At 39.9% G+C, this 60,948-nt stretch overlaps 2 protein-coding genes and 1 long non-coding RNA gene across 8 annotated transcripts in view; 2 read left to right on the top strand and 1 right to left on the bottom strand.

Moving 5' to 3' along the window:
• Positions 1-2,340: 2,340 nt before the first annotated feature.
• Positions 2,341-54,071, bottom strand: mllt10 (MLLT10 histone lysine methyltransferase DOT1L cofactor). Of its 5 annotated transcripts, XM_086066204.1 has the most exons (21): positions 53,662-53,771; positions 52,965-53,025; positions 48,371-48,450; positions 43,977-44,031; positions 41,651-41,760; positions 39,500-39,603; positions 39,241-39,334; positions 28,557-28,646; positions 23,272-23,370; positions 22,641-22,974; positions 21,243-21,452; positions 19,885-20,340; positions 14,932-15,086; positions 11,247-11,364; positions 8,141-8,213; positions 7,078-7,271; positions 6,582-6,731; positions 6,424-6,470; positions 4,424-4,710; positions 4,077-4,161; positions 2,341-3,974 (listed from the first exon to the last, which is right to left on the bottom strand). In XM_086066204.1, the coding sequence occupies exons 2-21, from the start codon at positions 52,972-52,974 to the stop codon at positions 3,960-3,962; spliced, it is 2,766 nt and encodes a 921-aa protein (XP_085922330.1). In that variant the 5' UTR covers positions 52,975-53,025; positions 53,662-53,771; the 3' UTR covers positions 2,341-3,959. The 5 variants fall into 5 exon arrangements, with proteins under 5 accessions (XP_085922330.1, XP_085922327.1, XP_085922329.1 ...); XM_086066201.1 differs by lacking the exon at positions 52,965-53,025 and having other exon boundaries at positions 53,662-54,071; XM_086066203.1 differs by lacking the exons at positions 23,272-23,370; positions 52,965-53,025 and having other exon boundaries at positions 53,662-54,070.
• LOC147155567 (uncharacterized) lies at positions 14,991-23,949 on the top strand. Of its 2 annotated transcripts, none has more exons than XR_015092111.1 (5): positions 14,991-15,095; positions 19,907-20,093; positions 21,297-21,456; positions 22,416-22,538; positions 22,629-23,949. It is a non-coding gene; the product is annotated as an uncharacterized LOC147155567 (long non-coding RNA). The 2 variants fall into 2 exon arrangements; XR_015092110.1 differs by lacking the exon at positions 14,991-15,095 and adding an exon at positions 18,591-18,697.
• Positions 54,072-60,123: 6,052 nt separating the features above from the next.
• The window catches only part of skida1 (SKI/DACH domain containing 1), a 4,345-nt gene continuing 3,520 nt past the window's right edge, over positions 60,124-60,948 (top strand). The window contains exon 1 of the mRNA XM_086065429.1: positions 60,124-60,948. This exon is cut by the window's right edge and continues 3,520 nt beyond it. Coding sequence (XP_085921555.1) covers positions 60,379-60,948 — 570 coding nt within the window. The 5' untranslated portion in view covers positions 60,124-60,378.

Raw genomic sequence — 60,948 nt, 5'->3', positions numbered from 1 at the left:
CTACAACATTAAAGAAAACGTGTGAGTTAAAAACTAACAAAAAAACTCGTATACGATAACAATTAATTACGTTTCTGCTTGTTTTACGTTATCTTCAGCTCTATCTCCCAACAGTAATCTATCTGCTTTTGTGTTTATATTTCTTGCATCAATTTGTTTTAGCATTTTCCATTTCAAATTTTAAAACAAATATTCCACATACATACATATATACATACACACATACATATATATATACACATACACATATACATATATACACATACACATATACACACATACACATATATATATATACATATATATATATACGTATATGTACACGTATATATATATGTGTGTGTATATATATATATACACACACACATATATACACACACATATATATATATATACAATTGATAAAACAAAGTTTTTGCCACATCAAAAAAATTGCTAGGTGTGTGTGTCACTTTGCAGAAGAATACAAGCTGTCCGAGATTGAAGAGGGATGAAGCAGGATCCTGCTGCTTCTTTTCGCCACCATTATCCTACAGGAGAGGGACCTGTGTGGGGCATGCACACACACACTGGTCCCTGGGAATTGCCTCAGCTGTTGCCCCCCAACGCTGAGCTTGTCCTCGTCCTCTTGCTTCAGCCCTAAAGCTTTATCTGGCAGCCCTGGATCCTCAGGGCGCTGTACTGGGGCCCCTGGCAGCTGACTGCAGGTTCCCAGCCAGGATTAAGCCTCTTAATGACAGCCACTCTGTGATGATTTACACTGCATTACTGTACACACCAACGACCACCCCGTCTTGCTAATGGTTTCTTTACTCTTGAGCCTATTTTTCTTCCTGTGTTTATTGTTCTTTGCTTCCTGCCTTTGAAGAGATGATATAATTAAATTATTTAGCTGACCAAAAATATATCTCCAAATGTATAGAAATTACTCATGGGACGGCAGTACAATTATTTTTACAAATAGGATTTATTTATTTAATTGGAGGCTGGTGATTTTTGTGTATTGGAAATGGTAGGCTACTCTGTATATGCAGTGCCGATCTGTTTCAGCTGAGCTATATGGCCTACATCAGTCTAATCATTCAAGGCTTAACCCTTCTGCTGAGTGAGCTCTCAGGCAGACATCTCCTGTTTTCTTACACCGGGGCTTAGCCATGTTTTGACTTCGCCATCAGGCACCTGGATAGGTGGCACACAGAGGTCCTCCATCAGCTGGTACGAGAGCCCCCCCAGCCTGACTCCCCACCAACCTAACCCTGTGAATGAGGGGGTAGGGAGGGCTGATGATGGACACAGTGGCTCTGCTGTGTTGGGAAGCAGCTTATAAAAGAGAAGGTCCAACGTGGTGGTGGTGGTGTGTGTTATTTAAACAGGCTCCGTTTGACTGACAGGTCTGATACTGTGTAAAGGCGGGGGGAGAAGGGGTGGCATTTTGGGGTGAGTGAGCAAGTGCTCGGTAAAGAGAGGAGAAAAGGGGGTTGGGGGGTTGTTGTTGAATTCAGGTTACTTTGTGTGTGTCGTGAATGCAGGGGAGGTGTATGTGTGTGTGTTGGGGGGAGGGAGGGGGGCAGTGAGCTTTTAATTACCAGGGCAGAAGCAGATGTAGCAGAGTGGTACCCCCACCACACACACATGCTCCTTAGCAGCTGGAAGTCATCAAATGTGTGCATTTTTTAAGGACAGCAGCCTTAAAGCATTGTTTAAATGTTCACAGTCACACTAGTGGCACTCCTTAGCTGTGTGTGTGTGTTTTAAATACAAACCAATTTCCTCATCCGTTTTGTTACTACTGCTACATTTTCATTCCCTGTGCAGTTAATAGCAACCAACATAAAGGCGGTCAAGTCATTTTGTATCGTCTGCGCTGGTGTCAACTGCCTTTAAATCAAATAGTGTTACGTGCCCTCTAGAGACTGGGAACTGTTAAATATTTTCACAGGTTTTAATGTTCTTCCTCCCAAAGAGCCACATATATGGTTACTAGTCTCCTACTGCTAACTTAGTTAGCATTATCACAAAAACAAACGTGTCTACTCTCCATGTTTCTTGCCTGTGGGATTTGATAGTGTTTCACATAAACAAATTGCAATTATTTACACAGAAGAGAACATTATTCACAAATAATAAATGTATAAAAAACAAACTCCTGCATTGCTGTTTCGAAAGAAGCAGCGTTATTTATTTTTTAATGCTTTGGTACAGGTTTCGTAGTGGCAGGTTTGTGGAAAGTCATTCAGAAGTAAGATAGCACTTACATTTTTGTACAGTTTACTGAAAAGTAGCTGTGAACGTGTTACACGTGTCTTGTCAACTATTTCCTTAAAAAGACAGGCACGCCTGTTACTTAATCCAGAGTTTTTCTTTAATTTGTGATCTGAAATACAATGTCAGTTCCCCCGCCCACCATTATTTTGTTACTTGTACAAACGGATACAAACATTTTGTGCACGGCTGAAAACCCTTGGAGTAGAAAACATCAAGAAAAACAGTGTGAAACCTTTAAAAAAGAAACAAAAGAATAGAACACAATATCCCTGCATATATAAAAATAAATTAATACTTTGTGTGTCCAGTAAACCTCCAACCTTGTCTGCCACCCCCCCCCCCCAAAAAAAAATCGCATACCAAACTGAGGCTTCATTGGTTTTCCTTCACACAAACCCTTATGTACACCATCAGCCAATGAGGAAAAAGATATATTTACATTTAACGAGGTAAAAACGGATCCCACCCCCACCCTTTAAACAGCTGTAGTCAAACACTCCCATCATCAACTATCAACTTGAAAACACGTGAACCAGAATAGAAATCAATCAAAGGGCTTACATGAAACCAAAAGAAGGAAACCAAACTTTACACAATTGGACAAAGTGATGTTAAATAGCAACATCTGTGGGCTTGGAGGATATAATCATCTCACACCCGTTACATAAACAAATAAATTAAAAAAACACAATACAAAAGGTAGCTTTAATATTGGAGACTATAGCACAATAACATTTCCTGGTTTTAAGTGACAAGACATCAGAGTGTTTCATAATCTGTTACCTTGGCAACAAATCTTAATTGCCAGCAGCTTAAAGAGAGAGCAGAGTGAGAGAAATACAAGAAAAATAAATCACTTGGCCTCAGGCACTTTGGGCGTGGACGCTGATTGGCCAATCCTGACTCTTGTGGATTTTTATTGGCCGCTGCTGTCGGCCATTTAGGTCCTGCGTGCTGGAGAGGTAGATGCAGCTCGGGGGCTCATTCGAGAAGGATGACCACTTCCACATGTTGACTCACAACAGTATGTGGATCCACGCGTCCGTCTGAACGATCCGATTTTGTTGTAGTTCTTCCTGTGAACATTTGTGTCCTCTCATGTGTGGCCCAGAGAGGAAGGAAAGAATCATAAGCAGGCTTCAGCGGTGACTGAGCCAGACTTTCCTCTGTGACACAAAGGAAGGCAGAGCGGCATAGTGGGAATGTGTGGAATATCTTCGTCCTTTTAGGACCACTGCCAGACAGATGCCAAACATGCATCTGCTACTTTAGAAGGGATTCGGTCTTCTTTTCTTCTTACAAAACATACTGTGTGCTTTTTGTTTTTTGTGTTTGCAGCGTTGCTAGCATGTGTGCAGAGAGGCCCCTGAGAGAGTGACACAGCAGAAAGACCAAAACATCTTTGACGAAACAGGTGCAACGATTATGACACAAAAAGAGTTTGTAATGTAGTATTTGTCCCATCAAGAGTACTGGAGCACCAGTACGGGCTTGGTGGCTGTTGATGGAAAAAATGCGGCCAGTGTGTAGGACTGAAGCGCGTCTTGATGATGCTGCATTAGCTGCTGCGCAAAAAAAAAACATTAGGGGGCGGAGTAGGGAATGAAGAGGGGGAATAATGGTGTGAAAATTGTCGAGAGCAGACTATTATTTCTATTCTAGACAAGAGACGAGGAAGGTACAGACGAGGGAAGTCAATGCAAGTGCTCCTAGAAAGACGACAAATACAGGGAAGAGAGAATGATTAAATAATTAATTGTATTGAAGGATAAAGTAGCGGAACCGTGTGTGTGTGTGTGTGTGTGTCATACCGCTGAGGGTTGGGATGCCAGCAGCTGCTGAAACTGCTGCTGCTGGAGGAGCCTCTGCTGGTCCGCTAAGCTGAGCCGCGCAGAACTAACACAGGACACAGGAGCAAGTTGGATATTTGTTTCCCAACAAAGTACATTGAAGTTTAAACTTTCTATCGGTTGGAGTATATAAAAGGTAAAAATAATCAGCAAACAATTTTGATTGATGATTTTGACTGATGTTGCCCTGATAATCATAAGGCCTGTGATTAGCAATTGGAGAGTGGGCAGTTCTGATAGCAATTTAAAAAAGATACTTCAAAGCTTGAAAACAATACTGCACACACAAAAGATAATGCCGACACTACCTGCTATTGACAGGTAAGGTTGCAGCTCCCGTTGCGTGCGGACTTCCGGTCCCCGCCGGGGTCTGGATCACTCCGTTCAGAGCGCCAGCCATGCCCCCCATGCCAAGTGTGTTTCCGGTACCAAAGGTGCCCATCAGTCCGGACATGCCTCCCAGCCCGGCCGGGCTGGTCCCTGCGGCGATGACGCCGTTCAGTTGTGGCTGAGGTGGGCTTTGGGAAAGCGAGGGGGGGGTTGAGAGGGAAGAGGTAGAGCCGCTACTGCTGTGGCCGCCGCATGATGCATTGTCCTAGAAGGAATACAAATATTGAATGAATGATACACGATGACATCTTACTATGCCTTCCTAATAAAACTGAGGTCATGAAAAAAAAACATGCTACGGGAACTTGAATGGTCTTTTAAAAATTGGTGATTTGAAAATGCATTTGTGGCCTGTCAAGCACATGTGCCAAATGTTCATATGGTAATAACACGTAACCATTAAGACATTCCAGGAAAATGTTCAGAAAAATTTGAATGACAATCTAGACAACCAAAAAATATCAGACAAAGCAAGCTCCAATTGTTTCTACCAAGCGATATTCAACAGCCAGCTTTCAATAATGGATTTGAATGACACTCAATCTATGAAAATAACAAATATCCATTAAATTGGCTCATGTTGAGATCTAAAACAATTTAATTTGAAAGTCTGAACCAGTAACTGAGTAACTGACTCTTGTTCTGCATGACATATTGTTACGCCACTGTGTAAACCCAAACATTTTCTTTACAATAAATAATATACAATATGTGCCCTTCAAAAGTTTAAAAACAGCTTTCTGATTTATGTTGCGTTTGTAGAATTTGAGTTAAGCAGCAAAATCCACCCGTTTTAATCTATCTCAGGGGTCGGCCATTTTGTCACTTGCTGTCGACTTAAAATGACATAAAAAAATGCTTAGGGCTCAGGTACCGACCAATCATGGCTCACCTGTTTTCTAAAGCTGAGCTGCAATTGGTTATTATTGTTTGTTTATTGAACATATAAACTAGTAACATAAATAATATGATTCAAAGTAAAAGCTATTAAAAAGAAGAGGAACGTTCTACATACATAGTCACCTGAACCATGAGCATCTATGATGTAATTTTCAGTCGACAGCAAGTGACAAAATGGCCGCCCCCTCATATGGCTAAAAAAAAGTATTTCACAAACAAAGTATTCATCAGAATACCGTGTTTAGACTAGTGAGGTTGCATAGAATATATTTTTGTTAAGAAAATTAGAGCTGTGTATAAATTTAATTTCCTCAATCAATTTGATTTCGTTTCACAAGAGTTCAGTTTGATTTAGATGTTTTTTCTGATTTAATTCACTTCAGTTCAATGGAACATCAAACCTTCTTAAATATCAAGGACATGATAAAAAAAAAACCTCCACAAACATTCAATTCCAAATAAAATTTTGCAGAGACAGTAGGCTAACTGGTTAAAGGATGTATTTATTAATGAAAGTAACACGTATTATAATCACTTAAGTGTTACACAAACATTGACATCAGCATGGATGAGATGAAATTGTTTTCATGATTCTAAATTAATAATTGTTACTTTAAATTAAAAATAATTTGAATTGTTCTAAAGTGCACTAATTCAGGTCTTTAATAAATGTAAGAATTTTTTTTTTAATTAATGTAAACAGTAAGATACAAAAAAATCTGCCTTTAAAATATATTTTCTTGTTAATTTAGGGAAGAAAGATATATTAAAATAATCTATTCATGGTTTTATGAATCGATATCATGCTCGAAAAGGAAAATCGATTCAATATAGACTATTCCATTTTTTAAACCTAGCCCTAAAGCATTTTTGGGTTGATTTAAATGTGTGCCCTTTGTAACCTCGAAACTTTTTATTTTGTGATCACAAAATTTCATACAAGTAAACCCCTTTAGCGTGTGTTTTTTAACGTAGTAAACAGGAAGCTGATGACATCATGATTTAAAATATGATTTACCTGAGCTGCCACAGGTAAAGATGAGTCAGAGGCTCCTCCCTTTACATCTACAACACAATGTTATCAGAGTAAATTAATTAAACCAGAGAACCAGTGTTCAATCATTTAGAATAACATTTTTTTTATCTTGAGTTATCAATAGGGAATAGTGTGTATACCAGAGGATGCTGAGGTGGGTGTGAAAGGCACTGATAGCTGAGCACTGAGAAGTTGCAGTCGCTCTTTCTTCATAGTGAGCGTTTTAATCTGCTCCTCCAGCCTCCTGTTCTCCTCCTGCAGCTGATGGAGAGACTTGAGCATGCCCACCACTGAAAGCGGTAAAACAGACAGCATTTGACAGTCAGCAGCTGGACTGTCTATGAGTTTGCATTTGTGAGCTCCTTCAAACTGGCACCGCTGACAATAAAATAATACGACACTGCACAGACTTCATATGGCATGTTTTCACTAGCCACTGACTGATTTGACATATAGATTCCAGAGGGAGGTCAGAGGCCAAGATCAGCCACAGCATAGCGACCCAGCGCTGCCTGACTAGAGGGCGGGTCTTGCCAAACAAGAACTTAAACCTGAGTAGGCCAGACCAAGGTCGACCTTCCTCTTTCCGCAAAACGAATCCCTGTAAAGGATGTTGATGGGTGTGTTGCCTCTCACCATCTCCCTGCGCGCCCTGCTGCAGGAGGAAGCTGTGCCCCTCATTCCACTGCCTCTCCAGGAGCTGCTCAATGGTGGTGGCCACCGGGGGCAGCGTCTCGCTGCCGCTCCCCCCAGCCCCTAGCAACCCGAGCCCCGGTCCTGGCAACGATCCTGACGTGTCATAGCGGATCTGCAGGCCGCCAATTGGCGAGCTGAATCAAAGGGAGAGCCAGAGAATGCGAGCGCAGATAGAAAAGGAGCGATAGAGAGGTCAATGGGGAGATTAACGACCAAACATAAATGTCAGACAAACATAGAAACTGCTGGCTATAAAACTACATCAATTTGTTGTTACAGTGGCCTCTAATGAACAGGGGCCAAGCTGTGTGTGTGTGTGCTCGTGTGTGTGTGTGAGAGAAAGATAGAGACGGTAGGAGACGAGGACATGCAAAATTAGATAGATGATGGAAGCAGACTTTGTTGACAACTTGAATATTGGCATGCACACACAAGTTCCATGAAAAAGCTAATATTACGTTCACGTACAAAAACTCAACATAAAAATTTGCTGGCTTTATTTGAAATAGCTAAATATGTACAATAATTACATTACAATATACAGAAAAATAAAAAGTTTTTGTAAATAAATACCAAAATGACATCACCAACCTTCAAGTGAAATTATTCATCACAGAAAAATACAAAACAAAATAAAGGATTTCTGTTTATAATATTCCCATCTTGACCGAAGCTTCCGAACATTTCCCGAAAGAAAAAAGAAAAAAAATATTTGCTTGTGTGAGTAAAACAAGAAAAATTCAATTGCAGTAGAAGGATGGTTACCACCTTCAAAAACACAGGTTATCGTTGGCTGACAGAGCGAGAACTGCCTGTAGGCGTGTAGGAGCTAAATGGGAGTGTGTGTGTGCGGCATGAGAGGAAGAAAGAGGAGATGGGGGGCCAGCAGGGGGAAAAGCAGAGAGGGGGGATGGGTGAAGGGGGGGTCAGTTTGGAATGTAAATGGAGATGGAAGGAGAGAGAGCATCTGTGTACGTGTGTGTGTGTGTGTGTGTGTACTCACCGTGGTGTGGTCTTGGGAGAAGCCCTTATGGAGAAGCCCTGCACACCGACACTGCTGTCTCCAGCCTCCTGATCTACAGACACAACATATTTACCATATATTTACCATTAAAATCCAGATACACTTGGGAGAAAAAGTAAAATAAAGTAAAAAATAATATATATATATATATATATATATATATATATATATATTTAAAACTGTTAACTCCAGGGAACTATTTATTTCCATTTTTTTGTAAACATAACTTCATAAGAGATTCTGCAGACCCTGGGAACTCTCTGCACCTTTTGTTTTTGTTTGAAATTTAAACAAAGACACAGAAAGTGAAAGTTTTAACATTATTTTTTTAAATTTTGGGAAACTTTACTTGCTGTAGAAAACGATAGGAAACGATTTACTTGTTTAAGTGTTCTTTTGAATTTTTAAGACACGCTGATTATCCTGGGAGCTCCTTGAACTTTGTTAGAATGTTTTAAGATTATAAAAATAAAACAAAGTCAACATTTTGCAAACTTGAAAAATTGTTCAATTAAAATATGCTGAAAGGAGAAGTCAACCAAGATTTTTTTTCTTGACAATAATACATTCTATCCAGCCCCACTAGTGTAAACACAGCATTATGATTAATATTGAGTTTGTGGAATACAAATAAAGCAGCAAAATCCACCCGTTTTTATCCATCTCAGGGGGCAGACACTTTGCCACATGAAGCTCAGCCATGATTGGTTGTTACCTGAGCCCTCAGCAACTGTGATGTTATTTTCAGGTCCTCTGAGATGGACAAAAACAGCTCGATTTTGCTGCTTAACTCATATTCTACAAAGGCAATATTGAATCTGAATGCTGTGTTGAGACTAGTGGGAGCACATACAAAATATTTCTGTAAAGTACATTTTTGGGTGGAATTTTTATCGTAATGTTTTCCTTTTTCCAGTCAAGATGAATATTGGCTCCAAATATCAGTTATTAACCCCCTCCTTAATAATAATAATAATACTACTACTACTACTAATAATAATAGGTATCAGACCTGATAAAAAACATATTGGTCTACCACTAACTCTCCCCTAATTGTGATCAAATAAAGCAGGCTTGCCTCTCTCTCCTTTGATAAAAATAATATTTTTGTTGTATACACATTACAGCAGACAAAAATTGTGGATTTACTTTCAATAATCTTTCTATCGATGTACCTATCAATCAAAATCAGGTGAGAATTTGCTTTGGCCTTTTGTGCAAATAAATGTCAGCAGACAGAACACATTGGGACAATATCATCATCATCAAACTGCACAGAGCAAAACTTGGATTCTCTTTGTACCAATCACACGACAAGCGCTCTCGTTCTCTTTCTGTCCAGTGGGCCTTGCCCACTCGCTCTCTTATGTATCCGCCTTCCTCTGGGCCGCTGGCCAGATGCTTCTTTTCATTTCCCTCAGAGAGAGTAATGAATCACACATGCACACACTCACGCACACTTTTGCATTTACATGCTAGCACTAAACACCCCTCTACTTAAGACAGTCAATCTAAGCATTTACCCTACTGGGTCAGTGCCATAGTCCTTCGTTCAACTTGTTTTTTTCCTAATGTGTGTTTCCTTCGTAACCCTTTGCATCCTGGCGCCTCCCACCACACACACAAAAAGCAACGAGAGACGGCTGCCAAAGTAAATGTGCGCACTTCCATACAAATGCGACGCACACGCCTGTTTGCACACACACGACGGGATGATAAACCTGTACCATACAGGAACACACACAAATTCATAATGTCTAAATGTGCAATTTGATTAACTGAATTCATTTAAATTTTCACTAATAATATTTAAATAATTAATAATACTTTGCATAAATAGTTTTATTATGAATTAATTGTAATGCTTTTTTAAAAATGTATATGTACCACTCCTATAATTCCAATGCATTTGGTTGTCTATCAAATATTGTTAATTATCTTGACATATTTTTTTAATATTTAGTTTTTCATATTGTGTGTGCATTTGTACTGAGAAATACAGCATAGGGAGAACAACACATACAAATAAATAATACAAAGTGTATTTTGTCATTTGGGGGCGAATCCATTGATAATATTCATAATTAATCACGCACTGAAAATATTTTTTATATTAATGTTAATCAACTAAAAAGTGTGAACTTGTGGCATTTTTTGGCAATTAAGACATTTTCTTGAATAAAGTCTACACATATGAAGTGATAAGATGGAATAGTCCATTGTATGAGAAAGGACTGTGAACACTTGAAACGATCATGATAGATTAAGCATTTTTTATGCTTTAAGAGCGTGAATTAAAACAAAAAACAATAACAATGACTTTGAATTTTTAAAAGAAATTAGTAGAAAGTATTTGAGACGCTTGAGGGTCCCCTTGAAATCTTGGGGTGTCGAGGCAATTGCAAAAACATGCATTAAACGTTTTCAAAATTCCAAACAGTGTATGTATTTTGCAAGCAATTAAGAGAAATGTCTTTGAATATATGTTTTAAACAGTTGTAAACATTGCGTTGGTATGAAGGTGGAAGAGCTGTGTATCATATCTAACAATTACATAAGACTTGCATTGCTCCCTCGCACACATAAGCACACACACACACATACATACACACACACACGCGCGCACGCACGCACGCACACTGTGGCCCTGTCATCCAGCCTGATTAGTGAGTTAACCTGCGGGTCAGAGAGGATCTGACTGATGATGGCGGCATCAGACATCCTAAGTTTTCTCTGATTCATTCTCAAGCAAATGTCTTGTTTCACAAACAAATTACTCTCATTTTGAAAGGCCTCTAATCATCACCGGAAGACAAGAAAACAATCTGAACTCCCTTCGGGAGAAACAAAAAGTGTGTAAAACTTACTTCATTACAAAAATGACTCAAGGAAGAAAGGGGTGGGGGGTAGGGGATTGGGTCACTCGAGCTAGCGGGGAGGAGCTTGAGAATTTCACCAGCGTTGACCCCATGACCTTTCTGCGGGGCCACGAGGAGGGGGTGGTGACAATACATTTACCCCCACCCCCCACCCCTACGATCTCTCTCACACACACATGATTGTGTCACATGGGTAAGCTCCATACCTGCGGGTGAGGCCTCCGACTGAGCAATGAGCGCTGCCATGGCAGAGTTTGGATTCAGACGGTTACCAAACATATGTGTGGGCGCCAAATTGAATACTGAACCTGGAAGAACGCTCACCTGAAGACAAAAAGGCACACAAACAAGAAAAAGTTACAAAAAGCCTCATTGTGCAGTTTGGCATGATTTTTTATGCATTGTGAACAGTACAATTCCAATTTTTCAAATCTGACACAGGCCTCTTTCATATGTGGATATAAATCGGATGTGTATGCAATATGTCTATAGTATGAACGCTTAGTACACATCCAACCTTTTTGTCATAAAAAGACGAAAATGTGCTCCGCGCGGGAGAAGCTTGGTAGGGAGTAAGGCTGTCGCATACAAATCTTTGTAGAATTGATTATCCAGTCGATTACTCAAGCTGATTAATTGTCCTGATGATAACATATCAAAATCAACATTGCTCAATATGTAATCGACGTATTAACTTTTTGCTGTGGAAATTCTGTTGCGCTCATCCAGTGGTGATTCTGACTCCCACCACATATAGACACACAGACTTTACTCACAATTCAGAAACATCAATATAAGACAACAGAACATGAAACCTAGAAGAAGAAAAAAACAAGTACATGTGGGTTGTCTACAAACAAATAGTAATCAATTATAACTCATTTTATAAACAGTATATGACCATCTTTCCTGAACAGTAATGTCTCTCACATACTGTAACTCTGCTCACCATGAATACAAGCCTACTTAACTATAGCATCTCACTGAACTTCATACTAACCTAAAGAATTTACCGAGGATCATAAAGTCACTCATCAAAATAATTTGGACAATATTCCAACAATGTAAAAAAGAATCCCCAAAAATGTATTTAATTGGAAACACTCAGTAAAATTAATCATATATTTATCATACCACATTTTGGTATTCTTTTTTTATTTTTTTATAAAATCAATATTTTCTGAAATTATTTAAGAGGCTGTTAAAATAAATTTGATATATTGAAAACTAAACAATTTGAAAGGGATATAATTACTGAATGTGAGAACACTTTTAATTAATTAGCAATTTGTATGAATACAATTAGCTGTTAGTCTCAATAACCTTTTAATTACAGCAATAATAGTGCTTATATGGTTGGGGTAAGATAATACAGTGTATGGTGGATGGAAAAAGTCCAAACGACAAATGCCAGATATAAAAGAAAAAAGAAAAAAAAGATACCAAGATATATCAATGAAAAACGTTTTCCACAACCTGTGTTCATAGCACAAGCGACCTGGCCTCCGAGATTCTGCTTGATTATAAAAAATAAAATAAAATACTGCCGTATAGATAAACAGGCCGTGAATTTCATCCAACTTTCATGTGGGGGAGAAATAAAACACAAATATTGCGACACCGCATCTTTCTGTTCTGCTTCACACGTGAGGCCCAAAGCCCCTGACACAACGCTGACATGCTGACAAAGTGTTTCTGATGCATAGAGTTTAATCCAATTAAGGTATTTCCCAAATAAGGGCTGTGGAGCAAAGGGGTGGGGTTTGAGTGAGAGGGCGGGAATAATAGGATGGGAGGGAACAAAATGCCTGACTGTTTTGGTCCTATCGGACAGAAGAGCATGAAGGGTAGCGCACAATTTTTGGTTGAGGTGGTAGTTTGATTACCGTAACACTAATTATTTTTAATGCTACCAAACAAAGGCAACAAAACACTTTCTGAATAGTTTACTCATGTAAACAATCTGATTTTCTACTACGAGGCAAGGATGAGCATAGGGTCAGACAGCTGTGATACGGAGCAGTCGTTCCTACACTTCTGCTCACATTTAGAATATCATCGGGGAGGAGAAGGCCATTATTTTCTATTACTAATTCAACATAAAATATGGGAAAACAACCGGGAAAAATCCTATTCCTCTTAAACGAAGAAGCCGTCCACTGTCCATTTCCCCTTCACTGAAATTAGTAGATTTTTCCTCACGACCCCACTTCCTTTTCCCAGTACCATATTCCTGCCTGCTTCCCATCGACATTCATTTTTCATTTACATTCATTTTTCATTCAAAGACGCTGTCCTTTTTTTTCTGTCCTAGACTGATAGCCAATAACAGCCAGCCAGGAGCGAGCTAGTGGACTGAAAATAAAAAATGGCCTGGGTCTGTCTTCACACACAAGACTGCAGTTGGAATTCTTTAGTTGGGTTAACTGTGTGTGTGTGCTGCAGATGCACAGGAGTGCATTGTCTCCCCTATCCCTTGCTTATTCACATACACACACACTATACAGGCCAAACTTCTCCACCATATGCATACAGCAAATAGTCTAGGTCTCTTGTGCTTCCCGTGGCATATTCGGTAGGAACAGAGAGAGGTACTGACTAAGATAAATGCCAGGCCTGAAAAATCAAGACAACCGCACGCACGCACGCACTTTATAGCGCCCCTTCTATCCCTACCGTGGTGCTTGTCAGATGTCATTACATCACAGGACAACAGAGGGAGAGTTAGAGAGAGAAGGATGCATTGGGAGGGGGTAAAAGGGAAAGTGGAAGGGGAGAGAAAGGATGGATGTGTGAACGAGCGACAGAGAGCAAAAGAGAGGTGGTAAGGGGACACGGGAGAAAAATTGAGTTGGGTGGACACTGACAGAAAATTCTCTCTGGGGATGTTTTGAAAAGAAGAACCCTGAGGTCAGTGACTACAGATTAGCCTGCCCGCCCGACCCCTGGCACTCCCTTTCCCTCCTTATAGGACAGTTAAAAAAGCTACCAAAATATTATCACTTGAATTTATTAGGATTAGGATGAAATTTAAGTAGCTGGAAAACATTTATAATATACAGTATATAATGTTAAAAACTAATATATATTTCAATATAAATATATTGTTGCTGACTACAAAAAAATCACCAAATATGGAGTCAATATTCAATTCAATACTTAATTTTTTTTAAACTAAAATAATAGATTGTTATTAGTTTTCTTTTCCCCAGCTAAACATTTTTAGAGAGAAAAGAGTTTTGGAATATATGTAATCTTAAAAACTTTATAAAAATGCATTCAAAATGAGTTTTTTTTTCTTTTCTACCCTCACTGTACTTACTATCACAATAACAAATTTGCCAATCATAAATGTGTCATTCAGTAATGCAGAATGTAACCTAGTTAGCCTCATTAGGATGTCTGCTCTGAAAATGTGTTTCATTTATTTCTTAAACTTAATAAGGATTATAAAAAAAACACATCACTTGACTTTACAAAATCAGGACTTTTTCTATGAAGGCCACTACTTAATTGAAATTGGCAGGCAAACACCATAAGTGCCAAAGGAATTTTCTGAAATGTGAATAAACCTGAAGACTCCAGCGTGTGCACAGTACAGCTGTCTAATAACTCACTGAGAATAGATAATTCACACAAGGTCAGGACGCATGTGCCTCACACATAATTAACGTGCCATGCAGAGAGATTTGCCTCCAAAGATATTTTAATTAGTGAGCGGTGGTTTATTTGCGCTTCTGCGGTTACTCTACACTTCATCGTAAAGATGTTGTTGCATTGACAGCGGGTGCTGAATAAACTGTGCGTGAGGAATTTTTTGGTGTGAAAGAGCCAAACAGAAGGATAAGTGTGCTTGTCTGTCATCAGCAAGGCTCTTGTGTTCGGACTCACGTGTGTGGCGGCCGTGCTGGTTAGGGGTGCTGTGGCGGTGAAGGGAGAGGGAGGGGCCAGTGACGATGTGGGTTGCAGTTGGTCTGATGCAACTCCGCCCATTGCGACAGCGCCAGGGCCCGACGACGACAACCCATCGCCGCTGGAGAAAACACCTGTGAACAGTCAGTTCAAAACCCTTAATTGATTTTGGATACACAAAAGTTAACATTTGGACATATCCTTTTGATATTTTTTTTAATTAAAATGTGTCAGTGCTCTTCTAGGATGTTCTGTGCCATTTTTTTTTTTAAGATTTATTTTTGGGGAATGAATAAAAATAATTTTAATTATTTAAATACAAAACACAGATCGACAAATTTTTGGTTCTTACATTTGTTGAAAATGTTCCCAACTGGTCAAATTAAAAATAACACATTTAAGGTAATGTCAACAGTCTGTGCTGAGCTATCCCCCCAAAAAAACACACAAAATAAAACAACAATGCACATTTCCTGTATAAATTGTCACACAATTTTAAAGCCTTTCTATTACATTTGACGCATGTTTGTCCTGAAAGGAGTTCAAATCAACAACCAAAACATGAAACACAAAAAAAATCTATATTTAAGGTGGAGGAAAGCATAAAAAAGATCACAAAATATATATATATTTTTTTATATTGCACATAAATTGAGCAAGCCTGTTTCCGCACATTCATGTGTGCATGCCTCATCCCCTTATCTCAGCCTGCCTCACATACACACGCACACACACGCCTGTGCTCAGCCGCTAACCGGGGATAAGCCCTGCCCCGGCCCCCTTTGACCTCAGCAGAGGTGGTGGTAGGGGGGAAAGAGAGGGCCCCTCAGTTCCACAAAAGCCTGAATGGCTCAGGGCAGCATACATTCACTGGGGGAACAAGAGATCTTTGTGCCAGGAGGGGAGAAGGGAGATGATGGGGGGAATGGGAGCTATCTATACACTACATGGGTCTACATACTATTTATAACACTTTGTAATATGCACCAGAAAAATGGATAAGCAAAAGCTGGTCTGCAGTCACACTGAGGGCATGTGCTCCTGTGAGATGTTCAGCAGCTGTATGAGAGGCCAAACCGACAATTTATTAGTTTTGTTCACATCAAATATGAATAGCTTCTTACACTCATTGAAGCACAAGAAAGGGGACATTGTATGAATATATGAGCAGCTCAAGGTTCAATTAAACATTATGATTGTTTATTAGATATGATGACAATATTTTAACTTCTAGCAACCATTACATTATGAAAAAATAATTATATTATCAAGTTAAATTAGCTTATGGTAGAGTTAAATTAGCTACACTCCTTTGCTTAATTGTAAAGTTTTGGGAATACACTTTAAATAAATAAAAGTAATCACAGTGGGAAAAACACTGTTCTAATAATTAGCTTCTATTCCTTCTAATTATAAAAAAAAAAACTATAGCCCCGAGGAGCCAGAGAAAAACGTGATAAATATCACCGTAGCACAACACTCAAATAAGACAAATATTTTTAAACTACAACATTTGATGGGCTTTCTACATGCCTAAAATGTGTTTGTATAACTTATCCATATGCTCAGTAAGTAAGAGAACTGCATCAGCCACCGTTCAAGCTCTTTACTTTTTCCTGCTCAGATCATCTGTAACGTTCTAAAATATGTACAAATATTAGGTCAAATTGATTTTCTGCTTTTATGAGAAAATATCGTTCTTTTATGGATTGTTAATTTAAGCTGCAAAGGAAATGTTCTGGTTTTAAAATGCAGAAAAAGCATGCTGAAGCTCACATTAAATTGCCATTGATTAATTCTGTGCAACTAAAAAGTGTGTGTGTGTGTGTGTGTGTGTGTGTGTGTGTGTGTGTGTGTGTGTGTGTGTGTGTGTGTGTGTGTGTGTTACGATTCAAATAAAAATGTTGGATGCCTAAATAGTTATTGTACTATTTTAAGCACAATCAGTTACAATGTTCTATCATGCTAAATTTAATTTGAGATTGCTCAATCAAACCATTCAGAATGAGTAAAAACACAGCAACATTTTTTATTAAACCTTAATAAAAAAAATATGTCAAAAGAATATTTTTCTGATTTGTAACCCTTTGAAAACACACACACACACGCACACAAAAAGTTATGATGTGCATAAAAATAATCTAAACTAACACAAATATATTACAAATACAAATAAATAAATAAATGGGGGGGGGAGGGTCTCATGCTCCTTCTTTTGTCTTATACTCCATCAAACACAGACATTGGCCAGAATAAATTCATGCCCACCCCACAGCTACCATGCACAAACAAACACACGGGTACAGACCACCTCACCACCACCCGCCGTCAAACATTAACCTAACCAAAAACGAACCCCTGCCTCTCACCACCCACCAGCGCATATCTATCAAGCTAACTATCTGTCCATCAGCATGGTAGAGTAAGCAGGATGATGGGGGAGGGATGGCAGCCAAGGATTCTCCCCATTACTGCCCTACATTAACCCTCAGCTAAATATTTACAGTGTGAAGACGAACACATGATTAACACACACACACACACACACACACACACACACACACACACACACACACACACACACACACACACACACACCCCCCCCCCCACACACACACACACACACACACACACACACACACACACACACGCACACACACACACGCACACACACACAGGCACACACACACAGGCACACACAGAAAATGCAAGGCCATATCAGCACCCTTTCCCTCTACCTTTCTCACACCAGTGGTGGTTACAAATACTATACTATAGGGAAAAGCAGCATACACGCCACACACATGGAACTGCAAACTACTTTTTCCTTGACCACTAGAGCACATACAAATAAGGTAGTCCTATGTATCTTTATGAAAGTCTAACTAAAACAGAAATCCAAAAATACGGCAACCAAATATTGCTAAGGCAAAAACGGACTTCACAATAAAAATTATAGCCTCACAAGAAATTTTTTTTAACTAGCACAAACAGCATATTTGCTGTATTATTATTATTTTTTATATTATGTAAACAGCCACAAAATAAAACAGTAAAGTGATACGTATGCAATTATAAATTGCTTTGAAGTAGCTACCCCCATACAACAAATATTTGTGGTAAAAGGTAGAGTTCACAAATTTACTGTGACACAAAATTATTAAAATATCCACACCATACAACCACTGCAAAAAAGTGACACAATTTAAAGTTTACAGTTAAGTAAGCAAATCGACCACTAAGCTTAATTTTATTTTCAGTTCTGAAAGAGTTAAAAACCAAATCAAACCAAAATTAAAAGAAAAAAAAAGAAAAACCTTGCACATTAATTAAAAATTAGAGACATGCCAAGAAAAAAACCCAATCAAATTTAACATTAGTACTGGTGTTAAAGCTATTAAATATATTTTCTCACCACTCAGACACCAACACAACATATTTTGTTCGATTCAGTAGATTATTAGCATTTTGGAAAACAAGCCAGCGTCATCATTAGATGAGGAAGGATGTCAGAAGCAGAGAAAAAAGGTAAGAGCAGGGGGCTGGGAGACAGCGTGGATAAACAAAAAGGTGCTAATCTTGGAAAAAAGTGCAAATGCGGGATGTGAGAGCTGTACTGAACCATTTCCTCCAGCAGAGGGGAACTCCAAAGTAGTTGCCAAGCAACTGAACACAAAGAAGAAGAAAAAAAAGCTGGGTAGCTCCACACACACCAAAATTTCATTGCAAGAAGCCAATTACAAAGGTTTGTATAACCGTTTTAATGGGCTAATGTTTATAGTTACAGGTAATTGTTAATATCTTTTCTGTCCAATAGAAATAGGTTGTCATTTCCTTTTAATGTTATCATTTGGATGAAAACTGGATTACAAGACATAATGGTCTAAAGAAGAGAAAGATGTAACAATGTAGCAACGGCTTAATACAATCACGGTACTATGGCTAACATGCTGAAAAGCAGCTTTTGTATTTTAAATGGGGTATAAATGTATAAATTACTTGATTCACCACTAGCAACAAGTAATATAAACTGCGTTCCAAATTATTAGATGTTTTTGTTAATTTTCCTAAATTAGGCAATGCAATTGAATTACAAATAATCTTTTTTTGTTTTAATTACCAATATTGTACAAACCCACCAGAATAAACAAAAGGTTCAGTTAGTATAACTATTTGAAGAAAACTGTTTGGTTGGTGAATCCCACACTATTACCGTTGACAGTATGACAATCTCGTTTAAATATTCTTAAAATGTCCAGTGTTATCATTATTTTTCACTGTTCATGAATAGACAGAACTCTTACCAGAATCCTCACATGTTTGTACATCACTTTACAAGAAAACAAAACAATGTAATGTTTGTTGAGCCATTAACATTGCATCGTTAAAGACAAGTCATTTTCAACACTTTAGGTTGTCAAAAATTTGTGAATGTAACTGACCCACATGGGCACTGATCGATAGTATTGATGTGTGAAAAAGTATTAAATTGACCAAATGTGGTCAGGGGAGGTTGACATTCTACAGTGACGATATGCAAAAATGTCTCTATGAAATCAAAAACTATAATGTTTACTTAATTTAAATCCTATATGCACATAATAATAATTTGAGTCAAAGTGTGTCAATCCTCAATGCCTTTCATTTTATATCTTTTATACCAAAATACAGTAAGAGAAAATGGATGAAAGACATGATAGGCCGCTACATTATGTACTCAAGGATGGAATTATTTTCTGGTATCAATAAAAACAAACAAAAAAACATTCATTGCAATTACGCTTGCTTGGTCACCTTGAAAAGACCACAAATGAACACTTTTACTTCACAGTTTTGTGGTTTGGCCTTCAATGCCTTTTTGGCAAATGGCTGTGTCAAAATCAAAAAGTGTGCGCACACGGAAGCGGGAATGTTATGTTTCTGTGCTCTCACCTGGCCCGCTGCTGCTTTGCAGACAGCCATTCCTGAGGAGTGAGGGGGACTTCTGAATCCCACTGCCAACACCTATGACCCCAAGACCCCTCTCTCCTCCTCCCATTCCTAAACCACCGCTGGAAGCTAAGCCAGGCCGGCCAGAGAGCGTTGAGGAGGAAGAAGGAGGGGCTGCGGAAGAAGAGGAGGAGGTGTTGGCCGTGGAAATGGTGGGCAAAGCAAGGGAGGGTGATGACTCTGGTGGCTTGACGTCTGTTGTGAAGCACGGTCCAAATCTGTTGCGCCAGTTGCCTTTCTTTTTCCTTTTTATTCCATCCTCCACTCCTGTTGTAGTTGCTCCAGCAATCCCCGGTCCGGTGCTGGAGGGTTGCGCCCGTTTGTAGGAAGCTGGGCCACTGAGGCTTGTCGTCTCACTGGCTGATAGACTGTGGGAATTCTCATACAGCTTCCCGCCCACTGCAATAATTAGAAAGTAGCACTGAATATTCAGCTTCTTTGTACATTCATCAGAATATTACATTTATCAAAATAAATGACTTTGGTTTTAAGTGGGATATTGCTAAACAGGGTGTGTGGGGGGTGGGGTGGAGGGATGGGTGGTCATGGGTAGAAGTTTCATTTTTAAGCCAAAAAAAACGCATGTACACCTCCTTTGCCACACAGGACATAAACACTTCAACAAGACAATTATAAAACATTAGACAGACTCGCACAACTGGCATTTGGTAACTTCTCAAAATTAACAAGGACGACGAGACTGTCCTTCCAATGTTTGACATAATGAATCCAAGCTAAGTACAAAAGAGTCTGGATATGCTTACGGTCCTGTGAGATGGGAATTAAACTGTATTACTATTATTTATTTATTTTTTAACAATAAACTGTGAATTTTCAGATGGTTAGTATTTCCATTATTAATATTAAGTCTCATTATTACGGTAAGTAACATCTCTGAGAATACTGTTTTTTTTTTTATTGGCTTCCCCCATTAGGTGCATGACACATTGCAACACTTTCATACATGTATCTGTGACATGATTACTTTGTTTTTCTTTTTAATAGTGGGCACCCACATACTAGCGGTTGGACACCAGTGGATTCACCTAATTGTGGATTTTATTTCAATTTTCATTTGTATATTTTGTTTTTGTACATATACAGTATATACACCGGTAGGGTGTGTCCCCCCCCGCCCCCTCTTCATTTCAGCATATTGTCATTATACTGACATTGACCACATAATTTTTAGTCACTGTCAACCGTAATGTAAAACTTCCACACAGTCTTGCCTCTAAGCCTCTTGCTCAAATTAAGCTGCCATTTAGTGCAACATAAAATAAATTTTAGTTGACTATCACCTGCAGGAGCGCTAGTTGCAAGAGAGCCAAAAAGATTTGTTGTTCCCTCCGAAGCACCACTCTCTGAACTCGGCTTCACAAGGCAGCTGAACGATGGTGGCGACGAGAAGGAAGTCACGCCTCCCGGACGCAAGGAGGCGTCAACGAAGCTTAAGAAATCAGAGGATGCGGGGGCAGCGGGTGTCTTGCTGGCACTCGTCAACAGCAGACCTTGGTAAGACAGGTGTACAAAGGAGAAAGCAGAGGAAATGGGATAAGCCAAGTGAATATGGAACTGTTTGAGCTGTGAAAATCCAATAGAGGAGGAGGGGCAGAGAAAGCGGACATTAAAGGGGAAATCAACCCCAAAAAATGTCTTGACAATAATATGTTCTATGCAGCCCCACTAGTCTAAATACGGTATTATGGTCAATACTGCATTAGAGGAATATGAGTTAAACAGCAAAATCCAGCAGTTTTTATCAATATCAGAAGGCGGTCATTTTGCCACTTGCTGTTGAGAAAATGATATCACAGTTGCTCAGGTAACAACCAAACACAGCTCAGCTTCGGAAAACAGGTGAACTGTCTCAGGTAACAACCAATCACAGCTCAGCTTCAGAAAACAGGTGAGCTGGGATTGGTCGTTGCCTGAGCACTGAGTAACTGCGATGTCATCTTCAGTCGACAGCAAGTGGCAAAATGGCCGCCCACTGAGATGGATAAAAACGTCTGGATTTTGCTGCATAACTCATATTCCACAAATGTAATATTAATCAGAATGCCATGTTTAGACTAGTGAGTTCACATATAACATATTATCGTCAACAAAATGTTTAACGTTGACTTCCTCTTTAAGGGTGTAACATCTCCCTACTAATGTTTTTTTTCCATTCCCGTCAACGTGGGAACAGGAGAAACAATATAACCAAAATAATAATTAATTAATACAAATAATAATTTTGTTTTATTAATCTCCATCCGCTCTAAAGTAAACCCCCGCTCTTCATGTAGTCCTCCAACAAAGGAAGTACGCAGGGGGATGAATACACTTTGCTACTCCTAAGATAGACAAAGCACACACCTGATGAGAGCTCAAGGTTCTGATTATAGAAAACACAAAAGCTTAGTGTAAGCACTGAATCTTTCAGGCTCTGACCTCCCCCACATGTCTGTGTGTGTGTTTTTTTTCAGACTGGTACCGAGATTACAGGAGCCAGGGGCCAGAGACAAAACATTGCTATCAAGGCCACACACAAAAAAAAAAAGTCTGGTGTCTGGTCAGAATCCAGTCACACAGCATAAACACATTCGCAGGTTAGACCACAAGATGATCTGTAACTATGTTACCAATTTGCAACTGCAGGCTCTTTGTGTAAAAAAATTAACATTCAGAAACATTTGCAGCTATCAATTTACCTTGGTGGAAAGGCCCGGTGGAGGCAGAGACAGATGTGGAGGTTGCCATGGTGACCACAGCAGAAGGGAGTGCTTTCCCTGAGGAGGCAAGAGACTTCCGGCCACCCCTCTGTCCCACTGCATGGCTTCCACCGGCAGTCTTCTTGTTTTTCATGTCAGACACCGCCTTCCCAACATCAGCAGCAAGAAGGTCCTTGGAGCTTCCCATAGAGTGAGTGGACGACACTTCCTGAAAGTTGGCGTTGGTGAAACGGGCGCTACCGTCATCCAGTCGCTTCTGTAAGGATGCGGAGAGAACTGGGCCCCCTCCCACTGAACTGCTGTTGTTGTAGGTCTGGAGGTAGAAGGTAGAAAGGGAACGTGAATACAGAATAATGATTGTTACAGAAAAGAGAGCAAAGAAAGCATGATTAAATGAATTAAATGAAAACATTTAATATCGATAAACAACAAAATGGAAATTGGTTTGGCAGTTTATGTAATTCAGCTAGCTAACAAATGGCAAAGAAAACATGTCTCTTTCCAGGGGAAGTCAATCCACTAATGACCAAAACAAGAGAAAATTTGGCTCAATACAGGATTTTCTATTTAGAGAGCAGTTCACTACAGAAAAGAGAAGGCTGCCCCTCACCTTCTCGGGGACCATGATGTTTGGAAGAACAAGGGAAGGGGACATGTCCATGGAGGTCTTCTTGTGTTTGGGTTTGTGTCTGTCCCGTTCTTTGTGTTTCTGAGTATTAAGAGTACAAAAAAAAAAAGAAAGGAAAAAAAGGGAGATAACACATAAGCAAGACTAAACTAAAAAAATATTTGTTGACATCTCAACATGTAACCATTCTGGGAATGATTATTTCCAAAAAAAGATAGCGACTAAATCAGAGGAACAGGGCTGTGGAGTAAATGTGTGTGTGCATGTGTGTGAACGTGAGCACGTGTGTGTAACGCAAAAAAGCATTACATTTCAAAGCATCACTCTAAGATGAAAGCTTCACAAACACAAAGAGAGTGATGGCGGAGAGATGAGGGGAAAATAAAGCTTTGGGAGCAACAGGAATTCAGCCTGCTGAAGTTTAGAGGAGTGTGTCTAAGTGCCTCGTGCCAGAGTGCACAAGATCTCATTGTTTCATCCAATCATACCCTCCTTCTTGGACAATAGCATCTCAATTTACACCCTCTCCATTTCGCACACCGCCACCCCTCCTCTAGCACCCGTGAGGTGCTGACCGGGTGCCGGCGCATTTACACATTACATGAACACCCCACACCCTGACACCTCTTTGCACACGCATACGGACAGACAGATGCATATACAGACTTTTACACACACACACACACACGCACACACACCGTCAGTTAGACAGGCTGTGAAAATATGCATCAATCCAGTATTGGTGACGCTCGGTGCCGTGACAACTCAGAAGCAGCACAAACTGCCCTCCCCCCCGCATCTCTCCCCTCAGGGTCTCATTGGGAAATGATCACATGAAAGCTGGTGACAGTTTAGCCAGACTTCCGCACTGAGTGGCAGTTAACAGACCCCACCAGCCGAAATAGGAGATAGCAGCTCCACTGGAACATGTTTGTAAGCTGTCTTCCGCTAATGCTAATTGTCTGGCCTCAACGTGTGCGTATTTGTGGCTGAAACTAAAAACTGCGGCGACAACTGAGCAAAGCCCTGTCATTACAATTTACTATAATTTAAATGTCATGCCATAAAACGTTGTCTTTTGTTTACATTTAATAGATATTGCAGTAAATGTAAACGTGTTTTCAGTAAGAACTCTTGGTCCATCTTACTACTCTTCTGTTATTTTTTGACTGAAGTGTTTTCAGTTAAACTGGTCTGAAAAACTACTCAGCATCGAGCACCAGTTGTGGGATTGAACATTGGTAAACTCACTCAACTTGATGACGCAACTACCTGCCACAATGTTTTGCCAGCAGGATGCTTCCTTGGGGTGACAGGAGTTGAGGTTTGCGCTTTGTCGCTCTAACAACACTAAGTATCTAAAATTTTGTTCACATATGCATTTTTTCATGTCTAAACATTACCAACACAGGTTCTAATGAAACACAAATTCACATAAATAAATTTGGACCATTGGACACCAGAGTGGTTCAGAATTTAATCAACAGCTGAACAATGTCATGAAGCAATATTATTTCATAGGAATTAAATAACTTCCACTTAAAGACCAGAGTAAAAACAGGCGAGGGTTGAACATTATTTATGGTGGCTGTTGTAGCTACACACACAAACACACTCACACCAAGAGAATTGCAGTTTTGCCAATATATAGCACAACAGTGGTATGTAACAAGTTACTAATCAATCTCCATTTTAATATAAATAGGGGTTTCTATGACCTCCAACATTGTGTAATTTACTTATTTTATCAACTGTGAACTAAATCTATAGTAAATTACCGGTAAGCAGCCCAAACAGGAATAAAACATATATTACTCAACTTAAATCATTTTAGTCAAGATAACAAAAATTATTATTTTGTCACGTTTAAGAATTTAAGGCTTTCGGTGGTGTGCTTAAATTACTTGCTCTATAAGGATGGTCTAAACAGTCACCAAGTCAAAATGCAAAAGAATGAAATTATTTAAATTATCCATCCGTTTTCCAAACTGCTTATCTTATTTAAATTAATTGAAAACTAATGTTGGTTAATGTATCACATTCTAACAAACCTGTGCACACTACTAGTAACAATGAGAATAAATGTTCATGTATTTACAGCAGCACAAGTATAATTTTCACCATATATTTTGTCTCAATTATTTTTTCTGTCAATTACTGATTTGTAGGAAACATTCTTTTAAAGAATGTCGCTAATTCATAATGAAAATAAAAATCTTTAGAGAAAAAGAATACTGGCCACAAAGAGATAGAGTCTAAAATTCTTTGTGTTTTTCATTAACATTCCATAGGTTTGTGTTGATGGAGCAGCCAGGGTCAGATATCACTCGCGCACACACACAAACCCAAGACACTGGGCGTGGGAACACACATAATATAACCTTACACAGCCTTATCAATCAGGTCAATTGATTATACAGGCAGAGACAATGTCTTTCAGTTTGTGCTCACCCCCTTTTTTCTCTGTTGGCCACCATTAGCAGAAAGCTCATTTGACATGTCCAAGCGCTCTTTGAAAGTGTGTGAGGTAAATATGAGTGTGGCAGAGGATGAGGTCCACAACTATTTATCAACAACGGCCCAAACAATGAGCGGACCGACAACAGACTGACACCCACTCCGTCTATGTAGAATAAAGATCATGAGACTCATTAGAAGTGAAACAGTTGCCCAAATGTATGTTGACAGATGTTTTAGGCTCTAACTGCACATGACTGATACATTTGGTCAAACAAATAAATAACCCTTCAACAATACATATTAGTATCAATCTTGTTTTGTGCATTTGTCAAACCATTATTCAGCTTATGAAACTGTTAGTGGCATGGTACTGGGGGGAAAATTGCAACGAAAAATGAATTGATCATTATATCCCTATGTTTGATTTTGCCACAAAAAAAATTATATTGTAAAACATTTTACACAACCTAGGAATTAACAGGCAAAACGTCAATAGTAGAGGAAGGATAAGAGATATAGTAACTGCCTGTTTGTTAGTAACTATTCAAAGGCCTCAGGAAGAAGAAATGGGGAGGGTAAAGACAAGCTACAGAAGGGGGCGACCCTGAAGAGATGAGGGAAGACAGGGTGAAATAGAGGAACAGGAAGTGAGAGGGATATGGGGGTATAATCTGCCCTGGCCTGGCAGGAATTCCCCTGCGCCATTTCCTGCAGGATTTGTGTGTGTGTGTTTCCTGGAGGCCTTTTCTAAGTGTCCAGTGTGAAGGATCTTTAAGCCTCTGCTGTATTTTGACTAGAGGGTCTAACATGAGGTGAGCAGAACTGATGGGATGTGTACAAGCAAGCACACAAACATATGAATGGCACACACAAATTGGTGCAGGGCAACCTTGGTTCATGAACATCTTCACAAATTAATTTTTATTTATTTTTTGCTCTAAATTAGCCTTCAGTGTAGCTCTCAAGAAAGTTAAAAGTGCAAGTGATTGTGCTATTAGGAGTCTCTGGAAAATGTTGTGGTTCTGTCAGCACAAAGTGAGCTTTTGCGGGTTGAACTGGGCATGTGCCGCCCATATGTTGTTTTTATTGATTTGTTTCTTCTGAAGACCTGAAAATGCATTATAGGGGCACGAAATTCCGTTCCGTATTATAGAGGAATGTTTATCTGGCGACCTCCTCTCATAATGTACAATGATACATATTACATTTACGTATACTCTAAATTTGAGCACCTAAAGTGGAGGTACTCATAATTGGGGGGGTTAAGCTGAAAATCTACACTTCAATCGCGTCAATTGTTTTAATTAAAATCCATTAAAACTCAGCAATTACAAGTACCCCTGAAACCAACTACGTGTTTGGTTAAAAAGGTGAGCAGAAAACTACAAACTCAAATCTTTCGATGATGCTGATCACAATATGACTAATGAGTATCACTTACTGATTAAAAAAAGTTAAAAATGCAATTAGAGTGCATTTTTAAAGAAAGGAGCCCCAGGGGGTTGGTGAACTGAATTGGCTGTAAATTTTGATTTTACGCAATTTGTGATTACATGTACTTCTAACCAGCATGACCGATTAACTCACATACTGTAAATGTAGCATTCATTAAAAGCTGTGATCATTGATTGGGGCATCTGCGACGTGGGGGTCACATTCACTGCTAAATCCAAGTGCTGTCAGGTGTGCATGTAGAATTTTCCTTTGCGTCACAGGAGTGACTCAGAAATGTTATAGAGCCATTAAGTGTGTGCATCTTTCCAATAAAAGACGATTCGATAAGATTCAAGAATGTTACATTTTCAAATAGATCAATTCGATTTGGCTCGATATGATACGGCTGTAGATTGTCATTTTTATTCATATGTAAAAATATGTGAAAGGTTTCTAAAGCACATCCTATTCAAGTTAAACAAACTCAAAGAAACAACAAATCATAAGCAAAATCACTCCTTTTTTTTATCCACTGTGCAGCTCATCAAAGATGATTGAATATACATATCGCAATATATAAGATGCAATATGATTAAAGGATTTAATATTTTAAAATGTAACAATGCAATTTGGTTCTGTTAAATCAAAACTGATTTTCTGATTCATTCAAGTAAGGTTTTTGTTACACCCCTAAGAACTATTGATCTGTACAGCTAAAACTAATTCATAATCAAATAATCAAAAACACAATGATGAATAAATGGTAGGACCCTAAAAAAAGTAGGGGTGGACATTTGACTAAATATACTTGCTCCATTATGGGGTATATTAAGCATCAAATAATTTTTGTACAGAATGTGAGACTCCCTCAAGTCCCGTTTCAATGTCATATTGAGCACAATAAAGATAATGGTCTGAGTGGTTGCTCAACTTCCCATGGTTGATGACATGTTTTTCTTTGTTATACTGCAAGCTGTTAGAAACTGAATACACACCGTCAAGTAGTGCAATAAATTTTGCCTCAGTTGTTTTGAGGATGCAATGTATCAACAATCATTTCCACACCAACACATTTCTTAAGTCATCAATTATGTCTATCTTTCTTTAAAAATAAATAAATAAATAATGTAAAAATAAATAAAAAATAAAACACACCAGACTTTGTCTTGTTAGTTCAGCTCTTTAAAACTCATCTCATACAAAACAAACCTACCAATATAATTGAATCGAGAGCTACTACTTCAGCAGCAGGCAGAGCATGCCTGACTGTCCCTCCACAATGTGGGCATATAAGAGCGACAGTACATATTTCTGGTGGAGTCGCAGTCACAGGTGGGAGGCGAAGAGAGGGTAAGATCTGAAGGCTGTCTTACCTTCTGTTCCTGGTCTGGGGGTCTATCCATACACTGAGAGGAAGAGTCACTTAAGCTTTGAGATCTACTACCGCGGCCCCTGCGTCTTCGCTAAAAAAAGTAAAGAGGAACTCCAAGTTACTGGATGAAGTTCAAAGAAAAAGGCTTGAACTAAAATCAAGAATAACTAAAGAAAAAATGAGAGGGGGGGGGGGAGAAAATGACAGGAGGTCAGGTCAAAATTAAAAAACAAAGGACTAAATCAGGCTTTCCCCAATCCTGGACCTTGAGGGTCACAGTCCTGCAGATTTTAGATGTTTCCGTCCTTCAACACACCTAAAGATCAGGATCACTTCTGCAGAGCTTTCTGATGAGCTGATTATATGAATCAGGTGTGCTGGAGGAAGGAGACATCTGAAACCTGCAGAACTCCGGCCCTCAAGGACCAGCATTGGGGAAGCCTGGTCTAAATTAATAAAAATCAGCCACACAAAACTTCCATGAGTATAGCATTGTATGCTACAAAAGTGGTCAAATGACTAAAAATATGTTCTAGTTTTCTTTTGTTTGTACAGTGCTTAACATTTTAAGCTTGCCAAAAGCAAGTTTTGTGCCGTAACATCAACTTGCACAAACTTGCTAATTATGATTCTGTGTGTGTGTATATACAGCAGACTTGATCAAATCACGAACTGTATAAATAATAAAAATAATAAATGTTAACTCTTTGACTGCCATAAACGTTAAATAACGTTTAGTAAAAACCTACGGAGGGGCGCCAAAGACGTTAAAAGACGTTCACTATGTTATATTTTTTTTGGGGGGGAAACGGGTGGAGGAAAGCCTTGGGCAGCTGTGCTGAAAGTATCAAGCAGATCTAGTTAGTATAATGACTCGTTTTGGCCTCTAGATGGCAGCGATGACTCTCTTTGGACAAGATTGGGTGGGCGTCAGTAGAAGACGTGAGGCGTAGCTAGAGTGTTGAGAGGACAATGGCTGATGAAGCAACAATGGCGACCGGTTGCAAGCAGCTCACGCTTGAGCATTTTTTTCAAAGACGGAAAGCATCGATCAATACTAAAAAGCGCATTGATGTCAACGATGATGATGATGGTGACTCCGAGCTTGACGCCGAATTTGGAAGCGTTGACGCGACCGTTATGATCACGTAGTAAAGCCTCACCGGCTAGCGATGCTAACGCCGGAAAACGCGGAGCACAACCGACCAAGCACTTCTGCACAAGCGGACATTCGATCGGACGATGGAGAGTAGTCGAAAAGCATCGACCAATGCACATTGATGATGATGATGATGGTGACTCCCGAGGTTGACGCCGAAGTTGGAAGCGTTGACGTGCGACGATGGTCACGTCATAAAGCCTCACCGGCTAGCGATGCTAACGCCGGAAAACGCGGAGCACAGCCGAGCACTTCTGCACAAGCGGACATTCGATCGGACGATGGAGAGTACCCCGAGTCCAATGCATATTCATCGGAGGAGCGGGTACAGTCTGATCACGGAGAAGACACTGGTTCTGGACTACGATGCCACCATGAATGGAGTGAATAAGATGGATCAGAACATCTACCACCCGGTATAGGAACTGAAGGACATGAGGAAGCCAGACGTAACACCACCGTAACGTAACCGTAGCATGATCCTGATAGTAGACTTGATGGCAACACACACTGCAGTATATACTTGCTATTCCCCGGAAAAAACGTCCGGCAAGAAAGTGTAGCGTCTGCACGCGAAGAGGCAATCGCAGTGAAACTAATCTGTTGTGCAAATCCTGTTGCGTCTCCTTGCACGCAGGGGAGTGTTACACAAAAAGAAAAACTGTAGTTGAAACATCCACATAATTGTAAATAGTACCACAGTTGCACACATTTGTAAATAGTTTGCCAAATTGTTGTCAAATTGTTACACTGTTGAATGTAAATGAACATATTTTGCTATCAAAAAACACTTTTTCATTCTTGGTGGTAGTGTTTTATAGAAGTAAAGCACTATTTAGGTGTTTGTGGCATCATTCATGGACAAAAAGAAGTGTAAAATTCACTAGAGTGCATGAAATAATATCGTTTCACTAAAAGCTTGATTTCTCCGTATTTTGGTCCATATCCAAACAGAAAATATTCTGTGGACCTTGAAAGATCAGTCAAAATGCTTAAATCGGCTGGCACTCACAGCATCCCTTTTCTGAAAACGTCTGGCAGTCAAAGAGTTAATGTACTTGTATTTCCACTTGGCAAAACATATTCTGCATACAGTCATGCTAATAAAAAAAAGTTAAAAAAAATAAAATAAAATAAGGGAAAAGAGCATATTTCCTTTGAATGGCCTGCTCAGTTTAACCTAATGCACAGCAGACCACCAAATGTATATGCAACATAAGACAGCAGAACTAGCACCGGAAAAAAAACTTTCCTCAACACTATGCAGTGTACAGAACATGTGCTGTCTTTTTAAGGGTCCAATTTTATTAGGTACCCTGGGACAATTTTGGATGGCCTTGGCAATCGATCCTAGTCCTAGCCTCCTTGATATTTTAGCGTCTGTTGCCGTGGTGATTAAGAAGCAGTGCGATTACCTCCAGGCATAGATTAAGGACTGCATTCAGTATGAGTATTTGGAAAATCTAGAAAAAAATATATTGATATTGTGCATATTTTAAAAAACTTCTTTTTTTATGCCCTAGTTATACTCAGCTTTATCCTAATATATCAATTTCTTGAAATATGCGTACAAGATTAACTAGTATCACCATTTGGTTCCTTTCTCATGCAAAAAGATTTTAAAGATAAACAGTTCTTCTTGTATAAAATTACTGTAAATGTTGGTAGCATGTCAAAAAGATAAAGTAAAGAAAGATCTGCTTTATTGAGATTCACAAAATATCTCTTCGCATGGCCCATATATATTTTACAGGAAAAATTGGTATCTTGCATACAAAAAATGTTAGAACATAACTAGAATTAGCTATGGTCTTTTTTTTAATATGCTGTCAACATTCTTCAATAGGTATTTTCTGAAGCCCATCCCACTCTTCTCATCACTGATTCACTCTCGTACAGTCAGCCATACAAATCCAGCATTTCCAGCAACAGTCAAAACCATTTCCATAAATCAATACAACAGCATGAATTTTCCATATGTGTTTATTTAACATTGCAAAATATCATCGATGTGTTCTCCTTGGTCACATTAAAAAGCTTTTTGAATCTTTTCATACTACCAAAGCTATTAAAGAGCAATATTTACATAAAAAGGGCTAAAAAAGTATTTGGCCAAAATCCAATAGGAAGTCTATAGGAAACTGGCCAAATACTTTTTTGCCCCACTGTATACAGTATACCTTGTGTTTTATATAATCTATGTATATAAAATATGCAAAGTAAACATCAATGTTTTTTTAACCAACAACAGGTAATAGTAATGAAGAATAGTATAGTAAGCAGAATGGGTCACTGCAAATATAGCAGCTTTGTGTTCCATTAAACAAGTTTAGATTTCTCACTAAGTACATTTTGGGACCGCACTGAACAAAATCATTGTTTTAGTATTTGTACTAAGCAATATTAAAAAAAAAAAAAAAAATAATAATAATAATAATAATATTATTTAGTACGTCTGTTATGTGATACATCATGCACGAGCTGTAAGCTTCGTCACAGCGGCTGCACGGGAGATCTCGAGAGACTCTGTATGGTCTCACTCAAAACGGGTATCTTGTGCTAGCCTGGCAAGCCACACCCACTTTTGTGAACGAGAGAGTGGGTCTGGACAGGCGTCCGTAGACAGCAATTTGGCTCCAACCGAAAACAGGGCGCCAATCAAATTCGTCTATTCGTGTGACGTCGACTTCATGAGCAACGTTACACTCCAAGTTTTTCTTGCAACGACATAAGTCATTCACGACTGTGTCTCTGCTGGATGTTGGAGTTTTACTCCGTCCCGCAGAAAGAAGAAGAAAAAAAGACTTAAACGAGTCGTTTTTCTGATGTCACTCCGCTCTTCACTCATTGGTTCATTCCACAGTCTGTTAGCTCAGGTTTGCCCCGCTTCAGAAATACGACTGTTATGACGGTTGTTTAGACTCATTCTCCGGCATAGCCGCGAGTGAGTCTGGATTTCCAGGCTAATCTCGTTGCCAGTCTCCAAAGTGCAAAAACATCCATCCATTCATCTAAAATAAATGAAATATTACAGAAAGAGCTGTTAGCCCAACTACGGTTAGCATTAGCGCTAGCTCGTCCTCCGGAACACTGCCGCGCCTTACTAAAAATTTAGATAAAGATTTGCGCGTGCCTATGAATCGCTGAGCCGTGCAGAACCAAGAAGTTTTTCCAAAGCCGCTCTTCTGACTCCACTCACTTCCATTTTCACTTCTTACCAAATCGTTTCTAAGCCTAAACCTAACTAACACTAATCATAACAATAACCTTAACTCCAACTAACGTTAAGTTTTATTATTTGTATTTTTGATTATATTTCGCCGTTTTAATTAGGACGGCTGCTCGCGCTTTAGTCGCCACCGGAAACACGTGACCGCCACTTGAAGTTTTAGGGCAGCGCCACCGAATGTAACGTAGCGTTATTACAGTACATCGTAGTGTGTGTTATATGTATAAGCGAAGTGCGCATTACGTTTGCCCATGCGTGAAAATCAAATTAAAAAAAAATGCTACCAAACAAAGCCGTCATTTGAATGGCACCGAATGGAGTGCTAAAAGTGGTTGCGTAATTGCACACCTTAAAGCTGGCAAGAATTGTTTAAACTACTTTCAGCCAGCCTCAAGTGACAAAACGACAGGTGCACCTAATGGAGTTTATCGGCAAAAAAACACCATTGCAATGCTCGAGTAGACAGAAGTGTAAACCTCTGTTCACTCTTCCCAATTTTCAGACAGAAGAGAAAAATCCAAACGGACGTATAAGAGGCTAAAATAGATGGGGTTTTTTTAACACATTTATTTTGTCAATATCCTGAAAGCGAGGGAACAGACGGAATCATCACGAAGCTTGCTAGCGGACGTACGTGTAACCAAACTAATGGAGTGACAGTCATTTAAGAACCTGCTTCTAGCCCAAAATGACCCCTTGAAGAAAGCTCCTACCCGCTGTTGTGTCCTCGGGTCCAACTCCCAGTAAAGTGCACATATTCAGTCAAATAATAAGCACTTAAATAGGCTTAACTATCGTGTCTCGGCAGAGGGTAGTCAGTAACGACATGCTATTCATGTTTAAAATAGATTCAATAAAAAACATCAACTTTCCAACGGTTGAAATGGTTCAAATCAACGCTTCCCCTGTTAGACTCCATTAGTTTTCAATGACAAGTTGGTAGCAGGCTACCAGCCGGCCTACTGCAGAGATGCGCACTTTGCCTATTGTATACAGTATATATTGACGTCTGTGTTGTTCACTTAATTTGACAGCCATGTACTTTGCTGTAAAATTATAATGGTTGAGTGAACATTCAGTGACGAAAACCACTAGATCAGGATGGCGCACAGTCAAAAAGAAGAGAGGAAAATTATGTCAAATTTCCAATTTATTATGGTTGGTTTAAATATACAGTAATACATTTTAGCACTTCTAAAAGTGCTGAAAGATGCTTCTCAAAGGGAAAGAAAACTTACTCCCCAATTGTGCAGGATTCTTGGATTAGGTACTCCCAACTGCAGTAGGCTACCCTGAGTATTGAGTAGTCTTCAATGGCAGAAATGGCATTTCCCTTATAGCCAGCCCCAGTGTCTATAAATTTTACGGCAGCTGAGGTGTTGGCAGGTGCTGATAAAGTACATCATTCTGTACTCCACAGGCAGCTCCTTCCAGTTCACAACACATGATTTGTTATTGAACATCTTTGTACATCTGTGGCATTAACAGCCACAGAACTTTCTATTTGAAATCCTGCTCCTGCAAATTAAAATATTTTAAAACTTATGGCTTGAATGCAAGTATTTGAAAATTTAGGAATAACTCACAGTAAAGTACTTAGAACGTTTTATTTAGCTGTAAACAAACTAAATATGATAACGCGTCACATGATGTACAAAAATGGATGTAGTTTAACTGAATTTACGGATACATATTAAAATGAAAATGTAATTGAAAACAAGTTTGATTACGATTAGACAATATTAGAGAAAATCAACCGACTTTGCGAACGTTGTACATGCATGGACTATTATGTAAATCCGAAGCAACGAGTTTCCGGTGGAGTTGTGTTGTTTATGTTGTATCCTCGGGATGCTCCGATTGATTGGCCAGCGATCATGATCGGCCGATATTCATGAAAAAGTACGTGATGGGAATATTTGATCAAAGCCTTTCATTCCCGGTCAAAAATCCTATCATCCGCAGGTCATGCTTTGCAGCCTGCCTGGCTTAAGAGACCAGATTCAGGGCAACTGCGGGAACATCCCCCTCCCCCCTCGCTTCACACAGCAGGCGGCCCACAGCGCCGTACGCACGGCGCAACACAAAGATTAACAGGTCGTCGGTTCGAGAGCGATGAATTGACACTGACTGCGGAGCGGTTTCTGCACGGCATCCGTACGGACTGCAGTTCACCCAGAGTGTGTTTTGAGAGCTGTATGTGTCGGGAAATCTGCACCCGTGAAACCACAAGATTCCCCGGGGTTCACGCTGGACAGTTGAGTTCACGCAATAACAACCGTGTATGTCGAGCGCTAATGGTAAACAACAGCCATGTTTGCCTGTTGTCACATAGATATGCTTTTTGGACATTATTTCTGGGACTTCTACCATGGGTAAGTACGTTTTGTGTTCAAATAGTGTTCTTTTGTCATTTTAAATTTATTTTGAGCTCGTTTTTTTGTCTTTTAAATGTCCGACTATTGTCAAGCTATGTAGTTAGCTAGCTTTCGTCCTAAAAAACGAGTTCCCAAACGGTTTTATTTTGAAATATAACGGAGCTACCTTGATGCTGACGCCTGAGTTCCTGTCCTGCTGTGAATTCATAGTCTCAAGGAAACAGCAGAGTATGAGCCTTAAAAAAAATATATATATTTTCAAAAATAGCACAGACAATACCATGAACATTGTTGTGTTCCAATGTGCAAATACGCATCTAAATACAACCGCATTTCAATGGATTTCCCAGCGATGAGGAATTTACACATGATTATTTGTCTGTCTCAGAATTTGCTTTCCTGGACACCGCAAGGTCATGAACAAATGATAAAATAATTCTTACTCAGTACTGTGTATTTTGTAAAATACAAAAATAAATAAAAAATAAATAAAATAAAAAAAACTTCACATTATCTGTGCTCGTCATTGACAAATAGGCATAAAAATTATCACACTTCCGCCTTATTTAATGAACATTATATTAGTGCAGCAAATTATCTGCAGACCAATAATCATCAACAGCGGCGGGAATGCATTCCATAGGCTGCTCATCTGCTGCTGATACTACGTTTTGCTCAGGTCTCGTTACTCGGTCCAAAAACCCAACCTTGGGGCTTGAAATGAATAGTCATTCCACTAGAACAATATCAGGACAGAAACTTTCTATCGTCTTTTTGTTCCGCCTGGGGGGGGGGGGGTTTGTCTGAAAAAAAATCTACTCTGCTATGAAGTGCAGACCGCAGAGCAGACCTTGCTGTATATTGTGACAGTGAACTTCTCATAATTAATACTCATGAGCCACCGCTTTCTGATTTCAATATTGATGGGAAATTTATGATACCTTAAAATGCCATTGAATTTTGATGACGATGTGCACTTTGGAACACAATAATGTTTATGGTAATGTGTTGTTTGTGAAAAAAAAAAAAAACTAATGCTCATACGCTGCTGTTTACTCTATACTTGAAGGCTGTCATTATTTTCCAAAAACAGGAAAAGGGTAAAAACTAGTGCTGTAAAAGTTAAAGCATTAACTGATTAATTAATCAAAAAAAATTATCGCATTAATCATGAACTAACACTGATTAATCGCACTATTAATATTGACCATAGATGATCCTTTAGCGTGACAGTGGATGGCTTTAAAGGTAGCACAGGTTGTGTTTGAGCAATAAACATAATTACATGCATTAAAGTAAAGCATTTAATAAATGTTTGCGTATCACAATTAGAATATTTGTTCATGTCAAAATATCGGGGTCATTTTAAATTATGTAAGTAATAAACTGATTAGAAAAAGAGAATGAGCGTGTGCAGTGGATCCCAAAATTTTGAAGACGTCCTTATAAAATTAATTGTCAAAAGAATTAACACATAATCGGTGCTCTTCAAATTTGGCGGGGAAAAAATGTTGATAAACAAGCCTTTTTAATTAAGCAATTAATCGTGATTAATCAAAATTCTAAGATGTGATTAATCAGATTTAAAAAAAAAAAATCGTTTGATAGCTCTAGTAAAAACAAACAAAAATACCCACAATGGATATGAGGCAACATAACTAACAGTCAAGAGACAATTGGTTTGGACATGATTCAATTCGGTACACATAAAATACAGATGCATCCAAGGAATCAGCAGATAGAAAACATTTCTGACCTGTGCCCATGGTGATGACACGCTACATAAAATGTAGCTATGGATGGAATGGATGTTACATGTTTCTGACAAAAGGCAGTAGGAACTTTGGCTAAAAGTTTGGATCATAGGTGTCAAACTCCGGTCCTCGAGGGCCGGAGTCCTGCAGGTTTTGGATGTTTCCCTTCTCCAAAACAGCTGATATATGATCAGCTTATCAGCAAGCTCTGCATAAGCCTGATATTGATCCTGCTGATTGGAATCAGCTTGGAATGGCCTAGATACACCAATCCAACGTCGGCCAAATGTGACCGACGCCTACCCCCCAGATGTCGGCACGTCGTGTAGAAAAATGAAAAATTAAATAAATACAAAAAAAGAATACACACCGCACCGACATAGACTATTACGAACCTTCAGCGCATGCGCGAGAAGTAATTCCCCTTCGTACCATCGGCGGCGGTAGTCATTATTCCTAAAGGCAACTAGCAACCTCTTTACGGGCGCGGGATAGAAAAACGTAAACAACTTATACCGGTGTTGACAGCGGCGCCGGGGTAAACGCGGCGGCCAACTGGTGAAACGAAAACGGGCGCTGGAACAAGCTTCGCCCCCTTCTCGTTCCCGAACGCATGGATGTACTCCGTTGTGGCGTATCCTGGACCCTGTCGGCTCCTGGCTGCTACCGATCGTCAGTTCACCCAAAAAGCTTTAACCGTGCTGCCCTTCGCGTTTTGGACGTGGTGCCGACCTCCAGCTTCTGAAGGAGCTTCCTTGAGACCACCGGACGGAAGGGTCATGCACCCGTGCTGCTCCCACAGGGATCGCGCTGTTAGATGCGCGGACATTGACAAAAAAAACGTTTATTTTGAGGGAGTTTTTCCTTTCCAACAACTTGGATTTTCTCTGCCTAACTGAGACCTGGAATGTCGCTGGTGAGTCCACCGCTATGATTGAATTACTACCGCCTGGCTGTGCTTACTTGGACGCTCCGAGGGCGTCGGGTCGAGGTGGAGGAACGGCGACTATTTAAAATAAATAAATAAATGTAAACAATGTCTATTTACCACATCGATCACCACCTTCTTTAAAGTCGGCCAAACTGTCACTGTGCTGTGCCATTTACCAACCTCCAAAATACAATAAGGACTTTTTAAACAACTTTGCAAATCTTCTTGCCGAAATATGATCATATCCCCTTTATGGGGGACTTCAATATTCACGTGTGCTGCCCTGAAAAACCATTAAGTTGTGTTGAGTTGAGTACTGTTTATCCGCGTTGTCACTTGCTCTTCTTGCCCCATGCGCTGATTCGCTTGCTAACAGCTGATCACAGTGATCAAATGCCCCAGACGCCGATTCAAAATGTCCAATTTGCTGGAAATGCAATAAACACAGACCAACCCCCCCACCCCCCACCCCCCTGTCACCCCACGACGTACTACAACTCCATTCGACTTCACGACAGTAATTTATACACTGATCAGACGGCGCATGCCGTCGGCCCAACGCTGTCCGACTCCCGACATGGGATTGGTGTATCTAGACCTTAAGGAATGAAACGTTGGGAAGGTAAGCAGAAAAGAAAAATAACAGTAAGGTGATCAATATCAATGATTCTGATCTGAATGAATGAATGACTGAAAGAATGGATGAACAAAATAATCCCTGAATGTGAAGGTCGAAAGCAACAATGTTCTAATCTCTTTTACAAAATAAACGTCGATGGAACAAATATGTTGTGTGCTTTCTCTCAAGTCATGATAATCCCAACCTTATTATGTAATGAATCAGCTAACATTGTGCAACCCAACCAACAGACATACATAAACCGTTTTAACACAGACTTTAGCTCCTCTGGTCAAGATAGTCTAATTCAAATTGATGTAACACAAGCCTAAACTGAAGCCAAGTCTACAGTAAAGAAAGGTGTTCTAACAAACAAATTCAAGGGAAGCAAGCTGCAAAGAGGCAGGCCGCTCTACCACTAAAACAATTTACAACATTTTAATCTAAATAATGCATCACATTAAATATGCCACTTGAAATCAGGATTAACCTGGATTTTTTTAACCAACGCCCCTTGCAGAAAACCTAGACTCTTGCCTTGCTTTGAAGAATTTTGTAATTACAAAATGAAGGTTGTGTTTGTAGAATTTGTGCCAAACAGAAACGTCTACTTACCAATTTGCTGTGGTGGTATTTGCAATAACCACAGTATTTGACGTTGTCTGCATCAGACCCTTGTTCCTCACAGAGCAACCCTGCAAATTGGGCACTGTGGCAGGACAGACAAATTAAAGGCATGTGAAATCCAAGAAACAGCCACAGGATGATGGTAAAGCATTTTTAAATTCTGAGTTCTTCATTTTAAAAGTGCACAAGCAATCTGTCAACCTACAAAGCACAAAGCACAGGTGAATATGACGTGAGGTAATCTCACCATGTGACATGGAAGGCCTGCCTGCAGCCATGTTTGTTACAGGTCATACATGCTCCAGTGGCCGCTTTACTCTCTCTGCCTTGGTCCTCGCAGATATAGCATGTCTACACGAACACACGTCACAGAAACACACATAAAGGGATGATTGGTATTGCGTTAAAAAATATGTTGTTTTTTCTTGGTCCTTTTGTAAGCAACAAAATAATCCTGAGGGACAAAGATACTGCCAAATGGAACAGCAATAGTCAAGTTTTACATTGCACAATGTAATGTTTGCGGTTTGTGTGGTGCCATGAAAAGATGAGAAGTAGTAAACCACGTCCATGTGAGAGCTAAGATTTCCCACAAATGCTTATTGTTCATTCAAGCTGAAACTTTTTAAAACAAGTTTAGAGGACCTTTTTCGTTCATACATGAAGCAAAGTATTTATTGTATTACGGTATGATCTGATTGATTGATTAAAAAAGAACATCCATCTATTAGCAGGCATAATCAACAAGTGTAACTCTATACACACGCTGCCTGGTGACATTGCTTCTAGGGTGACACACAGTAATGAATTATTTTACCCTAACAAATGTTACAAGTTACAACGTGTTCATTGACTGAAGTGGTTTTAAGCACTCTAGTTATACTTTGACAAGGTTGCACTGTGTGAAATCCTTTTATTTAACATCTAAGACCTTTCTTTTGTTACTGCACCAAGTAGAATTTCTGAAAATGAATTTATTTATTTATTTTAGATTTTGGTTTGTTTATTTCTTCTCTGCCACAGCGAATCAGTTGCCTGCATCTCACCCTGTCCTCTGCAACCTTTGCCCTCACACCAACTACCTTCATGTCCTCTTTAACTACGTCCATAAACCTCCTCTTTGGTCTTCCTCTAGACCTTCTGCCTGGCATTTGGAAACTCAGCATCCTTCTGCCAATATACTGACTATCTCTCCTCTGGACATGTCCAAAGCCTCTAACATGTGCTGTCCCTCTGATGTACTCATTTCCTGATTCTATCCATCCTGGTCACTCCCAAAGAGAACCTCAACATCTCCAAGAAGAGATATTTAAATGTGACTTGTTTGCATCAGTATTTTGTGTAGCACCTTTGATCAACTATAAAAAGATTATGTGCTGAGTGCTTACTTTGAAACTCTGCTGCACTAGGCTTTTAGCCACAAGAAAGGACATACTGGAATTTGTTTTTAAACAAATAAAAATTAAGATATAACAACTTGGATGAACAGTTTTTGTCTTCTCATTGCACTGCTGAGGTAGTGGATTAGGACTTGGTATGATTACCAGTCCAATCTAAACTAACTTAATTTATACAGCACGTTTACAACAAAACCCTTGACTAAGATGCTCTCTGCATACAGTAGTGAAGTAAAAACAAAACACATCATAAATATGTGATACAGACATGTGAAACTAACTATAAAAAAACAAAACGAGCTATAATTTAAAAAAGAAAAAGTAAAATAACATAATCAAAACATCAACATCTCAAACTGTGTTGAAAGCTAAAGATAAAATGTGCATTTTTAGAAATGACTTTAAAAAGAAAAGGAATTGAACCAGCCTTTCAAAAGTGCAGATGCAGCTCATTTCACAATTTTGGGGCAACTGAAAAGGTGCAGCCCCTCAGCTTTTTTCCCTTGTCTTCGGAAAGCATCTAATAAGCGCCGATCTGTCAACCTAAGGGAGCGTATAGCGATGTAGTGCTGGATTAGGCTGGACAGGTACAGTGAGGCAATACAAAATTAAATAAAATAATTTCAAAATCATTATGGAAATGAACCAGGAGTCAATGCAATGACTAGAAGAAAAAAGAAAAATCAGTGTACTGTAATCCGCTCTTGTTTTTTTGTTGCTTCATTCTGAACCACCTGCAGCCAGGCAAGTGACATCTGCCTGAGCCCAACAAAGTGCATTGCAGTGGCCTAACTGGTTTGTAAAAATGCACAAATTTAAATCTCAGTGACAACCATTGGCCAGTTGACACACAGCTAATCTAGTTTCAGTCATTATCTATTGTATCGTCAGACAATCAAAATCCAGTGACTTGTACTGAAGTGCAAAACCATGTGATCGAGACATACCAAACATACATACTACTTTAAAAAGATTCCTAAACATTTAGATTTATTTGTTACCTTGTTATAGCGATCATGGGGCACAGACTGTAGCACGATGGGCTCCATAGTTGAGACATTCGCAAACTCCACCTCAGGTATGTAAAGGGCACACACCACATGGGCCCAGCCTGTAACATTTGGTAAAAGTCAAAAAACTGCTTACTTGATTCATAACCAACATATACACCAAGTCACTAACCGTTGACTGCTGTGTCATGACAGAGACCAATATGATGTGCTCAAGCATTATGGACTGATAAAAAGTGCATTCTACAACAATATTTACTTCCATAGTTGGTTAAATGTCATGTGCAACTAAAACTGGGAAATTTGCATGGACTAAATAAACAAACCTTGGCAGGTGACTTAAACTGTATGTCACTCTAAAATATCTTCAAATTCCATTTGTAGAGTTTGTTACAGCTGACATGCAATAAAGTTGGAGCCATTAGCTTCTCTAATGAAATATTTAAATATAAAAAGAAAGCCTCAGTATCAAGTGAAGTGAAGCACAACTAAAGACCGACTTGAACAATAAGACCCATCATCGTAATATTTGTGGGGTCCCAAAACTGACTACAAAATATCTGGGAAAAAAAGGTTTCCTTAAGCTGAGTTAGTACACATCTATACCACTTCAATACCACTTCATCAGCTTGACTCCAGGTAGGAGTCATGTCAGCTGTGTGTAGATATTTTGGAGTAAACACGGATGACAATGCTTTCAGCAGCCCTGTTACCCACTCTGCACTCCATCGCAAGTCCTCCTCACAACATCATTGCTTCATTATGATTCTACCCTTGAAACAGAACTTTAGAACATTCTGATTTTTGACCACCTCCCCCCCTCCAAAAAGTTAATTATTTGTATAACTGAACTGCAAATTGTAATTTAGTCAAATGCCCATTCCCTACTTAATATGCAAGTGAGAGAGAAACAATCATAAGTCAACTGAATTGAACACTGAATATTTTAATTGATACAGTTGCAATTAAGTTAAGAGGGTCTTTATTGTGCCACCAAACAGGCACAACAGCTGCTTGTCAACAAAGACAAACTGACAGCAGAATTGATGGCAAATTGAGGAGTGGCAGAAGAAGGTGAGCAGGAGGTCAGATGGAAGTGGGAGACTTCTGCCACGTTGGAGATGTCTGTCTTTCCCCCCACAGAGGAAACAAAAACAGGCTTAAACTTACAGTTGAACCCCTGACCTGCCTTTGACCCAACGGGCAGGACAGGGGAGCGGGGCAGAAGGCGGAACAGGGAGAAGGCAGCGGGTGTGAAATGGGGCATGTTGTTGTTTTGAAGTCGCTCTAAGAATCTGGAAGAGGCCTATAAAACAGGACTATAAAAGTGGCACGGCCTTGCTCCTCAAGCTAACAATTCACATTGTCACCATAAAAGCCCTTTTGTGAAGCTGTGCAACGAAGAAGTCCAATGTGTATGGACGGTGAACTTTTGTCCATTTACTTGTGTTGTGGTTCAAATTCAAGAGAATCTGAGGCGCACTCACAAAAACATGCTGGTGGTTTGAAGGTTATATTAGAACCACGACCGTCAGGACCAGGTAAATAAAGAATGCCGACTTCAATACAACACAGCCTTAAGTGCTATAAAGCCACATGTACAGTAAAGCATAGAAGATGCTTAACAGTAACCTATGAATGTAACTGACGACGCCTAAAACCTCTAAACGCATTTTTCCTACCTTCTCTGCAGTATAGGAAATTGGCGCAATATAAATAGAGCTCAATTTTATTTTTCTTCTTGATTGGTGGCAAAAATTGTTGTACGCAGTTCAACAAGTTGAGGAAGAGGAGCTGACGGCAAGATAATGAAAATGGAGGGAAAAGAGAGGGGGAGAGGACAAGGACAAGCAAGACCGGGGTCGTGGGAAGGGTAAAATAAAGGAGAAAGTAGTAAAACGGTGTGTGTTAGTGTTGTCATGATGCCTCCCTGCAGGCCTGGACACAATCCCACAGCTGTGCTTCTCTCTAACTGATTCAATACACACACACACGCAGAGAATATTTACATTCTCAACCAAGCTGACCTCCCTATGAACCCCGGCAAGGAGACTCCTCACAGGCGACGCACTATACCCAACGTGGCCACCCCCTCATAAACATACAAACACACACACATACATACACATAAAAGACAGACTGGAGAGGAAGGTGCAGAGAAAGCAGCACACGTGCACACACTCTCTCACTCGCTAACCAAACAGAAGCTGTCACGGCACGGTCAAATCCCTTTAACTTGGCGCCGACACGCAATTAACAACACAAGAGGCCAAACGCAAATGAGAGCGTGGTTATGTGCTTGTGTGACGCTGCGTACCGCCATTGTCTGTCCTCTTCAAGGCGCCATCTTTGTGGGGACACAGCTCACATCTCTGTGGATAAACGAGAGGACATAATGGTGACTGGACTCATCATATCATGACAATTTTCTGTTACAAAAGCATGTGCAATGTATTTTTCCGTTCCATGTCAAAGTTCACACCTCGCCGACAAAAAAAGTTATAAATCACCCCTAACTGCTTTCCAAATATCCTCATGGTGCTATGACTATTTCAGCCTAGAGCTTTACAGGTACTGACATTTTTGCCACAGGCAACAAACAGTCAGTTGGTGACAGAGTTATAAAATTAAAAAAAAAAAAAAATATTTGGTAATATCAGAAAGCAGTTTAAGTAGATCACAATTAAATGCATTGACGCCTGTGCTTGTGTGCACTACTTTTTCATTGGTTCAGCTGCTTCTTCTTCGTGTCCGCAATGGGGTAGATGCCACGGACTTCCGACTTCCGGGTTTCATACATCAGCGTTGTTTTCCGGCCATGGCCGCGTTCCAACCCTCGCAACCCCACCCCTGCGCCCCCCAACCGCGCGCTCCCGCAGCGTCTCAACTCTCTGAAATGCTTCAGAAAACTGAGACAGACACACTACACACTCTGACCCATTGACGGGAACGCGCAACAGAGGGGCACAAAGGTGGAAGCGCACAAACTGGGACGCGGCCCACACGTCGCAAACAGGAAACGGAAACAAAGCTGATGTGTGAAAACCCGTTAGTCGGAAGTCCCGCCTCCTCCGTGGCATACACCCCTTGGCACTCAAAACACAATTTGGTGCTCAAAATCTATACTTACGTTCTTGTAATTGTGACACAAATTTAGTGACACGATGTAGTCCAGGAGTGGGCAAACTCGGTCCTCGAGGGCCGGAGTCCTGCAGGTTTTGGAGGTTTCCCTCTTCCAACACCAGCTGATTACAATCAACAGGATCGTCATAAGGCTTATGCAGAGCTTGCTGATGAGCTAATCATATACGAGCTGTGTTGGAGAAGGGAAACATCCAAAACCTCGAGGACTGAGTTTGCCCACCACTGCTGTAGTCGCTCCCTACAACAGGCTGACTTTTTTCTATCCGACATTTTAACGAAGGCATTTTGTATTGATATCGATCACGTGTCTATGCAATAAGTACTGATATTGAATTATCGCATGATTCTAATTTGTGCATGCCATCCCATTTATTTTCTATTCCCTTATTAATTTGGGTTGCACATGAGCTGGACTATCACAACTGACCTTGGGCGCGAGGCAGTGTGCTCTGGACTGGTTGGTAGCCAATCACAGGGCGTAAACAAACTAAGAATGCAAGTTTTTGAAATGTGGAAGGAAACCGGAGGCAAGAGAAAACCCAGACAAGCGCAGGAAAACTCCTCACAGGAAAAGCCCGGTTTCAAACCACCAACCCCAGAACTTTGAGGCAAACGTGCTAACCACTCGAGCAATATACCGCAGGAAGTTAACTTGTCCATGTAAATTTCTTTAATTAGCTTTTGTTATTAATAATATATTGACACTGTTCTAAGCAACCAGAACACAGATTTGTTTTGCTATATCTGGTTCCATTTCCAGCTCTGTGGTCATCCTATTTTCCCATTTGCCATCACTGGCACCCTTCTGAGGTTGCATCATATAAAATGAAAAAAAAGGACAAAACTTACTCATTAGTTCTTCATGGAGCCGCAGTCTCACAAGATATTCTAAACTCGTGTGCGATGCTGTGCATGCCGCAGTTCAAACTCTGGATTTGTGCTGTTTTACTATTGTATTCATGTGCAATCTTAAATTTGGATCCATTCAAACTGTAAACAGCTATACTAAGTCTATCTAGGCTTGACACAGTCTTGAGATTGTGAAGAAGACTTTATTGTTTGCCAAGGTCAAATTAAGTTGAAACTTCTACTTCCACTGATGGGACACAGAAACAAGAGACCCTGGTTATATGCCTATAATCCCCTATCAATGCTTGTCACACATATTTAATTAGACGCGTGACACTTGACAGTAATTGGTGCTGAGCGGATCTGCCAGACGTGGTGCTTAAAATATGTTAATGACTATGACAAAAAGTGTTCTTCAAATAAGTGGTTATTTGGGGAACATGGATTTGTTTCAGGTTAAATTTGTCTTTCTTTTTTTTATTGAACCTTTATTGAACCAGGTAAACATGTTTGAGAACTAATTCTCATTTTACAAACATGACCCTACTTATAAGAGTAGAGCAGCACTCAGAGTTAAAACCCTCAGGAAGGCCTACCAATCAACAGTGCACGTCATCAAAGCACCCACTATCTGCACAATGGCTTTAGCTGTGTCATAAGAATCAATGAATTTTAGATTGAAAAATTCATGACAAGTCCCAATGTGACATTTTAACATATATAACAATGTTCATTGGAATATTTGTCCTACCCAATTGCTATGGATTGTGGAAATAGGTAAATATATATTTCTAATTAATTCTTTGACTGCCAACCATTTTCAGAAAAGAGAACATGTGGGTGCCAGCTGATTTAGAGCATTTTGACTAAAAGATACGTCAAATGCTCCCCGGGAAGTGAAACATCAAGTTTTTGGCGTAGAACCAAAACCTATTTTGTCAAAATGTAGTAAATTTCATATTTTTCACATATTAACTCTTTGACTGCCAAGCATTTTCAGAAAAGAGGATGTGTGGGTGCCAGCTGATTTAAGCATTTTGACTGATCTTTCAAGGTCCACAGAAAATTTTGTGTTTGGACTATGGAAACACAGATACTACCAAATGAAAGATTGGACTCTCATCTTTCATCAGAAAAAAAAGTTTGTTTCTACCTTATTCGGTTTTTCAGTAATCAACAATAGAAAATAGGTTAGTTTCACCCAAATGCTCTGTTTTGGACCAAAATACGTAGCAATCAAGCTTTTTGTGAAACGATATTATTTCATGCACTTTAGTGAATTTGACACCTTTTTTTCCCATGAATGATGCCACAAACACCTAAACAGTGCTTTACTTCTATAAAACACTACTACCAACAATGAAAAAGTGTTTTTTGATAGCAAAATAAGTTTATTTACATTCAACAGTGTAACAATTTGACAAAACAATTTGGCAAACTATTTACAAATGTCTGCAACTGTGCATGTGTGGTGTGTGTATGTGTTACTATTTACAATTGTGTGGATGTTTCAACTACACCATTTTTCTTTTTGTGTGGTATATTGTGTAACACTCCCCTGCGTGCAAGGGGACGCAGTAGGATTTGCACCACAGATTAGTTTCACTGCGATTGCCCCTTCGCGTGCAGACCCTACACTTTCTTGCCGGCCTTTTTTTTCGGGGAGTAGCAGGTATGTACTGCAGTGTGTGTTTGGCCATGTTGCCATCAAGTCTACTCTCAGGATCATGATACGGTGACCTGGTGTTACGGCTGGCTTCCTCATGCCCTTCAGTTCCTATACCTGCAACAACTTCCTCCTCTTCCTCCTCCTCCTCCTCCTCCTCGTCTTGTGGTAACAGCCACCCTCTCACCACCTGCCGGATAAACTCCAAAAAGTGTTGGCACTTCTCAGGATTTTTTGTTTTTTGCAGGATATATGCATTGAACATGCATATTTGAAATAGATAGGCAACACATTGTTTGTGTCATTACAGTGTTTTCCGCGTGAATGGGTGGTAAGAGATGTTCTGATCCATCTTATCCACTCCATTCATGGTGGCATTGTAGTCCAGAACCAGTGTCTTCTCCGTGATCAGACTCTACCCACTCCTCCGATGAATATGCATTGGACTCAGGGTACTCTTCATCGTCCGATTGAACGTCCGCCTGTGCAGAAGTTCTCGGTTGTGCACCACGTTTTCCGGCGTTAGCATCGCTAGCCGGTGAAGCTTTACGACGTGGTCGAAGCCGCCGCGTCAACGGTTCAACTTCGGCGTCAACCTCGGAGTCACCATCATCATCATCAATGTGCTCTTTAGCACTGGTTGATGCTTTTCGTCTTTGAAAAAAATGCTCAAGTGTGAGCTGCTTGCAACCGGTCGCCATTTTCGCTTCCTCAGCCATTCTCCCCTCAACACTCTAGCTCCACCTCACTTCTACTACTGACTCCTACCCGATCTTGTCCAAAAAGAGTCATCACTGCCATCTAGTGCCCATAAATAGTCATTATACTAACTCGATCTGCTTGATACTTTGAGCACAGCTAGCCAAGGCTTTCCCTCCACCCGTTTCCATTAAAAAACATAGTTAACGTCTTTTAACGTTTTTGGCGGCACTCATTTGGATTTTACTAAACGTTATTAAACGTTTTTGGCGGTCAAAGAGTTAAGATACATTTGTTTTGTTATTCCAGTAATTCAAGCATAAATGAGGTGTCAGATGGAATGAAAGACTCACCACGCGGGCCGCTCTCTCCTGAGATTCACACTTTCTGCAGAACCATGGACCAGTGGGCACCTGTACAATGCCATAGCAGGCTACAGAGAGACAAAAACAAAGCAATCAGCAATTGGAGCCACACAAAAAGACTATTACAGTTTACCAAGAAGCATTCCCACAAACCCTTTCCCACATTTGCGCTTAACAATTTAACTCTAGATCAAAAACATTATTTCAGTCAACGTGTCGATGTGATTTCTGCATTTTTGTCATGTAGTAAAGTCACAGTAGCCTATGATCCACTGTTATGTAACGGCTACATTTGCCGTGAGATGGTGGCCGATTGCGTCACAAGAGGGCCACCGGCAAGATGGTTATGTCTGTGTCATTGAGCCGCCGCTTCATAGGGCCATAAAAATATGTCCTTCATTGAAAGCAGTCCATGGTGCAAAAAAGGAGAGGACAACGAACGGCTGCCCTGGAGAAGTAACCAAGCTAATTGCAGGGTCCCATACTGCAAGTCAGAGGTGGGCAATTAATTTTTTTAAGCGAGCCATGAACACAAAAAATATTTTTTTGTTTTTTTAAGTCCACTAAACGTGAGTTGAATTTTGTGGACATAAATGCCAATTGTTCCTTATCTTCTGTACAGTGTAATCGCGATTAGGTTTAGCCGCGAATAAACTCAAATCACTTACTTATTTTACTTTTCCTGAAAATCACTTCATAGTCCAACGTATGAAAAATCTAATTTTATCAAAATATTAAATGGTAAATGGAATGCACTTAAATAGCACTTTATCTTCATATGTTTACTAATAAGCCTGACGTATTCACTTGTCTCATTCATTCTTACATACTGTAGAACGTGGCTCTTGTACAGTTCATTTCCGCTCTCAACATTGTAGAAGTCAAAGTGTTTCCACACGCCTGCTTTCAAATTATAAGCAGCTTTTTGGATCTCATAGCGAGGTGGGAGGCAGTCATCCATGTTAGTTATCATCTGCGCGTGGCGCGTGTGTCAGTGTGTACGCTTCCCAAAGTATCTTGGATATGACGGGTACAACTCTTCTTAGTTACGCATTATTTAGAACGTTCTGTATTACCTTAATTAAAACATTTTCATAATCGAAAGTTGGACATTTGTGGGGATCGATTCAAATTCCTCCACATCTGAATCACAATGCATCTAAGAATCGGAAATGTTTCCCACCCCTAATAAGCACTTTAGTATCTGGAAAGATATGTTTACAGGAAAACACAATTTTGATAGAGACACATGTTCTAATCCTCTAATTAGCACGATATTTAAAGATTCCAGTAGAGCTCCACTCATGACTTTAGGACAGTTAGTTACATCAAGTTACAGTGAAGATGGAGGTGCCATATATAGATGTTGGCTATATAGCTAACATCTAAAAATTGTTTTGATTATCTCTGATCTGACCAGATCCTATAATCCAAATCCAAAACAATAGCTATAATCCAGTACTACGGGGCCCCCAAGGTTAAAATAAAGAACCTTGGTGAACAGACATGGCAAGGGAAAACTCCAAAATAAATTGTTTTGTTTTTTTTAACTGTAGGAGCTAACTTCTTATTGAATCAGCTGTGAAGGTGCAAAATGTTACTTTAAATATTGAATCTATCAGATTTTAAAATTAAATTAAAATTGTAAATTATACAAGCAAAATTAAAGCTCTTAACTCCAATTCTAAGAGAAAGCTTTACATTAGCATAAAATCCAATTTCAGAGTAGTGTGGAATGAACTAGTCCATTATTGTAATGAACAACAGAAATCTCTGTTCCACGCCAAATTCTCAATTTACAGACCATAGCAGCTCCTGCAATGTTGTCAATATTTAAATCTTTCCAAACTGCAGACACCATCCCTGTCGCTGACCTGACGGAAGATTCACATTTATGATATCTATTAGTTTCAGCAGCAGCCAACTTTTGTTGTAACAGTCTAGTAGATGATGTAATGTGCATCGCCTAGAAGCGACGTCACCGAGCAGTGCTTTGTTTTGGTCGCCACTACAGTGCCTCATTATTTTTGTCAATCACCTCACCCTGTGACGGGAATATAAAGGGTACTCTGCCAATGCGACATCAAGGGTGGGCCAACACAAGTCTTGTTTGTACCCCAACTGAGGGACTGCACACTATACAAATACAGTTGTCTAACGCTTTTAAAATTAATCTGTACTATTTAACGGGAAGAAGCACAGAGTGAAGTTATAAGGCCTCTTTATACTCATATAGTTGTAGCCTTTATACTGGCGCGTAACCCACATGCGTTGTTTTGAAAAGGTGCCGCACTTTCACTCAGAGTCGGAGGTGTCGCTGGAACACAACAGGGTGGTTTCCTCTGCATTTTATGGCCATTTCCAGGGGGCTTGCTGTCATCATTAAAATAATGAAAATGACATTTAGCCTGTGAATGTCACATGACCGAAACACAGAAAAAAGGTGAGCCATGATTGGTCGCACTTGATCCCTTAGGCATTGTGATGTCATTTTCCGTCAACAGCAGGTGGCAAAATGGCCGTGCCCTGAGCGGATGGATTTTTCTGCATAATTCATATTCCAGAAATGCAATATTAACCAGAATGTCGTGTTTAGACGAGTGGGGGTACACAGAATACATTACTGTAAAGAAAATGTTGACTTGAATTCACCTTTAAAGCCTAGATACACAAATCCGACGTCGGCCAAATGTGACCGATGCCTACCTCCTGTGGCGTCGGCCCAGACGTTGGCACGTCGCGTAGAAAAATTATGAAAATACACACCACACCGACTATTACGTACCTTCAGCGCATGCGCGAGAAGTAATTCCCCTCCATACCATCGGCGGCGGTAGTCATTATTCCTAAAGGCAACTAGCAACGGCTTTACAGGGGCGGGATATAAAAACGTAAACAACACTCATACCGGCATTGACAGCGGCGCCGGGGTAAACGCGGCGGCCAGCTGGTGAAGCGAAAATGGGTTCTCGTTCCCGAACGCATGGATGTACTCCGTTGTGGCGTATTCTGGACCCTGTTGACTCCTGGCTGCTACCGATCGTCGGTTCACCAAAAAAGCTTCGGCCGTGCTCCCCTCCGCGTTTTGGGCGCAGTGCCAGCTTCTGAAGGTGCTTCCTCGAGACCGCCGAACGGAAGGACCATGCACCGCTGCTGCTCCCACAAGGATCGCGCTGTTAAATGCACGGTCATTGACAAACAAAACTTTTAATTTGAGGGAGTTTTTTCTTTCCAACAACTTGGATTTCCACTGCCTGGACTGTCGCTGGTGAGTCCACCGTTATGATTGAATTACTACCGCCTGGCTGTGCTAACTTGGATGCTCCGAGGACGTCAGGCCGAGGTGGAGGAACGGCGACTATTTAAAAAAACTTTTTTTTTTATGTAAACGATGTCTATTTACCACATTGATCACAGCTTTGAAGCCACCTTCTTTGAAGTTGTCCAAACTGTCACTGTGCTGTGTCATTTACCGACCTCCAAAATACAATAAGGACTTTTTAAACGATTTTGCAAATCTTCTTGCCAAAATCATGCTGAAATATGATCATATACTCTTTATGGGGAACTTTAATATTCACGTGTGCTGTCCTGAAAACAATTAAGTTGAGTTGAGTACTGTTTATCCGCGTTGTCACATGCTTTTCTAGCCACGTGCGCTGATTCGCTAACTAAGAGCCAATCCCAGTGATCAAATGCCCTCGACGCCGATTTAACATGTCGAATTTGCTAGAAACGCACCCCCCCACCCGACGTATTCCAATTCGATTAGACTCCATGACAGTAATTTATACACTGATCAGTCGCCCCGCACGTCGTCGGCCCAACGCTGTCCGAGTCCCGTCGTCGGATTGGTGTATCTTGGCCTTTAAATATCTCTTCAAATCCTAGGCTAGCTGTCACTAATAATCGTACAATCGGCTATTCAATTGATTATTTCATCGATTAATCAGACTCTCCGTCAGCAACAAATGTCCGTGTGTTTACACAAAAGTGACCAAACATTGGTTCCGGGTGCTGCAAATATGATTTAAAAATTATAAATTAGAGTTTCGAGGAATAAATTTTTGTGTCGACCAATTTTTTTTAGGTCGAATAAGCCTTTTTTCCCCCAGCCCTATAAGGTAGCTTTGCATTCTCAATTTCACAGCAAAATTTTGCAACAAAAGAGCATGGCGTTGAAGAATTATGTTTCCTTACTTATTCTGTTATACAGAATGCTTCATTTTACATACCTCAATTATTTGACAGTTGTATAGGGCTATTGATATGTCGTATAGAGTAGGGCCTGGCAGTTAATCAGATTCAAATCGACATTGCAATGTAGTAGAATGTCATTTTAAATCACAAAGACTGCATTTTGATTGGGTTTTTAAAAAATGATTCATTTTGTTTGGTCGTAACGCATTACATTTCATATATATGTATATTTTAGTCATTTATTTATATAGTGTCTAGATAAATTCAGTGCAAAAGAAGTACAGTCCACATGTTTACATATATTTCATGAAACATGAACTGTTAAAGTGAAAGCCACGGATATGTTTGTATTAGTTTGTAATTTGATTTATGGCTTACTTACTTCTGTTCATGCTACACTTGTTTGGTAGAATCTTGTTAAGTTGTCGTGAATGCTTAAAGGTCTGCAAGTCAAAAGGTTTTGTGAGTTATAACAATAAGTGAAGCAGATACTTTCATATTAAATTCATGGTTTATTTGCCTTAATTTTGGTGTAAAGTATAACATTATTATGTATAACAACTTTGATATTTATTTATTGTAAAACAGATTAATTGGTTGTTAGTATTTGTTAAAAAGAGGACATTGAAAAAGTACTTGCATATTAAATTGCAATGAAAGGGCAAAACACCACAAATAGATTTTTTTTTTCTAAATTGTTCAATTGTTGTAGAGGTAAGCGCCTGTTGGAAGTTTCTTCATGCCAAGTGGGCCTCCCACATGGTTAGTAGCAGCGTTTGTAAACACAGCTAAAATCCACCTTCACCGGCTCACCCAAGTTTGTCATGATGACATTTTGACAGTTTTACGCTTCTCTCTTCTTTGTGCCGAAACCCTGGTACGGATATTTGGCACCGAGGAGCGTTATGACTGTCGGCTTACATCATCTTATTTGACAAATACAACCCAGCTAACGCAGTTGCGTTGTCGTGCCCTCAAGCTTGGCCTTGGGAGCTGGACGCTCCATAACCTTGCACCGGGCTAATTTAGCTTGGACGCTAACGGCTAACCACCAGCTTAGCAGAAAGCGACGAGCTTACCTTGGTGCACGGCGACGTTGCAGCCGTGTCCGTCGCAGTATACCAGCGGGTTCTCCGCCCAGCCTCTCTCGTCTGAGCAAACACAACACCCTCCAATCATCTCCTTCATGTTACTCGTCGACAACTCTGTGTCCACCAGCAAACAACGCTCTCCGGAGACCATCTACGAAGAAATTGAACATGCGGAGCAATACGACAGAAAGACGAGTCAAATTCTTCGCTTAACGCGTCACTCGGTCCTCCGCTATGCTGCATTGGGTCCCGCTCAGCCGAAATTCCATGTTTTAAACGTGTTGGCGTGCTTTCTTGACCCGATATTTTAAACCAAAACAACCACTTCACGACGCTATGTTGAGGTTAAAGGGGGGTGTCCTCCAAGGGGAGCCGGAAGTACGTCATGACGTAAGGCGCGCTGGCGTACGTGTAGTATGCCCGGAAGTAAAAGATTGGCGCACGAGTACAATGCTATTTCCCAAAACACCAGACATTTGCAAATTTATTTTGGACAATATATTTTGTAATTTTGAGCTTTGCTTACCGAATGTTTTGTTTTGATTTTTGAACTATGACAATTCATTTGAAAAAGAATATTATTTGATTAATCTTTTAATTGATCTTGCTAAGTTCTATATTCATAAATGTAAATGTATAAAGTCGAAACCTATTTTTTTCTGTTTTTGAAAGAGATGGATGTATATTTACAGTCCATCTCTACTTCCAAAAATAAGAAGGCTATCAAGACCTTAAATTTGTGTTCTCATTTTGGTATTTTTTAATATTTCTTAGTTTAAGACCCCTGGCATGTTTTTTTATTTTATTTTATTTGTATTTCCTTTACTGTTATTGTGAGATTGTTGTGTACTGTGATAATGTGTGTTTGCTTAATGTTTGCCATGGTTGGCTTTTGATTTCAATTTGTTAAATAAAGCAATAAAAAAAACACCAATGAAAATTTATTTTTACAATATTCTCTGTACTTATTTACATTCATTATTAGTGGCATAAGCATAGACGGACTGTGATCCTGTGTTGATTTGCTTTGAATTGTTAAAACTGATATGTAAAGCAATGCAAGGGAAATTAATCATTTTTAACCTTAAAAGCTGGGGTGGTTTTAAATTTTGAAGTCTACTAATAAATTCATTTGATTACATAGTATACCGGGTGCACAGTGGATTCATTTAATAATACAAACTGAAGGTAAAGAAAGCCTTTATTGTATATGGTATTGAGACAACAAAATGAGACACCGGATAAACTGCTGTGGTTTAGTAAACATAAACAGCTTACATTTACATTTTTGGTTGAACTTTAATCTTTTTTTAATTTCATAGTGGACCAAGAAGCAAATGCAAATCAATACAACATAATAACAGGACTCTAACAAGTGTATTAATTACATAATATCATGTTATTCATCCATTTTCTTTACGCTTTTCCTCATGAAAAGGAAACACATACATTTATCAGTTGCTCAAATAACTATCATTATTTTACATATTGACTTTATTCTTAAACTTATATATACACATATATATATATATATATACATACACACACACTGTAGTTTGTTGTCATTGCCTGCCATACACATTGGACATTATGCACAGATACGCTTGTCACTTGTATAGGTATATATTCTAATTATATTTAATTTAAAACAACATAGTTGTTTGACCTAAACTTTAAATTTTGATAATCTTAGCTTTACTGTTATTAAAATCTACATGTAAAAATACATCTAATTTACAGTTCGTTTTGCATTTATAGAGAACATTTTATGAATAATCCATTGGTTTATCATTCATTTCATATGGCTTTCTTTTTAGCTTTTAATTAGATCAAATATTGTGCACATTTTTACTTCATGACATTTCTTTATGAACAGGATTGCTAAAGGAATCAGAAATGTGTCCACACAATAAAAGCCAGAGGAATTTGAACAGCCTTATAAGAATTATTACATCTGATACTTACTAAACATTAAGTGATTTAAAAAAAACGGCTTTTGTTTTGACAGCATCCACATGCTGTTGCCAAGGATGCTCCAAAACACACACGCACGCACGCACGCGCACACACACGCACGTACACAAGCATCGTGTAAACTATTCCAAGCACTCAGCTGCTGCTTACGTCACCGATTCCTCAGAGCGAGCTCCTGCTCTCGGTTTCCAGAGAAACGTAATGACTTGCCAATAATGCGCAAGAGCACACGAGCGTCCTCCGTGTAATATGGTGAGCGAGAGGTCCCTGGGAGTGCCTGGCCATTGTTTGCTTTAATTTCAAATTGCTCAAATGCTCCAGTCGACACTGGGCACTCCACTAAAAGGGGTAGGGGGGATGGGGAGCAAGGAAAAGGTGTGGGGGGTGGGGTGGGGTGGGGGGTCGAAAAAGAAAAAAGTGAATTGTGTGTGCGTGCCAGGGGAAAACCTATTAGGCGTAGAGAACAAAGGGAGGCATTTGAGGGAGCAGTGGTTGTGAAGGGGCCTATAGAACTATCGAAACACTGAAAATTATAAATACCGTTTTTTTGTTTTGTTGTTGTTGTTTTTTGCAACTTGCATTGATTAAATACAAGTCCGCCCAAATAATCTGTAATGTTCCTCAGGTTGCAAAAGGGATGTTTCGTTCCGAAATGTTGTCTGCTCCATTGCTGACCTATAAAATTGGACATATTCACGTATGATAACCAATTAAGTCGCCCTTTTAAAGCTACACGTCAAGAGTTGTTCACACGACTGCAAAATTAGGGAAAGGGAATATCTCTGGATATAAAATAGAAAGCTGCTGTCAAAGCTACAATTTCTAACTGCAACGACGATTTTGCAAAATGCAATATAGGCCTAATTGTTATGTTGTAAACAAGGCTACATACAAACACATCATTCTGACTTGATGGAGCCTACAGCACATTTGGGTATATTTTTACTTTGATATACCTTTAAATTTCAAAAATGTTCTTTCTTTGTTTCTTTTACTTTTTCTTTTTTTTACAATAAAGCTATATAACCTATTTGTAAAATCACACCTTCATTTTGTCGTGTGCGTGTGCGCGCGCATGTGTGCACATGCACGCGCATTTGCGGGTGTGCGCGCGCGTACGTTCACGCGCGCGTGTAGTTTGCAGCGAGAACTCAGCCGAAGAAGACGGAATGTTTTCACAGTTTGACCTCATAAGCCTCAACAAATTATAGTGACAGCCGAGAGTAGGACGTGTATTTTATCGCACTTGTATTCACAAACAGATGCATGTGCTTATTTTAAAATCAATGTTTTAATGAGTTAAAACCAATAAATCACTCTTTTTTCTTTTCATTTTTATGTTTTATATAGTTGAGCTTTTGTCTTAATGTTCGATTGACTAGAAAGCACTATAAATTGGCTGTTGAACATTGGATTGGATTAGTTTTTTCTACATAAGTCTTGTCATATCTATATCATTCCTTTTTTTTTAATAGGAGACTGAAATGTATTTACATAATGCAACAATTGAGGTTCGTGTGACATGCAATAATTTAGCAAGTTTGTACAAACTTCACGTGAAATTATAAATAAATAAATTGAACTAAAATTTATAAAATTACCAATAAAGTTTTCTGAATTCGAATTTTTCTTTCTGGGTCCCACCACGATTGGACCCATCCGTATACACCTACCGTCTTTTTTGTGGTCCAACACGACGGGGTGAAAGGTGAAAGCGAACCCTCCCCCCACCACTGTTCGCACACACTTCAGGCTCGGATTGCATTTAAAATCACATTCTCCCTGGGTGGTGGGGGTGGAGTGGAATTCATTGTTTTGGCAGGGGGGCAGTGGCTTTGTGTCATAAAAAGTCTAGGCTCTTACAAGTGCCCTCACCTCCTTGACCAGTCACCATTTTAGTCAACGTAAAAACAAATGTGCTGTGACTGCAGGCTGGCTATCAAATATAGCCTACGTTTGGATGTATTGGTGTTATGTGCACAATGTGCACATGTGGCAATAAAAATGTAACTTAAATTGTTAATCATACTTACATTTTGCAATTAAAAAATAAAAAGAAGAGAAAGCATAATGGTACAGACGATTGCTTAAAATTGCGGTAAACAGCACCTCAAAACGTCTCAAAATCCAACCTGCGATCTCTGCCTTCAGCCAGCGGGGCTTTCGCTGTACTTTAGCCCGAAGATGAGCTCTCATTCTCGGCCAGTCATTCTCCCAACATCAGTGACAGGCACCGGAGGGAGGGATGCAACGCCATGTGACATTTGGTGCATATAAATCTGCATAACAAAGGGCCCCGCTTTTAAAAGTAATTACTTGGAAATTTCAAAGATTTTTGTCATACATGTTTTTTGTTTTGTTTTGTTTTTTACCTTAATGAAGTGCGATTAGATGATCGGCTATAGGAACAGGAGTAAACATAGGATGCACGCGTAGGCCTATGCCTATAAATACCAATATGCAAAGTCGTGTGATTTAAGTGCCATGTCCAAAGAAAATAACACAATTTATCAGTTTGTGCAAACAGACGAAAAAAGGCAAAAATAATGTGTTGCGATTTTAGCTGCATGGACCAACAACAATATTGCCGTGCAGATATTCCATCATAATGTTTTTAAATGTATTGCGTGACTTTAATTTAATTAAAATTATTTTACAATTACCCTCATATTTTTTAGAAAGTGTCAATCCCGCAACCAGACGCATATGCGCTTCCCATCTTTCAAGACGGGCTCAGCACAACATGATCGGTTGTGTGAGCTATACACTTATTCCCTCTGGTACCCGGTAACTAAATAACCCCCTCCCCATCCTCTCTGCATCCGTACAAGTCCGCATTCTTGATAATGTTGCACAATCTGCGTGTGCCAGAGAGAGCCCCGCGCATTTACGCATTTACGGACAAGTTATAATCCAAAAGGAAGACTTTTGTGAGACACATTTCTCGCTCAGTGTACTAAATTTGTGAAAAATACCGCACACGCATTTTAATGTTGAATATATTCTGAATGTCTATAAGTTTTAGTCAGCACATATGACCTACAATTTGAGGAATAGCAGAAAAAAACATGTAACCTATAATAAAAACTGCGTGGCAACAGAACTGAGTAAGTGTAAATTAACTTCATTATTTTACTTAGTTTATTTATCGAAATTTCCTGGAACCTCGATCCCTCATTCTGCTTTGCAGCCCGAATTAAGGGACACAGACGTAAGTAAACAAGTAAATAGGCTTATACAGAGCACGCATGCCCACTCTTGACTGCATGTGGATGGGCCCCATCACGCACCCCTCTGCGTGCATGTGGACTGCAATAGCCGCAGGGAGCATAACAAAAAAGACGGAAGATCAAGTGGGGATATGGGAGAAATCGGTCCAAACCGAGGCCCGCAGAGAGGCGAAGCCGCACAGCATTGTGGGTGCCCACTTCAGGCTTCAACCTGCTTCCGCGCGTGTTGCAAGGTGGGCGCTCAATATCATCCTGAATGCGTGCGTGCATTTCGTGTTTGTGTGAAAATCATATGCATGTGTGTGTGTGTGTGTGTGCAAGCGTGTTATTTCAACTGTAAAAAGAAAAAAGAAAAAAGAAAAAAGAAGAAGCTTGTTTATAAATGCAATAAATTATTTTCTCCAACAAGTTACCACGTTTGCATTAATATTGATACGGGAACGTATTTTTTTAAGACAATTGTGCATGAGACGCAAACATGACGTCTACACTTTTATTTCCCTTTCACTTATTTTGCTGTGGCTATTTTTAGAGATATTACAAATATGAGAATGTTTAATTGAATTCAAAATTCCTGCTTGAACTCGTTGAACACACACAAACGCAGCACACGCATACGGGTTTTGCTCCCTTTAAACACTTTTTAAAATGTACAAATTGATGTTTAATTTTAAGTTAATGCAGAAATCCTTGTAAGGTAAGTAGGTCGGTGCTGGAAGCTAAATCAAATGCACGAAAAGCCAACATGCAGGAGGATTTAGGAACTAAATTGTGAAAAAAGCAACTCTCGTCATGTGTGTTTATTTTAATGTGAAACCAAAGTGAAAGCATTGTTGTGCAGTGGTGCAAAACGGCGATGTATTTTTATCGTCAAGCTCTCCCTCTCTTTAAAAAAAATATATGATGGCAATGATGATGAGTGATTTACTGTATGCTGTGGGCGATTGTAAAGAAGATGTGGGAGCCGGTGGGTGGGGTTGGAATATAATTTTTATTGCATCACCTGTCAAGAGCATCCAATGGGCGTCGAGTCCGTGAACATTAATTGATGAAGGTGTCTCCCGACTGGCGCACCACCCCTTCGCTGTCATTTTATTTGTGCTGCCACAATAGCAGCTGCATTTTAGCTGCTTTTCTCTCTCTCTCTCTCTTTCTCTCTCTCTCTCTTTTTTTCTCCCTCCCCTTACACACAGCCCCCCTCCCTCCACTCGCTGTTTTATTTCTCTGGCTGAGGCAGTTGTGCACACCTTCCCCTCGCTTTGCTACCGACCAGAGGGAAGTGGAGCCGACAGAGGCAGGTAGCAGCAAGCAGCCTCCGGCTCAGTGGATGCGTCCGTCTCATTCCTCCACCATGCATGCCGGACTGTGTGTGCGCAGAGTGGACGCAACCGGCTCATTCCACCTGACAGTCGGCATGTCAAAATTTGGCGTGGAGGTATGAGCAGGATGCCCTGATTAATCCATAGCCGGGATTAGAGCATTTGGATCTGATCCACAAAACATGGGAGACCTGGAATGTGGCTTTGAGGAAATGCAAGGAGTTAAATTGGGATACCTGCTCATCCAAGGCAAGCAAATGTTTGCTTTGTCTCAGGTCTTCACCGAGCTGCTCAAGAACATTCCACGCACCACCGTGCACAAGCGCATGGACCACCTGAACGTGAAGAAGCACCACTGTGACCTGGATGAGCTGCGCAAGCTCAAAGCAATAAACTCAATAGCTTTCCACGCAGCCAAGTGCACGCTTATATCGAGGGAGGACGTGGAGGCGCTTTACTTCTCCTGCAAGACGGAGCGAGTGTTGAAGTCCGCTAAGAACAAAAGCAAAGCCACGTCGTGTCCTACTGGGGACGGCCTGGCGTCCACGGGGCTCCTCCATGCGGACGCTGAGCTTTGGCACAAAAAAGTTTGGTTCAGTTTGCACGGCGTGCAAGACAAAGCGCGCCGCGGAAGGAGAGAGCCCTGCGACTCCAAACTACCTCACTTTTACCACAAAACTCACGGACGAGATTACCGTTCAGCCACAAAATCCGCTCACAGACACTTTAAAAACTATGAAACCGCCAAGTTG

Source organism: Leptonotus elevatus, chromosome 21 (genome assembly GCF_054856555.1).
Source record: "Leptonotus elevatus isolate MCC_2025b chromosome 21, RoL_Lele_1.0, whole genome shotgun sequence".
Taxonomy (NCBI): Eukaryota; Metazoa; Chordata; class Actinopteri; order Syngnathiformes; family Syngnathidae; genus Leptonotus; species Leptonotus elevatus.
This window is presented reverse-complemented; position numbering and strand designations above follow the sequence as displayed.

Excerpts from the sequence above, each read along its gene's own strand:
- mllt10 (XM_086066201.1), bottom strand. The coding sequence starts at position 53,824 with ATGGTCTCCGGAGAGCGTTGTTTGCTGGTGGACACAGAGTTGTCGACG. Across the intron at positions 41,761-43,976 it reads GAAGAGGACAGACAATGGCG|GCTGGGCCCATGTGGTGTGT; the intron begins GTACGCAGCGTC and ends CAAATGTTACAG. Across the intron at positions 6,732-7,077 it reads GCAGGGCGCGCAGGGAGATG|TGGTGGGCATGCTCAAGTCT; the intron begins GTGAGAGGCAAC and ends TACCGCTTTCAG.